The sequence below is a fragment of the Chinchilla lanigera genome, unplaced genomic scaffold (assembly GCF_000276665.1).
Source record: "Chinchilla lanigera isolate Chin_1 unplaced genomic scaffold, ChiLan1.0 scaffold00024, whole genome shotgun sequence".
Lineage (NCBI taxonomy): Eukaryota > Metazoa > Chordata > Mammalia > Rodentia > Chinchillidae > Chinchilla > Chinchilla lanigera.
In genome coordinates, this window is record NW_004955425.1 from 7,475,547 (window position 1) to 7,535,411 (window position 59,865).

At 36.1% G+C, this 59,865-nt stretch overlaps 1 pseudogene; it reads left to right on the forward strand.

Moving 5' to 3' along the window:
• The first annotated feature begins 32,274 nt into the window (after positions 1-32,274).
• Positions 32,275-58,310, forward strand: LOC102017894 (annotated as a pseudogene).
• Positions 58,311-59,865: the final 1,555 nt, after the last annotated feature.

Below are 59,865 nucleotides of genomic sequence, written 5' to 3' on the forward strand. Positions count from 1 at the left end.
AGAGTACTGTAGTTTTCGTTAAAGAGATCTTTGACTTCTTTTGTTAGAAAAGTCAACACCCAGAAATCGATAGCATTCCTATACACAAACAACAAACAGACTGAGAGAGAAATTAAGGAAACCATACCTTCCTAAGGGATATTTCTAACAGTGATGCTGAGTCCCAGCTAGAGATCCACCTCAGTGTAATGTAGTCTACAATCAAGAATGCTGAACAAACATGGCAGGAAAAAATCTGTGCCTGCCTTCCTGAAGTCTCGCATCTACTACTGTCCCTTGCCCTTGCTCACATTAGCCACCGCTTTGGCACAGTGGCTGAATAATTGTCTGGAAAGGGCCACGTAGTAAATATTTTTGTAAATATGATTTGTAAAGGGCCACGGGGTTTCAGCTGCAGTTACTCAACTCTGCTTTTGAAGCTTGTTCCCCATCAGTAACAATGTGTAACTGCATGGGTGTGGCAGGGTTCCAATACAATTTTATTCATAGAGATTGCAATTTAAATTTCTTATCATTTCCAGGTGCCACAAAATATTTTTTTGATTCTCTTCAACTCTATAAAAATTAAGAAAGCACTCTGAGTTTTCAGGGTGAATGAGCACAGCAGGAAAGCTGGGTTTGGTTTGCAGGCCATAGTTTGTAGAACCCTCCTCTTTAACACCAGCCATATACAAAGAATCATAGTCACTTTCTTGGCTCTGGAAGAAAACAACTGTTGAATAATTTAAAATTGACTACTCCCTCTGGCCACAGCCAAACATCGTGTCTGAGGAGGAGTTTTCATTCATCCTTCAAATGTTTCCATATCTTAAGCCAGCAGCTTCTCTGATGCAGCAGGGAAAGTTCTAAGCTCCTTGCAGGCTGAGCTTGTGTTCTTGGGTGTTCCATATACCAGCTCTGATGATTACCATGCGGCTATTCCTGCAGAACCATTTGCTTTGGCCACTTGAAAATAAAGCTGCCTGCATCTGTCTTTCTGGGTAAACTTGATAGTGAAACTAGGCAGCCTTTGCTCTCAGGAGACAAGCCCAGAGGGCAGTTTGAGCATTGGCCTTTGCGGAGAGTGCCAAACCGCAGCTATGATGGATGTGTGAAGGGAGAAGTCTGCAGCAGCCCAGGAAATAGCCCAGCTGGAGGGGATGTGAGGCAGTAAGACAGCTATGAACAGGCAAGGCCTCGGAAGAGTGTGAGCAGCTGGCACCAGTCTTTAACTTGCTAGCGTCCTGTGAGACTTCATGGCTCTGTGACTGTCACTACACGTCTTCCTCAGCCATCTGCTGAACTGTCTACTCTTCAAGGCAAAGTCCTTGAGGGAGATAATATTCTGATTCAGTTTAGAGCACTGCCTCTTCTAACTCGAGAATGAAGGGAGCCATTTTCCAGACTATACGGCCCCGCTTGCTCCAGGAGAACAAACGTTTATCTTCTGAAGACAGAGCCTCTTTCTGTGTATTTCATTCCACTCCTCATCCTCTGGACAAAATTTTATGCCAGAAGTTTTCCTTGATTGCTCACCTGCTCTTACGCTTGGCGCCTCCTCGCTGTGACCGCCAGAAGCTCCACGTGCCTGCTTGCATTTGGCTTTTGTATCACTTGGCTTTGCAATATAACCTTGGTTTTCACGTTTGTCTCTTCTAGATTTTTGAAGACCTTCAAAAAAGGGCCAAAAAGAGTATTAATAATCCTTTCATCACATGTTACCTCTTGCGTGTTATTCTGCAGCTATGGGATCTTCCATTAGAATATTTCATTGGTTCAGTGGGCAGGGGAACATTTCAGAAGATGCCGGGAAGGTTACCATGGCTGACTCACACATTCACCTTTCCTCCAGTAAACCCTTATGTTTGCTATTCTTTCATTTCATCCCCGCAGCTCCCCAGCCCCAGTGTACCCTGATTGCTCTCCTGATCTTTAGCATCAGTTGGATGGATCTAGATGCTAGGATTTGCCCCTTTTTGATTTTCTTTTCCTTTACTTATTGTCTCTACCAGCAAAGCTATTGTGCATTATATACACATATGTGCATGTACACATATACAGAGACCTATATACGCTATTGATATAAATCACCTGTTTCCATTTTAGGATCAGCCAAATTAAATTATTCACAATGACATCACAAGAAACTTATTACTGCTAACATTTTAGCACTGAGTTCTTTATATTTATGCAGGCTTCCATTAATTTTTTTTTGGAATTCTGGGATCAAACCTAGAGCCCATGCATGATGGCCAAGCACTTTAATGCCGAGCTACAGTCCCACCACCTACCCTTCATTCACTTCTCAAGAAATTACTGATGCATCATTTTTGAGGAGATGAATAAATTCACATTTATACTAAATAAGTTAGCTCAGAGTTTCTAGTGGTGTGTGGAAAAACCTTAGGTTTTCCGTGATTAACTTGTTTTCTTGAAACAGTATTTGCTTTATTTATAGCAAAGGATCCTTGTTTTTCCTTCTATATTTATGATTTAAACATTTCTTCCAAGATATTGTAAGTTAAAAAATGAACTGGCTTGTGTGGACATGACAAAAGTCACTGAGGGTGGTAATGTGAACAATTCAGGCTCAGCGCACACTGTCTGAGTTTACTACCAGTGATTATGCCACACAAAGCACATGCTCGGCCCTGGGGGTAAGATGTGGCCTCGCCTAGAAAATCGGTTATAAAATGTTGCTAGGATGCTGTAAAACAAATGCGCACCATCCCTCCTGTGGTAATATTTTCACTTCTGCCATGAAAGAGTAAAATGCAAGCTGTATGTTATGATAATAATCAATGCCTTTGTATTTGACTGTAAGTGACTTGAACCAGTCTCTAAAGCTAGTCTTGTTTCCTGATGACTACAGCTCAAGGATGAACTTTGGATGATTCTATCATGAAATTTTAAGATTGTGATTTAGACAGTGGTCCAAGTCCTATGATTCTGCAAGTTGTGCAGAATTTATAAGACTGTGACTTAAATATAGTAAAGGGAAATAGACTGTAGACTAGGTTTTTTTTTTTTTTTTTTTTTTTTTTTGTACTGAGGATCGAACTTAGGACCTTGCTCTTGCCAAGCAGGCGCTTATGTCACTGAGCTATATCCCTGCCCCTTACGTTGGGTTTAAGAGGCAGTATAGTTGACCATCTCATGTCTAAGCACTACCAGCACTTACTAGGCACTTTGTCTTTTTGAAGCAGTGGTGTAAAGGCAGAGAAATTGAACTCATTAATTGATTTTAACATGTATTTCTTATCAAAAGTTGCAGCTACCATAGAAGACAGTATGGTAGCTTGTAAAAAAGAAATTTACTGTATATGCCAGCAACTCTGCTTCAGCATATATACCCCTAAAAAGTAAAAGCAGGACAGACATTTATGTACTTGCACACATGTCACCGTTCTTCACAGCAGCCAGAATACAGAAGCAATTCAGGTATCCACTGACTAACAAGTGGAGCAAAAATTTAGTATGTGCACGTTGTGGAATATTATTCAACCTTACAAGGAAGGAACTTATTTTTTTAAATTTTATTTTAGAGAGAGTAGTAAATGAGAAACAAACAAACAAAAAAAGAAGAGTAGCAGCACACCAGTATCACAAACAAACAAGCCAAAGCAAGAACATTGAAAGTGATACAGGATTTCAAGACAAAATAATACGAATTAACAGTAAGGAAGGCATTTATGACATACGCTCACTATAGACTAATTTGAAGACATTATGCTGAGTGATATAAACCAGTCCCTGAAGGTAAACATTCATCATTTCACTTGTGTAAGCTAACCAGAGCAGTCAAATTCAGAGACAGAAAATAGAATGTTGAATGTCAGGAGTGGAGGGATGAGAACAGGGATGTGCTTTTTCAAAGCTCTTGTATTTCACTTTAGGATGGTGAAAAGTTCTGCTGATGGATTGTAGTGGTGGTCTCAGAACAACGTGGATGTAATTGTTGTTACTGAAACGTACACTTAAAGATACTTACAATGATAAATTTTGTAAGTATATCTCACTAGAGTTTTAAAAAGGAGAAATCTATTTTGTCTGCCTTCCTCTTGTTATTCTCAGAGTAGCTCTCTTCTGGTTTTCAGAGATTCTGTCAGTGGCCCACACTGCAGCAGCCCAGATGCAGTACATGTGTACAAGGGAAGGGTCATGTTCCAGATTGTGTTTGTTTTACTCTTTTATAGTAACCCCATAACAAGCCCTTTGCTTCCAGGCAGCCTTTCTCCCGCTGGAATCTACTCCCTGAAATGGAAAGTTTCACCACAGCACAAGTAGCACAGTTTGTATTTGCTCCTTGAAATGTTGTAAGCCACATTTTAACCAGCAAACAATAGTGAAAGCCAAGGAAATTATCCTTGGTCAAAGGGTCTGCTGAGTAGTTTGCTCTCACTTCTGCCGTCAGCATTTCCAATGGTTACAGTTCCCTCCTCCTCAAAAGAGGTCAAACACTGACTGAGCCACAATGTGAAACTGATTTGTCCAATTACAGTCTAATAATCCTTGGAAAAATTTGCTACTCCTTCCACTCTTTGTAGACTCTTTTCTACAGATAGGTTTGTGGATTACTTAGTGCTAATAAGAACAATCCTCTCCTATTGGCATAACTGATAGAGACACGTCAGCAGCACACTCAGTGCAGTGGTCAGACACATAGACTCTGAGCCAGTTTGCCTGTGTCCTATGATTCCCACTCATTTTATGGTCTTGGCCAAGTTATGCAATGCAGTCTTCTTAAATGAAAGTAATAATGATTTTTGCAACCATAAGGTTATCGTGCAGATAAACTGAGTTAGTATTTGCAAAGCACTTAAAGTAGAGCTCAGCGTTATTCTGGACTATATGATTATTCACTACCTTTATTAGCTTCCGAGTAAATGGACTGATTCTTCCAGGACTGCTTTAAGAGTATGATGGCATTCTCAATAGTGATCCAGGATGAGATAACACAAGTTCAAGTTCAGCTATGGATGCATGGTGTGACCTTGAACAAGCACCTTGAATATTTGAGCCCCATTTTATTATTATTAGAATTAGCAACATAAGAAACTACCTTTTTCAGCTTTATAACATGCAATTATATGAATTTAATTTGTGGAAGCTACAATGTTTCTGCTAGAATTATTGTGATGGATTCCATTTTTGCTTCTTTTATCTCCAAGTGAGGTGAAATGACATTTTTCTATTTCAAAAGATAGTAGTGATTTCAAATGTTACAAATGATATAAACTTAATGTAGAAAATACAGAAAATAAAAGTATAAAAACCCCATCATTACTCATTAATAAAAAAGCCACTATAAACATCATGTCCTTCTTAGTCACTTTCAAGTGTTTTAATGTGTAAGGTTTTTGAGGAGCTTTTGTTCCTCTTATCTGGAGCATGAGCTGAGTTGGGGAGGCCAGTATACATAAAAGGTAGTATTTCATCATTTATTGCTTACTTTTTTATATGAAAATTAAAGATTTTTTAAATTCTTAGACTTTATTGGTCTAGGACGAATATTATGTTATTTTGTCTATGTTTCCAGTGTCATTTAAAAACTTACATCACTTCCAAATATACCACAAACTAAAAATGGCTTTAACTTGAAGTGTTTTATTTCCCTGATGTTACGTAAAGAAAATAATGAACTATAAGACTCCTGTACTGTTTTATGTGAACCTTAAGAAGTGTGTACAATGTGGGAGATTTTTCAAAGTTAGACTGTTTCTCAGCTTGGAAGCTGTCAATTAAAGTCAACTTTTAGTCTTGGGGAAGTAATCAACTTATGTTAAGAATAAATTCACCATAGCCTGGTGGTGACGTTAGCGTGGCTGAATTTCACCATTGCTATTTAAAGTGAGACTAAGTAAGAAAGCCTCAGGAAAAGCAGGAAACCTTGAAAGATTCTAGGGGGTTTGTGCCTTTTCCCACTCACGTATTGCCTTTTCTTAGTAAAAGTGGCAACCTGTGCTCTTTGTTATTTGTTATCCCCTGGTCTCCAGCCATCTTTTTTTCCTTTCACTAGTCTGCGTTCCCTATTTTTTAAAAGTCATAAAGGTCTTATGCTAAGCACTGTGGTCCTCTACAATAAATAGAAATGTGCATTTTCACAAAAGGCACTAAATTTTGGTACTATTTCTAATCAAAAATTGAAAATATTCCTGGTAACTGAAAATTAACGTTTGATTTCTAATAAAAAGGAATTCAATCCTCCCTGCAAGAAGGCTTTGCTGGTTGTGGCAAACAGCAATCTTCCTGCTTCTTTACTATCTAGTAGTAGAATGGTGACATTTCTTCATGGTGCTGCAGCAGAAGAGAGGGTAGAGGCTGTCAGAGGAAGGGGAACTTACATAAAACTATAAAAGGAATTGAAAATAAATATTTTTACCTAACATCTACCTTTTGGACCAGCAACAGAGTGAAGGATGTGAAATGTAGTGTTATTCTAGCTTAAATATTAAAACTTTAATTGATGTAATGAATAGGTTGATGTATATCTTTGCAAATCTTTCCTACGAGAAGCAAATCTGCTTTGCTCATCCCAAGCCATCTCCTGGAAGCTCTGGCTCAGTCCAGTTGGAGCCCTTAGGTCAAACAAACACGAAATTAAGAAAACAACATTAAAAGAACTGGTGGGTGGCAGAGCAGTTGGAAGGATTGGAAAGGGCTCAGTATTTGCTTTATTTCCTCTGAGCTCATTACTTGCTCAGAGTAGGTTAGCCAGGAAGGGAAGATAAACACTATTTAGTTAATAAGTCCCATAAGAATCCAGCAGCATGTCTTTTCTGATTTACCATTGTATGATTGGAGAAAGCACAATATCCTCTTTGCTTTTACCTTTTTCTCAACCACCTTTGAAGTTGATGGATAATTTACTGTGAATGATAATTTATTGTGTGAGTGAATGCATGGTGTGAGCTTTCTTTTCAGGTCTTTCTCAGGTTAAAAATGAGAGTCATGTTATGTAAAAAAAGAAACATTATTTGAGCTTCATCTTTTAATGCAGTTTTAGGTGAAATGGAAATGTTTTCTGGCTCAGTATTTACAACCTGAGACTGATTTTTTCTTATTTCCAGTTTGGGGAGTTAAAAAGAAAGAAGGAACATGTCTTTAATTTTTGGTACTGTGCTTACAAAATTGAACCTCGTGATTGATTCACCAGCTTTGGTTTTTACCAAATAAAATCCCCCTTAAGAGCTGGTTAGCTACAGTACTTGGATAAACTAATTCTCCTCTCATGGTTGAGCAGCAGAGCATCCTTGGTTTATGTACCTTAGGACCAAGTGTAAATATTCCGATTAAATGAAGCTTATACATGGGAATGGGGCAAGACAGGAAGAACAAAGCAAAAAGAGACAGGAAAGAAATGGAGGTTTCTGGTGGTGTTTTCACTTAAATTGATAAAATAATTTTTAAAATATATATGTTATAAAAATGAACAGTAATGCACAAGTGGTATGCCTATAGTGGTGTTTTTCTTATTGTCAAGAAAAGAGTTACTCTACCTATTACAGTGAATCACTTTCTATATAAAACTGTCTTGTTCATAGTAAGTGTGCTTCTCTATGGATAAGTTGAAAATAAATAAAATTAGAATAATAATAATCTTACCCTAAGCATTCTCTGAATCACTGAAGGCCATTTGGTGATTTTAAGTAAATGTATAATTTATAAGTTGACCATACCCATAAGACAGAATCAGTACTAATTATAAATAACCCTAAGGAATCTGTTAGTTTTTGGTCTGTAAAAAATTTTGTATCTGTTTTTCTGAGAAGGCAATTGTATTAGAAGTCTGTATCTCTGAAAATATTGAAGTTTGAAATGCTAGCAAAAGTGTACCAAAATTGAAAAAAACATAAATATGATATTTTCAATTTCATTATTCTGTCAAATTGTTAAAAAATATAATGTAGTATTATGGCAGATACTCTACTGAAGCTGTAACGCTTTTGTAATGGGTAGAGATGAATGTGGAAAACAGTAAAACCCTTTTTAAAAAAATTACTAAATTATTTTATTTGATGATAAAATAAATATATATAAATTAAATAAAAATAAATTATTTTATTTTAATTGGGTTATTTGATGATATTAATAGGAAAAATAAGTGTACCCATGGTTTTGTCCAATAACAAACTCTCTTTTAAGTTAGGTCATAGTCAAACAGTAGCAAGGTAAGCAGAACTAATTTAACAATATATTAGACATCAAAGCTACAGGATCCAGCAAAGCAAATGAATGTGATTCTTGGAGCATCAAATAGTTAATGGGAGGCATTCCTTAGAAACTTTGTGGCCAAAGTTTTGGCCTTTACAAAGAACCTAGAGCTGTTGCGAATAGACTGTGAAAATGTGCAATGCAGTAAGGACTCTAATACAGTGAATGGTACAGCAGTGTAACCAGGGGGAGGGAAGAGTGGTACAGAATCCATAGAGGAGAAGCAAGACAGGAGCTCCAGGGAGGACAATGAAGAGGGAGGGGAAGCTGTTTCTGAGCAGACACCTTCCCTTTGATCACATTGAAGTAGTTTTTATAATTTTTTTAGAAAATTAGAATTAGAACTTTACATCAGAACCTAATATAGATTATACTTCACTGTACAGACAGATTAGATTAAGCAGTAGACCATTGATTCTCCTGTGCATCTATACCAAAACCTTCAAGAATACCCACATGTTTAAGTAGAAGGTATCTACATACACTTCTGACTTTTCCTTAATCCCTTTAGCTAAAGAGTCATACAGTTTTACCACATGAAAACTATATTTTAATCTTCATAGTGGTTTTTCTTTTACCTATGGAAATTTATGCCCTGGAGTTCTTCTGAACAGAAGGATGAGTAATGTATTGCAAAGCCATCCTGAGGAGCAGACGCAGAGCATGTGACTGAATCTTGTGTACCTGCTTTGCAAACTTCCTGGGTGAGAATCATCCCTCAGCAAATTCATGTGGTCATGACTCACAACTTTGAGTGCTTTTGGATAATGGAACATTTCAATGTTCAAAATGTCAAAAAGTAATGGTGTTCATATGACAGTGTGCTATAATGTTATGCTCAAAAAATGTGATGTTGTTTTTATAAGGTTATGATTTAAAGACCTTAGATTTTATTGCTTCCAGATAGCAATTTGAACCAATTCCTTTATAGACTTTTCTCAAGAAAATGTTCTAGGGGCTCTTCTCAGACAAAACACTGGTATTTTTATACCCTTGATCCTGTAGTAGGTAGAGTATTGCTGACTCCTGAAATGACTTCAAGGTTTCTTTCCTTTGTTCTTGTACAAAATACTTTTTTTCTTTTTAATGGCACTCATCTCTAGCAGTTGCACCTCATTTCTTCTAGGTCAAGTTTCTTCTAGGTCAAATTTTGTTTTTCAATTTGTTTCAAATATTTCTGTTCTGACTATTAATTAGTCAACCAGCCTTAATTTTAGCCTCTTGTGAAGTCTCAGGACATAGGCAAAATGCAGGCAAAATTACTGCCAAAGTGCAATACACATGGCTTCTAGTTCAAGTGCCAGTGGAACTTGTCTTCAGCTGAAACCTCCTGTGCCTGGTCTTTACTGCCCACACTCCTATCGGTATTTTGGTCTTCTGATCTCTGACCAAAATCACCCATCAAGCTCTGCTTACTGCATTTTCAGGCTTCTGTTCCTCCCATCTTCAAAACTTTCCAAGCTGTTTCATCAAATAAGCTCCAAAGACTTCTTCTAAACCTTATATATAGCAGGAATAGTCATAGCAAAAGCCCCACTTTTGTTACCAGTTTTCTGTATTAGTTAGTTTTCTCATTCTTGGACACAGTACCTGACATATACAACTTAAAGGAGAAGATATTTAATTTAGCTCACAGTTTTAGGGAATTCAGTCCATGGCCTGCTGGTTTCTGGCAGAAAGATCATGGTAGAAGGGTGTTAGAAGCAAAGCTGCTCAGTTCCTGTGGATCAGAAAGTTCAAAGTACAGGAAGAGAATTGCATGAATAGCAGCTGGTGGGAATGCATAAAGAACTAACATACACTCACACCTCCATGAATAATCTACTCAGATACACCACTAGGAGCATGCTTTGCTATTGTTCTAAGCATTTCTTAATCCAGTGAAGTTGGCATATTAAGATTAATGCTCACAAACACATACAAATCAGCAACTGACAGACCTCATTGGCAGAATACAGGAAAATATTTATTATTTAAAAGCATATTATTATCTCAATAGATGGAGAAAAGTATTTGAAAAAGCATCCTTTCATGACTCAAGAAATTAGGTATAGAAATAACATACCTCAACCAAAAGGAAGCCATATATGTCCAAGCCACAACTAGCATTACACTCCATAATGAAAAGCTCAATGGTTTTCTTTCTCCCCCTGCAAGATCAACAACAAGACAAGGATATCTCCTTTGGTTACTTCTTTACAACCAAGAACCTGAATAGACACTTTTCAAAAGAAGATATATAAATATGGAATAGGTATGTGAAAAGGAGCTCAATGTCACTAGTCATCAGAAAAATGTAAATGAAATCAGCTTAGATTTTACTTCATCAGAGTGGGCTAGAATATGATAGGACAGTTAATGACCTCAAAATTCTTAGTGGCTTTCAGACTAAAAAATTTATTTTAGATTTCTGTTACCAGCACTGATGGATGGCTTCATTTGTGTTCCAAGTTTTCTTCCCATTGGACATAGGTCAACAAATTTAGGGACATTGATAGGCATAGCAGAAGGAAGACACACAGAGTACCAAATGTCGGCACTTAAAGATCTCCTAGGAAACAAATTATGTTACTTTTCCCACATTGGACTGGTCAAAAAAATGTCATAGGAGAAAGCCTACTATTAATGTGACTGAATAATAAATCCCATCCCCCTGGAAGAATGTGAGACATTAGTGATCAACTTGCCACAGTCTCACTTATGTAATATTATTTTAATAATATATTTGTTTTTATTTGTCACCAGTATTCAAATATAGCCCCCTTGTCTCTGTGAAATATGACACCACAGTTTCGGTGCCTCATACAGCATTTGGCATGAGCAGGCATACCATATATGCACCTAATGGATTAAAAAAATGAACTGATCAATGACAGCCTGGGTTGGGCTTAGTAAAAAGCACAAACTCTGGCATCAGATAAACACTCAATGTCACAATAAACACTCAAGTGTTGATTCTGCTTTTACATGCTTGGGAATATAGCAAATTATCTTTAATAAACCTCTTTCTCATCTTTTAATATAGGGTCAATAACAATGCTTACCTGTTACAATCATTAAATGAGACAGTGTTTGACAGCAGTGACCATAGTAACTATTATTTATTTATTCTGTCACCCCCAAAATATAAGATGTGCCATTATGTTATAGACCACAATATAAGAAAGAACTGCAAATGGAACAATTATATAACACCTATATGATAGAGTCAACTTGAGAGATACCATCAGAAATGTTTGTTTTGGGGATTGCTGATATTTATGTTAGCAAAGCAGAAATGTAAACATATATTTATTATTTTTAGTGAAGTTGTAAATTAATGGCTACATCATACTAGAGGTAGTTTTACCTCTATCTATAGTATGGAAGGTACTATGAGTTGCTGATGTACTAGTCATTTCTCCCACCCTAATTCCACATTTTGGGAATAATTCTAATTATAGCCTGGCATGGTGGCACATGCCTGTAATCCTAGCACTCGGGAGGCTGAAGCAGGAGGATCATTGTGAGTTCAAGGCCAGCCTGGGCTAAAATGTGAGCTCAAGGCCAGCCTGAACTGCATAGTGAGAACTTGTCTCAAAAGGACCAAAAATAAAATTCTAATTATGGTTTGGTGTTTACACTGTACCAAGGGAAATGGATTAAACCTACTTTCTAGTAACAGGGAGGAAATAACACATTTAATTCAATCATGGTCTCAATTTATTTCGTAGTGATTCATTTAAAAATGGTTGTATGACCTGATTCTTGCAAGTGGAACATGAAGAAAAAAAATGTCCTTTTTACCCTCTGGGGAGCTTTCATTTCCTAATTAAAAGATTCTTGTATGTGGAAATACATCTGCTCTTTTCTGGGTAGAAATGTATGCACCGTGGTGCCTGAAACAAATCCATGTGAGTTGCAACACAGTGTGAAGAAGTGTTGGACTTAGAGGTGAAAGGTTCCAACTCAAAAAATGTGTAGTCATCTTTTTCAAACACGTGAAACATGACTTTATAGTCGCGAGGCTGGATCTCATTGGAAGAAACCAGTGTAATCCTTTGGATTTTCCCTCATTTTTCCTTTACCCTTTTTACTTCTTCATTTTAAAAGAGGATCAGGATAGATGGGAGAAATTTCTAGAGTGTCTGCTTCAGTGTCTGCTTGAGTTCCCATAACCCATGAGTCCATCGCTTACAAATTTGGCATTGATAAATGTTGGTGGGTGGTAAAATTTTCACACGGTTAGACATTTAATATTGCTTTTATGTACATATTTTGACCTAGTTAATGGAGATGCAAACAATTTTTTTTGTGGTATTGCCCAGTGGCAGTGAACATATGATATGTGTGCCACAAAGGGCTGTTTGTATCACTGAAAGGTCTAGAAGGTTTATCATCATTGAGATTGCCAGTAAAACAGCAACAACAAAAATAAATTTTAATGAGCTGTTTTTTGTATATTGTTCAGTTTTTCTGTCTTTGGGACAAAATGCCTGACATGTGTAACTTAAAGGAGGAGAAGCGTATTTGGCTTACAGATTCAGAGGGCTCTAGCCATGCTTGACTGGCTCCAGTGGCATGGCAGAAATGGTGGCAGAAGAAAATTACTCAGCCTATGGCAACAAGGAAGTACAGAGAACAGGAAGATGCAGAAAGAGAGTTGTATTTTCCAAAGGCACAGCCAGTGACCCATCTCCTCCAGCAGAGTCCTACCTCCCAACAGCACGTTCAACTATCAACTTAATCTGACGATGCATGATCAAAATATACAGTGAATGTATACAATTAAAAAACGTACTACAGTAAAAAGACATATCATCCTTTGTTCCCTTTTAAAAATTCCTCCTGACTTCAAAACACGTAACCCTTCAGCTTTGCCACTTCCTGAGGCAGCTTTGGAAGTCTTTCCTGAGTGTCTTCAGAGCATATGATCAAAAATAGAGTGAATTCTGCTGCTGTGTGCCCTCCAATAGCAAAGTCAGACTCATAAAAGCATTATAGTGTGCCATTATCCACTTTATTGACCAGAGCTGGTGCTGTGCAACTTTTGATGCTTCTTCAAAGTCAAAATGACTACAAAAGGTAAATATTTTGAACTGGCTCAGGACATCAAGGGAGGTTGGACAGGGCAACTGAAGACGTTCATGAAAGGGGACTTCCAGAACTAATGCACAAAGTGGCAAGACAGATGGGATAAGTGTTCAAAGAAAAGGTGAGTATTTTGAGAGGGATTAAAGGAAATATGTCTTTTACTACAATAAATGTTTTTAAAATCTTAAATATCCATTGTACGTTTTTATCACACTATGTAGTGTTCCATGATTCAATCATCTTTCGAAAACCCTGCCTCCAAACACATGACACTTCGGGGGTACAGTTTACATTCAAACCATAACACTATGTCAGCCATCTGACATAGTTTCTTTTTCTTAGATTTCTAAAATTAAGTATTTTAATTTGAATAGGTTTCAAATTTAGAAAACAGTTATAAGAAACGTACAAGAACTTCTCTCATGCCCTGCTTTGAGAGTCCCCAGTGAAATTTTGCCTGTTGTCCCGGTGATATCTTAGCAAAGAATTTAATCCAGTACAGGATTTGTACATGGTTCCACATTGTCTTGTTTTGCCAGCCTCTTTTGATCTAGAACAATTCCTAATTCTTTCCTTCACTCTGATGACCTAGATATTCTTGAAGATTCTAAATCATTTGTAGAGAATGATCTTCAGATTAGGTTTGTGTATTGTTTCCTTATGATCAGAGTCAATGCTAAGATATTCGCATTGCGTCATGTGCGTGGCACATCACCTTACTGGCGCTGTGAACTGTGATCACTTGATTATAATGGTGTCTGTAGAGTCTGTTCTTTTCCCTTTGTGAATAATAAGTAGTTTGAGGGCAGGTGCTTATACAGTATGTAAAATCCCATTCCTTATTCCATGTTCAACTATTATTATAACGTCATTGATTTTTTTCTGAATTATTAGTCTGATGGTTACAAAATGGTGTTCCTGTGGTATTATTTTTCTTGTATTATTAGTTAGCTTCCTATGATAAGGAAGAAATTCTCATACACTCATTTCTTTATACACTCATTTGTTTGCATCCATGCACACACTCATGAGTTCCTATTTTATTTTATTTATGTAGCATAATCTACTGTCATGATTTGTTTTGATTTTATAAAGAGCCCTTTCCAGCTAGCTTCTGTATTCTGTTTGGTAATTTTTCATCATTCTTTTAAGCATTTTTTTACTTTATTTTTTGGTAAGAAAAGGGATCCTGCTCTTTACAGGATCCTCCTTAAATGGCCAGTACTTGCGGGAACACTGATTTCCTTTTAGCGGAGATTAGTGTTTGCTAGTGAAGATGGGGCATGGAATGTGTCTGTTACTTTTATGATATCAGTGTGCACATGTCTTTCTGGGCACGGAGTTAGGAAATACATTTCTCTGTGTATAGACGTATACATTTATACCCACATTTGGACCTACATTTACTTTTATGTCTCACTGACAAAATACTGAGCCTCTGATGATCTCTTAAGTTCTAGTATAGCACCACAGGGTTTGTTTCGGCTTCCCTGTCCACATTCGTACCACTCTTTTCTGACAGAAAAGAACTTCACTCTCATTACCTCAAACCCTTAACTTTAGCCAGTTTCTTGATACCCAAGAGTTATTGTCCATTTCGTATCCTGGGCCCAACCATCCGTGAGGTCTGACCACCTTGAGCTACATAGTTCTTTATCCTTTCCTAATGTGTCTTTCAGAAAGTAAAAAGAGTGGCAATAATATTTATTTAAAGAAGTTAAAAAGCAAAAAGAAAAGAGAGGAAGAGAAAACCTCACATATTTTACCACATGCAAGCTTCGCTATAGCCTTCTGAGAGATACACACTTATTATCCCCATTTCACTGAGGTTAAGGACTCACTCACAGCTACAGAGCTTGTAATTAACTGAGTTGACCCCTGGCTCAGACATAATAGCCGGGCCCTTTTATCTGCCTGCCCTCATCACTATCTACACCATGCATTTAGCACATTCCTTCATTAGTCTATGTGCCGACCCAGTTGAAATTGTTTAGCACCTAACTCAAAGAGAGTTTACTCCAAGTGCTAGAACCAATGTAAACAGGGAATTACATTATTACAGCTACATGTGGTGCTATAATTACATCAGAATGCAGCCCAGTCACTGGTGCATCAGAGCGCCACACTGTCGCCATATTTGCAGATGTGCAGTCTTACTTTTATTAAGCATGACAATGCCCAGCAGGATCCATTTTGTCTGATTATCCTCAAATGGAGAAGAATATTAAAAGGCAGGATAATTAAAAATATATGGCCAAACAAAGGATGTGTCTACAATTCCTTTTCTAGTGCTTTGAAATAGTTCAAATTTCTCAGCTGGCTCTCGTGCACAGAGCACTAAAAGGATGTCTTAAATTTAGACATATGTCTTCATTCTGTTTAATGTGCCAGAACAAAAACATAGCTTGAGACCACCATGAATTGATGTGTAAGTGCTGGAACGCTAGAGAACACTCGTGTGTCCACAAGGTGAAACGTCATCAGAGACATTGTGAATGTACTTTCCCCTATGAGAACATCGCTTTCTAATTTTAAGATTTGCCTCTTACAGTTCCATGCTGATAGTCTTCCTGAGTCCATACAATAAGTTTTCTCTGATTTGATATAACTTCAGATGATTCCAATCAACTTCTAGCAGTGACGCTTTTATTAAAAGCAAGGGAAATAAATCCTATAATTTTCTAGCAAGGTGGCAGGTCTATAAGCATCTTTAAAAAGCAGGAAAATGTTAGGTAAATGAATTGGCTATTATCAGGTTTCAGTGTTTTTTAAATGCTCTTAAGGAAAATAAAGACTTAGGCATGTATCATTCTGAGATGAGGCAAAGCATGTATGCCTGCTTGCTATTTAGGGTTTTGATGAAAATAGCACGGTACAAGAAGTTTGGAAAGGAGATCTCAACCCTTGAGCTTATCATTGTTGTACAACCATGTAGTCTCTGAATGCTGGACCTTAAGATTCTCAAATCTAAGGAAGGATTTTTTTGAAGGGTAGAGTCAAACTGAGTTGTCTTCAGGAGATAAAAAGTTTAAAATTATGTGTTATGAGCAACTGTTGAAGCACATAAATGAGCACACCTATTGTGGAGCTGAAAAAGTCTGAATGGAAGCACTATACATGCTTTAATATTTTTCAGACAGTCATATGAAGGAAAAGTGTATTTTTCAGGTAGAACATAGATTTATCAGTGGAATTCTTGAAGACATAAAATTTATAAGCGAAGAAGGTCTTTCTTATTATGGAAACTGCCTACAGATAAAATGGTCTGATTTACAAGGTGGAGACTCTGCACACTAACATTACAGTAGATATCACTGCATCTCAATCAGGCTAAAACCCAGCAATTTTCAAAACTAAATGTGCATATACTATCACCTGAGGTTTATTAAAATGCAGATTTTGCAGACTAGAGGGGTCTTCTGCTTTTAGGTGAGACCACAGACCACTGTCTGAGATAATTAAAGGAGTAAATATCTTATTCCCTTGTGTAATGGTACAAGAAGTGATTTGACATGAATGGAGAGAAATTTAGAAAGTTGAAGGAAATCTAGAAATCATTTTACTGTAGCTGAAGTTGTAGAGAAAATTAGACAGCAATGTACAGAAGCACACCATGAAGATAAAAAAATCTGTTAGGGGAAAATGTCACATAAAGGAAATAATTTGGTGGAAACAAGAGAGAGTAAATGCACTGAAAGGTCACCTACTAATTTGCCATAAAGTCACCTAAGGTATTATACAGTCAAACAAGTGCTAAACAAGGGACCCAGTTTCAAAAACAATTTTTTTCCAAATAGCTTGGAAATAGAGTGTGAAGTTCTGAAAAATACCAGCAGGAGGATATAAGGACCCTGCCCACAAACAGAGTCCCATCATTCCTGGCTGAGTGACGGCATTTACTAGTGGGCTGAGGGCAACAGATAGCTAAGGTCCTCCATTGAAAGAATTCACCTGGACACTAAGTACAACTTTCTCAAACTAAGATTTTACTCTTGAAAAGAAATCTTTACCCCCGTAGCAGTGCTATGGGATGAAAAACACTTAGGGACACATATGTCTTTGATTAGAGGAGGAGGGTTCCACAGCTCTTTATTTACAAGTCTACTAAAAGTCCAACTGATCATTAAAATGCAGTGATAACTTCACAGGTTCTTTTCTAACATTAATGATCTTTTCAGAACTTAGCCCCTTTCTGAATTCAGCTCTTAGTCAAATAGGGGATGCATATATTCATACATGTGTTTTTCTATGTTTATTATTCTAATATAAAATTTTAATATTCATTTTCACAAAAACATGTGTTGACTTTGAGTGATGAGTAATTCCTTAGGTTAGGGGTTTCACAGTCCCCTGGTGTTGCTCTGAGGTTGAACTCAGCTGCTTGGTGTGTCCAGAGGAGATGGTGCTCCTGACCCCGCCATGAAGTTCCTGCATTTCTTTTAAAGCAGTATTTCTAACTTAGCTGTTCAAATAAACATCACTGAACTTTTTCATTAGAAGAATGATAAAATGTCAAGAAGAACTATGTAGATTACTTAAACCTTCATTTCTGCAGAAAAGCAACATATTGGTGAATTTGGTACAATCTTTCCTTTGATGGCTAGATTAAAATTGACAGCAACGTTGGCTATTTGACTTCTTTGATTTAAAACAGGGAAACTGTTACAGAGATGTCAACTAATACTGGATTATATTTCAAAATTATCTTCAGATGGTGTAGATAGATATGTTTTAAATATGTTCTAAATATGGAGAGAGTTCAGAGGAAAGTTAGTGAAGTTAATGTTGGAAATAAGCCTGAAGATTAAATAAAGAATTGAGAAAGAACTCAATTGGAGCAAGAAGAATAAGAACATAAATATATTAAGAAATACTTCCTATATCAATATATGATTGCTGTAGAAAGTTTGCAAGGTGCTCAAAATTATAAATGTAAAAAAGAAAATAAAAATCCCAAACAACAAAAAACATTTGACATCAAAATAGACGAAGTTTGTTTTGTTATTGTTGTTTTGTTTTGTTTTTCTTCTGGTACCAGGAATAGAACTCACTACCTTGTGCTTGCCAGGCAGGCGCTTTGCCACTGAGCTAAATTCCCAGCCCCTAGATGAAGTTTTTAAACAAGGTTCTCATGTATGTATTTATCATTTACTAAGACTGATGATGATCATTTATGAGAAACAAAGGTCCTCAGGATAAACATTATTTGCTTCTGTTTTTTGACACAGAAGAATAAACTGTATGACATTATATAATAAAAAGATAATAAAAATACAAATTTCACCATTCTGAAAATTATAGAGTGAAAAACTTGAAAAATTACATATTTTAGAATCCTCATGTTACCAATCTGATCTTATTGTGAGTAACTATATCTGTCTTTCTAAATCTATAGAAAAGCCCATATACTTGAGTTGTCTTATGTTCCTTTCACCTAATCTTGCTTTTCACTCCAGTTTGAGGGGGCATGTAAGCTTACAATTCTTTACCTTTGTTTTTTTTCTTTTGAGGTATGACTCAAAAGTTTCTTGGCTTAAGTGTCAGAAGTAGTTTCTGTAACCTTCAGTTACAGAGGTTTTCCCTCTTAACACTGTCCAACTGTTTTCACTTTAACATGTGACTCTATTAAATATAATAAAGTACTCTGGCCCTCAGCAGATCGGTTGACGCAGAGTAAAGAGGGTAAGAATGTGTTAATAATTAGTCTGGCAAACACATGCATTTTCTAGAAATCCCCTTTAGAAAAATATTCACTTTCAAATGTTAAACTTTATATCTAAGTTCAAAGGAGGCAATATGTAGCCCTTAAAATGCTTAATCCATTTTCCTATAAGACTGATTTTGTGAACTGTAATCATTACCAATGATTATAGAACGTATAGCAATTTTAGAACTTTTTATTATCTATGGTATTGGTTTAAAATGAAGGAGTGGTGAAGATCCATACATTAAAGCTAAATCTGGATACCATTTAGATAGTAATACATGCTGATGACTTTGTTCAGAAATGTTGGAGCCAACAAGTAGAAGGACAAATACAAAACGGTAGGTGGTCTGGTTAAAAGAGTGGGCCAATTATACAGCCCTAATTGGCTGCAAAATGTACATTTTTGTTTGCATAAAGGTAAAATATGGATGGGCCATCATGAAACAGCTTTCTTGGACAATACTGGTTTTCTTGACCAGTGAATATAGTTTAGAGCCCTATAAGAGATTTGAGGAATAAAGGTAGATTTCAGGTGGCCTGTAATCTAATCAGGAAAGCGAGTCAGAGCAAAGAAGATTTACAATACAAAGTGCTGGTTGGAAGTGCTAAAGGGAGATAGCGTCAATATGTCCTAAGAACTGAGTACTGGGGTGTAGTATATCATATTTTAAGAAGGCAATGACCAGAAAAAAAGATATATTATTTTGGTCATTGTAATTGAATACTAAAAGAAAAAATTTGAGAAAAAAATCCTGATTCTGTTCAACTCAAAATAAAAGAGGATGTAGAACACATGCAAGACACTTCCCAAGGACATGCTATTACTGAGGAAATAAAAGATTTTGCCACACATTCTTTTCCCTGAAGGATACTCAGAGTTGAATTAGTATGTTTCTGTCCAGTGATTCTCCTTAAGCTCCAGTTCATTGAGTAATGAATCTGAAGCTTCCATCCCTTCAGGTTTGGAGCAAAATATGTTCCTCACATTTAACCATCAGTAACTAATTTCTAATTACTAAGGTTATGTTTACTCTCCCATTTATGCCGAGTCGAGTTCACTAATGAGGAGATGTAGGAACTATCATATTTTGCCTTGAGTGAGTCCTGTACTCTTTAACAGCCCTTTATTTTGAATATTTCCTATTTTTTAATTATTATTAGTCCAGCCTGTGGGACAGGAATTCTAATGCGTAATGTAAATGTTTCCATTTTCATCATTTATTGTTTTCTAAATGAGTTATTTTTAAACTTTAGTACACATCAGAAAACCTGGAAGACTTCTTAAAACACTGAATAGTGGGCCCTATTTCAGAATTTCTGGCTCAGCACGTCTGAAGTGGAGTTAGAAAATTAGCATTTCCGATCAAAGTTGCTACTGATGATAATAGAAAACCACAATTTAAGAATCATTGTGATTTACTTAGATGAACTTTTTAAGTTCTCACAGAAGCCCTGTGAACTAGGGATATTTACTTTCTCCATTTTACAATTGGGGAAACAGATGCTCAGAATTTTAAGAAAATTTATTCCAAAATACACAGGTTGGAGGGGGAAAAGAGAAAGCCATTTGCCACGTATTCTGACTCTGGTTCCTAGCCCAGCATTGACTTCTCCTTGTAGCTGTGATTGTGTTTGTGGGTCCTGGAGGATGACATAGTGTCTGGACAGCCAGCACCCGTGCAGGGGGCCTCACTTTTACTAACTCTTTTTCAACTCTTCTCAAAAATCCTCTTAAATTCTTATATCTGAGTCACATTTCATTCTTCTGTAGCATCAGAACAGTTGCTTAAAATTTAGCCGCCATCCCCAAGGCTGCTTAGCGGCATGGATACTTCCCGTTTTCACTACACTTTTTTTGTGGCCCTGCAATTTCTCCTCACTGCTGTTCGCTGTTGAAGCCTCAAGCTATCCTATAGTGGGATGCGTAGGGCAAGATGATTCTGTGTGGCTCTTTGTGCTGAATTTTTTGTCCGTTGTCTTTTTTGGAAAACAAAATAAATTTTCATCCTGTTTAATCCATCGCAGGTTACCCTGATGCTCAAGAAGAAAAATAGAAGATGGAAGTTGAAAACTATTAGTGTTTCTTTCGCTTTATTCTGGAAAGAGGGGCGTGGCCAACATCGCTATTTTACCCTTTAGCCCATACAAAAACATCCCACTTTTTATGATTTTATTGATACTGATGATACTCTCCTTGTTACACTTACCCGAATTTATGACTCAAGTTCATTTGTCTATCTTCTAGCGTTTCAGTTGCTTCTAATTTGTATGTGAATGAATGAATGAATGAATGATCAAATATGTATCGATGTTGGAGAAAATTTAATTGTGTAATATAATTAGAGTATCCCACTTAGGAGTTTCTTTCCCCAAAATAAATTAATATATTGACCTTTTAGTTTATAAGTCAAAAAGATTTCATTGGCATAAATCAATTTTCTAGGTACTGATTTAAATTGTTCTTATACATCTACTGAGTTGAGAGCCAGACTCCATTTTCAGTGATAATTCTTTCCAATAATCTGCAACCTCATTTAAAAAAAGCCAGAAAACTCTCTTTAGGCCAGTTAGCCTCAATCTTACCTATAAATATGAAAAATCCAAAAAGTTTTTTAAAATACATGGAGGACTGGGCCTAATTTCAACAAATTCTGGCTCTGTTGGTCTAGAGCAGGGCTGGATACTGATAAAGCTGTAGAGGAGGTGATTCCAAAGGGTAATCAAAGTTCAGAAACACATACAGGTCATTTCGTGTTGAAAAATGGTAGCTATGCCTAGTGTTGATGCTAGTAGAATCTTGGTTAGAAAAGATAAAAGCAATTATCTTGTAATATGTTTTTTTTTTCCTGACTAAAGGGACTCATTGTTGCTTGTTTTTCATAAAGAAGAGATTCAGTTCTATAGGTACAGTGGGTTTTTTATTTTTGTTTGACTGTTTTTTGTTTTGTTTTTTAGTTCTAGCTAACCTAGCCTCTACCCAAAACTGACAAACTATGGTGACTATCTCCACCTGGTGGCAGAGAGTGCTATCATGTACAGAGAATACATCTCCATAATAGGAAGCAACAATTTTAATTCCAAAAAGCGAGCAGTGGTGTTATGGATCACAGAGATGCAAACTGGTTACTTGTGTCCTTTCTGATCCAGGTTAGCAAATTCGTACAAACGAAGTATGGTTACTAACGGTAAACTGACTAGCTCCTTTTCTTGCAACCTTTCAAAAATTAGTGCAAATTGATGATTAGTCCTGTTTCTGATGTTGTTCCAAGACTCCAGTTTTGCTTTAGGTATGACTTTAAAGTTATCTACGTGCAATGAGGAATGTTCTTTTGTATTTTAAGCACAATCTAAAACTCTTAAATTGAAACAACTTTTTGAGTCTGTATGTGCAACCTGCCCCTACAGCCACCTCATTACCTGCTGATAAATGGCTTTAAGCGCGGCGGAAGGATGAATTTGTAGCATTCTCAGTGAGATAGTTAGACCATGAGAAACCAACAACTGTGTCTTACTAATCTACTTCTTCTCCGGAGGCTGATGTTTAATCCACAACACCTAATTACCTAGAAAACTATGTAATTCTTGTTTAATAGTTAATACATAAATTTTATTAAGATCAACCTCAATACAATAGTTACTAATGATTGTTGATGTACTCATAGAATATTTCTTTGCCTTATGGAATTCATTTCAAATGTGACATTTACATTTGTGTATTTATTTAATTGAAGTAAAGTGTACTTGTAATTATCTGTATACTTATTCTCTAGGCAGAGATTGCATGTGAGATTGCTAGCACAGTGTTTTGTAATAGTCTTCATGTGTTTTAAAACACAGAAAAAAGTATAATCAGATAACAACTCACTGAGGAGGAAATCCTTTTGGTTAATGCTTGCCTTACCTTTGATCAAAATATCAATCCAAATTCCAAAATCAACTTTTGCTTTCCATTGAGAATTTTTATGAATCATCATAGCAGCTTGGCAAGCTCAGGACCTTGAGGGTTTGGTTGTCACTTCAAGAAGCTCATTTTTATTAATTGCTTTACATCTGGAATAATGACTATTTTTTTCTTACACAGTTAAAAGAAAACAATGTATAGCTATTTGTGAAGGAAAAAACTCCCTCTATTTTAGGAAACATGTCAGAAAGATATTAAAATTTTAAAAACTATGTACTACCTTGATGAGCTAAAACCTCTACATAATATTTTGACATAACTATACTACACGAATGAAGGATTGGGCATTGTATTTCTATGGCAGTACCTACCACTATTCTCAAAGTGCATTTTTACCTTTATAATTTTATCTTCAGGAACATATTCCTTAAAAAAGTAACTGTGTCCAAACTGTATACTTTCTCCCTATGAAGTTTTTCAAAAACAATATGACAATTAGAGTTGCATGGTAAGAAATAGCAATATAAGAATGTATTAGTTATAAACTCACTGTTAAAAATATTTTACAAGCTATAGATTTTGTGTTTATACATCTCCAGCAAAGTGACTCTGGGATAAATTACTTGCATCTTATGGTTTGACTAGTTGCAATGTTTTCTTACTTTATTATTACACCATTTATTTTATTCTTATTACCAAATATTCAGAATTAAATATAATTCATATAGTACCTATATTAGCTTAGATTTGCTTCTGGCTTGTTTAAGAGTGTTTTAAATTTTAATATTTATTTTTAAAGTCTTCATATATTTTTTAGCATTTTATTTTATTTATTTTTGTCTTTTTGAGACAGGGTCTCACTATGAAGTTCAGGCTGGCCTTGAGCTCACTTGGTAGCCCAGGCTGGTCTAAAACAATGATCTGACTGCCTCTGCCTTGTGAGTGCTGAGATTACAGGTGTGCACCGCCAATGCCTGACTTTATATCTTTTCAATCCCTTTGATTATAGCTGATTAGATCTGCTAAAAAAAATAGCAGTAGAAAAGAAGTCAATGATGAAAATATGCAATGACTGAAATAAAGCCATGGGACACTTAGAGTCAGTGATATGTTATAGGTGCTGAACACTTTACATCTGTTGTATGACCTTGTAGACCCATTGGCAGAACTTCAACCTTCACCACAAAAGTCTTCTAACTTCAGGGAAGAGTGAAAGTAACCCAATTTGGAGATCTTTCAAAGAGTTAGCTAAACATAGACCACTGGAAGCATAAATTTTGATGTCTAGAGCTTTTATCTTAAAAAATGACTTAATGTTACTTTATATAACATCATATTTCTATTCTTAAAGCATAGCAATCTTTAAAGTTCTTAAGTTTTCCTTTCAAACTTTTTGTCAAAACTCACACTCCAAGAAAGGGTTCTTTTGCAACAATTTTACTGAAGTATACTTGATAATCACATTACTATACAGAGAGGTATTTTATTTGTGTATAGCATATATAGCAAATTTTATTTGTGTATAGCATATAATTTGATGTATTTTGACATATATATGGAACTGTCACTATAATCACAGTAATGAACATATCTATCTTTCTCAAAGTTTTCTCTTAATCCCTTTGTAGCTCTTCCTTTGTACACTTCTCTGCTCCCCTCAACCAAGTCATCATTGATTTATTTTCTGTCACTATAGATTAATTTGTATTTCAAGAGTTTTATATAATTGGAATCAGAAAGAATGTGTTCTTTTCTTATTCCACTCACTCAGAACAATGATTTAAAGATTTATCTGTATTTCTGCAGGTACAGTTCATTCTTTTTATTGTTGAATATTATTCCATTATATGGATATACCACATTTTGGTATTCATTCAGCTGTTGACAGATTGCAATTTAGGTTAGATTGCAATTTAGTTAGGCTGCAGTTTTGGAACACTACAAATAAGGCTTCTATGAACATTCACAGAAAACTCTTTCTATGGACATATGTTTCATATTTACAGTGTCTTTGTAGCAATGGGAATACATATACCTTTAATTAGAAGTGTGACCTTAAGATACTGTTCAGAATATACTCTATGGAGTATAATGCTTTGAATTTGGCTTATGGTCAATCATTAACTTTGAATACATAAATGAATGAATGATGATTATGAAAAAATTTATAAATGTGCTTTACATAATGAAAAAGATCTACAACTGAGTTAGAATATCTCAACTCCAACTTCTCACTGTATACTATTAAGCAAATTAATTTCTTGTACATTAGTGCCTTTACTGGTTAAAAGGAAATACTATAGGCACATAATCCTTTCCCTACACTGGTATTTAAAAATCTCCATAAATCAAAAGGATTTTGATACTCATTCAATCGTACAACTGGACCAGAATTGTACTGACTTAATAGTAAATCTGACTTGAACACAGGAGCTATTTTTACTCATTAATTTTAACACAAACATTCTAATACGTTGCTCAAAAATACTAATGAATTTGATTATGAGTTTCAGCTTTGTATCTCACTGGTTTGCTGTATAATGTACATTTTATTCATTGTATTATCTGACTAAAAATTCCCAAATTTTTAATCCTCAAACATGTCTATCTCCTTGGTAGGATGTCTGAGCTCTCTCCTACATCTCTACTTAGTTATATTGGAATTAAATTTAGTTATGGAAAATAGAGGACACATACAAATGACTCAGATAAGAGGCTTACATGTTTGTCATATAAAATTCCAATGACATACAGTCCCTAGGTTTTATGATAGTTGCTTGATGTTAAGGCCCGGTCCTTCATCTATCACTTGTCTCTGTCTTGTGTCGTTTTTGATCCTAAGAGTAGGTCATAGGTATGATGGTTACTGGAACATCAGCCATTCCCTCAGCTTTGCACACAGCAGTAAAGTGAATGGGGAGAAAAAGAGCTAGATCACATATTTCAAGGACACTCCTCAAATATCATTCTAAATTAGGATTTTGTCCTGTGGACATACATGATGCAAAAGAGTAAATGTGATCTTTATTTTAGACTTCAGTAAATCCATCTAAAACATGGTAAGTCCTTTTACTCTAGGAGAAGAATACAGACATTAGACAAACTCTAGTCTGCCCCACTGTCATTCTATTATATTGGGAACTGTAGTTAAAAAGATCAGTGATAAGGGGCTGGGGATTTAGCTCAGAGCCAAAAGCGCCTGCCTGGCAAGCGCAAGGTCATGAGTTCGGTTCCCAGTACCAAAGAAAAACAAAAAACAAACAAACAAAAAAAAGATCAATGATAAACACAGGCAAAACTCAAAGAAGTCAAAATATCTACCTAACTATAGGTTGAATACTAGAAGGATCCTACACAGGCTATTTTTTTTTTTTTTAACAAACATTCTTCTAAGGTTTTGATGTACCACTTTGGCGGTTTCTCAACATATCATTGGGATTATGTTTTAAATGGTGGGTGAATGCCAATTTCTACAATTCCTCAAAACTTTCTTAATTATTTTTTGTCTACCAGGAAATCTGGTGGTTTTTTTATATGAGACTTGAACATTTGGCATGTTTCCAGAAAGCTATAACACAAAGTTGAAACAGCTTTAGCTTCAAACTTTGTTACGCTCACTTTTTCCCTGCACATTGTTCTGGATCTTTTCTTAGCACTGTGAACCTGGTAACAGCTCTGTGGCTAGTAAACCGTATTCTCATCTACTTCTGAAAATGCTAATAATACTTTCTAAATATTCTTTATGTTTTATAGGAGGCTTCTTTCACAGTTGCCATTTGCACTTAAAATAAGAGACACAAGAGAAGAATAATCTTGAGAATAAGGGCCAAAGATTAATATTGAATTTTATTTAGAGGGCTATATTTCTAAAAGGTGTGCATGTTTGTCATAAATAGGTAATAAGTAGTCACAGCTTACATCCACTCTTGTGCAGTGAAGGGCTGGAGTTTTGCATCTTTGTCTGTGACTGGATAAATTAGTTCAGTTTGGGAGATAAAGATAAAAACAAGTAAACTTAATGGGCTCAAGCGACATTTTTCCTGTTCAATCTTGTCTCCAATAAAGATAATATCATATTTCACTTCCCATTAACTATTGCATCTGTTTCTTTGTATCTCACTGGTTTGTTGTATAATGTACATTTTATTCATTGCATTATCTGACTAAAAATTCCCAAATATTTAATCCTCAAACATGTCTATCTCCTTGGTAGAACTTCTGAGCTCTCTCCTACATCTCTACTTACTTATATTAGAATTAAATTTAGTTATGGAAAATAGAAGACACATACAAATGACTCAGATAAGAGGCTTACACATCTGTCATATAAAATTAAGAATTTGAAGAGGGAAAGCAATCATATGGGCCCCCAAGTCCTCAGTAATACCCAAAGGACAATTGTGTGATAAATGCAAGTAGGGCTGGTAGATGGCTAAGCTTGCCAAAGTGCTTCTCAGTGATAAGTTCACTTTCTGTAGATGTGTTCTGAGTGTTTAAAATGTCCCAAAGTATCACTCTTATGTCAAGTAGAGGAAAAAAAAAAAAGAGGATTTCTGTTCCGGTGAGGAAATTTCAGGCTTTGAATATATGTTGGAAGACTAAATGCAGTATGTCTGTGAGTGCCTTTGGGAAGGGTGGGCTGATGGTTGGTACTTGAGGAAAACTCAATAATTCCATGAGAAAGGAAAATTCCCAGGATCTTGACATCTCTAGGCAGAGTCTTTCTCAAAGTTATCAGCCCTCTTGGCTCCACAGTAAATCTGAATCTTGTATCATAATAATGCTGGTAAATGTTTACTTTGGTTTGAAACACTTAAGAGATAAGTACAATCTGAGGTTGAGTCCAAACAATAAACATATCATTACTAGAGCCTACATCAAGATCAATTCTGGATTGGTACTTAGGAAGTGCAATAGGCCATGGGACTTTGTCCAAAGGCTATCAATGATTACACGTCTCTGCTTTCAGTCACTATTCCACTTGCTCCTCTGGCACTGAGAATAAAATGAACATTTTCCTGATGGATTTGTGGAATTCAGTCTTGGTGGCTCCACAATGTCCACACAGATGCTATACTTAAAAAAGAAGAAAGCCTTTGGGTTGGTGCCTTTATTTTACTCTATGTATTATTCGTTTCCATCCAATGAAAGGGAAATATAACATTTCATTTTTCCCTTTGGTTTTCATCACGAACAGACACATTCAGAACTTTTACCAAGGCCAATCCTTCAGAGCATTGTGCTACAGCTGGTTTTCATTCTTTCTCCTAGGTGGCCCTGCTGTAATACAGTTTTACTCTTTAGATGCACAGATATTTGCTTGGAAAGTGTAAGTAAGCTGAGGACCTTCGAGCATGCCTGAGTAAATTTGTATTAATTTAAAATGTTAGAAATTTACAACTGCATTAAACCAAGTGAAGAAAATAGGATCCTTGTATTTCAGAGGTATATTTTGTTTCTTTCGGGGACTTGAAAGAATCACTTTGAATGCTTTAATTTTATGGTCAAAGAAACTAGTATGCAGAAATTTTAAGCTGTATTCTTTTATTTTCTTTTTTTTTGGTTTTTCTCCGGTACCGGGAACCGAACTCACGACCTTGCGCTTGCTAGGCAGGCGCTTTGCTGCTGAGCTAAATCCCCAGCCCCGTAAGCTGTATTCTTAATATTATACTTTCAGTATCAATATAAGATTAGAATTCAGGTCTTGTAGAATCTGATCCAATCTTTTTCATGTCATGTGGTTCTTTTTTATGTTTTAATGTGAACTAAAGGACTTTTAAAAAACGTGATTGCTACATGGGTTGACACTTGTTGATGCAAATAAGAAAATCTATTATGGCAATGTCCACTCACTTGGTATTGCTGGAAATGAATGTGCGCTGTTCCCCTCTTGGAACTCTGTGCAGTCCAGAAAATTCTCTTTCACTCTCTCATAAGGAAAACCTTTCCTGTCCACTGGGCTCGAGCTTTTCCTCCAGTCAAGCCTCTGTTCTCCCTGGAAGAGATGATCATAAAGATGTTAGTAAAAATGAATGCAGTTAAACTTACTGAATGCTTGTGAATCTTAACTCTTATCAGCAACAAGGACAATAAAGTTTGCCTTGCAGTAAGGTCTCAAGGATCGAACTCATCTTCTCTGATCTCAGAACTGATACAAGCTCAAGTTGCTTGTGGAAACCTGTGTCCTTTCTTCCAAAGATAATAAGTAACAGACCCTCTAAGTGTCTGTTGAAAAGAAGAGAAAAGCAGCTGTCTGCCTTTGTATTCCCCGGGGAGGGAGAGCTATTGTGAGGAAGCAGACAGGCCTTGCGCTGCAGCCCAGCTCACAATGGCACATGCTAGTGACAAGAGACATAACATCGAGCTGTGGCTCCTGCATGGCTGCAACTATTGATACAAGTTGTGTTGACTTGTCCTCATTACGACTTCAATCGGGAAACTGCATTCCAAATAGTAATCAGTACCATACAAGCTTTTCCAATGTGCACTCCTCACCCTAATTAAACAAAATGTAAAGGCAATTAAAATACACATTTGAAAGCAAGTTGTTCTTCCTATGGAATAAATTATTTTCTTTTTTAGTTAGTTTAGTACTTGACTGGAGTCAGCGGAAGGAAAAGCAACGTCTACTTTATTACTGATGGGAGGCAAGAATTTTAATATCCACAGATAAATTTAATGGGGACTATCTTTCATGCCTTTAGAGAAGTATATTACACATATGCATTGACTTTCAATCTGGGCTTGTTTAAAGTGTGTGTGTGTGTGTGTGTGTGTGTGTGTGTGTGTGTGTGTGTGCATGTGTGTGTGTGTGGTTGCCCATAAACAAAAAAACCTACTAAACTAAATTTTAGAACGTGGAAGGGAAGCAAATGTATCTGACGCTTCCATTTTACAGTTTTAGAAACTGAGAACAATGAGTCACTCAAAATTTGTCATTCAGCTGTAGAATAATTTTAAAAATTGAAATTGTCTCCTCTTTTTCATTCTAGTGTGTTGGTCTTGATTTGAAATTAAGATAAAACCTATGAAACAGAAATTTAAATCTCAATGGCAGAAGAATTTCCTAGTACTAAGAAAAGACATTAGATTGTACTCTGAATTATCATTTACTAAATTAAAATACAATACAATCTGAAATATATGTTTTAATAAAAAGAAGGAATTTCATATCAGGCTCCAAATGCATTAGAAGTTTGTTGCTCAGTGGTTCACAGCTGCTGAGCAGAAGTAGATTTAATCCTTAGTTCTTAAATATGTGCCCATGTTAAAGTTTAAAGGCAGGTTTTTGGACACCACCTCAGAAATTCTCTGATTTAGATGATCTTGGGCCACACTTGAGAAACTGTTAGGTGTGGCACAAGGAATTTAGGTACTATAGCAGAAAACAAAATAAGCACTTAGTTCCTATTTACAATAGAAATAATCACAACAAAATAATCATAAGTTGCTTCCAATAAAAAATGCTCCCATGCCCAAATAATCCTGGAAGATCTGTATCCTATAATCAAGATTTACAAATATATGGCTCATGTTAATATATAAAAAGGTGTTGCAGTACAAAAGTCTCACTAGTTCTATTTAAGCCAGTTTTCTAAATTTACTCAATAACAGAATATGTTTCTATTAAGCACAATTCTTATTTATATCTCATTGAACTTCTTTCCAGAAAAACTACTGAGAGAAATGCTAGACTGGTAGAAAATGGAGTACTAAAATTTTTTAATCTTTCAGTTTTGACTTGCAAGTACTTCCACGATTAAATGCTTCAAATGCTTGACATTAAATCCCTTTGCTGTGAGGAAAAGTTCAATAATTCTGTGCTTTATGTAGCATTCTTTTATGCTAATTATTGTACACAATATTCCCCTTTATAATTAGAAATCCTTATTTATATTTACTTAATCTACAAAATTAGAAATCTTCTTCGCTATAACAGCTGTTGATGAGTTGCCCAAATTAAATATTTAATGCTAATTTATATATCAAGTTCCATCATTGAGTTTACATTTTTGGAAGTGATACAATGACAGCAGAGTTTTCTCTCCTCTGGTAGAAAACAATACCAAACTTCTTGGGCAACAGAGTTTTCTAGATGATTCTACAATAAATGTGAAATTTGTCTTTTTATTTTGCTAAGTGATCCAACTTCAGCCATTTTCTGTTTCCATATCTGTTTCCAAAGATCTAGATCTCCTGGAGAAAGTTATAGGAGTAAACATGATGGATTAATGATCACCTACTTCAAAGAAGCCTTTACCAGGACGAGTTGATTCTATTATCCATCTCTCACACATTCACAAATGGTAACTGCATTTTCTCCTTCTGTCTAATTTTTCTCTTTTTCCCTCATTTCCATCTGAACCTGGACCTTGCAGTCTAATTTAGAATAGAATAAAGCCATGAGTTGGAAAGTGTAGGAAGCCATAAACATCTACCTAAATCTGCACTATACTGCCATTTTCCCTTTTCATCATCATATAAGAGCTTTTTCTCATCTATAAACTGATCCTGCCATGGGCACTTGGATCCCTTCTTGTTATGGTTTTTGTCTAGATGTCCCCCCCCAAAGCCTCATGCAGTCATGGGTGTGGGCTTCTAGAGTTTGTGATTGATTCATGATCCAATGCTTGTATTAAGGGTATGAGTGCTATACCCGCCCTGGGATGGGTAATCTGCATACAATGTAAGAGAGGGAAAGAGATTTTCCCTCCCCTCCTTTGTTGTTGCTTTTGGTGTCTTCCACTATATTGAACTGTTGCCCCTCTGCCATGACACCCTGCCTTGGAGCCATCCAATTAAAGACTGAAACCGCTACAAACTGTGAGCTAAATAAACCTCTCCCCTCCTTTACTTTTGGTGCCAGGTATTTTGTCCCAGTAATGAGAAAAGTAACTAAGACAAAATTTGGTACCAGAGAAGTGGGGTCATTGCTGTGACTATACTTGATCATGTGGTTCAGGAGCCTTTGGGAATGGCTTGTGGGAAGAGTTTGCAAGGTTTAGAGATGCTGGCTGAAAAAGCAGAGCTGGAATGCCTTAGGCTGTTCTGTATGAGAGATTCTGGTCAAAGCTCAGAAGACCAGAAGGCTGATAGAAATCCTGCCAGTAAAGAGCAGCTTTAGGAAGTTTCTGCTGGGAAGTAGGACTGCGTTGGCTGTTGGACTCCAAATGACGGGTGTCATGGTTTGGCAGGAAGTTAGTCTGCATTTTGCTTGTGTTTAGAGATATTTCCTGGGTGGCAGGAAAATTTCAATCCAGTCTACTTTTGGGATGGTGACATGGTTACCATTGAAAGTTTTTGGCCAGAGCTATGCTAAAAATTAAGAGTGAAGAGCCAGCAGGGTGAGTTGAAACATTTGGCCAGAGGGAAGTCTCCAATGGAACTGTGGACTGAAAGGATGAAACAAGAGAACATTGTTGGTGAGAAGGAACAGGACAATGAAAAGATGACCTACGGCCTTTCACCAGAAGTGAACCATGTATTTGAAATGTAGGAGATGCCTATATCTTAGTGTGGCCCTTTCCCGTTGTTAAAAGTTAATGGGAAGAAAGGATTGTAATTGTAACAACTCTCTTAAATATGATTCTAATGTAGCTTTTAGCTAAGTGTTTGTAATCAGGTTAGTTAGTCAAAGTATTGAGGTTTTAACCTTGAATTTTGAGCATTCTTTCAATGTTCTGCTTTTGTTGACGAATTGAATGCAATAAGAATTGTATATATGTGATTGTTATATTAATGTAAATCTGAATAGACTAAGACATGTTAACTTTTACAAATCTGCCCCTGGAGACTATAGTCTAAGGAAATGTATCTGGTTATCAAGTTGAAAAGGAGTCGATTGTGCTAGATTAACTAACGATCAACTTGTAACACCCAGATGAACTGAGTCTGCATGGTTCTGGGGTAGAAGGCCCGTCTGAGGACTGTTGCCAACAAGATAAAAGGAGAACTGGAGGGGAAGATGCTAGTGCCGGAGAAGCTTGTCATGATGACTCTCCTGATATGTACTTGGCTATTCTCACTATCATTGAGGGTGGCTGTGTTTGTCTTTGGGGGAGCTCTGGTCCTTACTTTGAGTGTCACTTCCTGGCTCAGTGCAGATTATCTAGCTTGCTGGCACAGATCCTTTATTCTGCTGATGCAGACTTTCTAGTTTCCACCAATGTCCTTCAACCTTTCCCAGTGCAGATCCCTGATACAGACTTGAATGAGACATTCTCATGGGCTCCAGGTCTCCAATTAGAATCATGAAGGACATTTCCATGGGATTCTGCCCTCATTTGGATTCTTTGGGTCTTTTGTGTGTGGACAGATATTCTACACTCATTTGCATTTGATTCTTTAGGTGAATATTATAAAATAATCCTATAAATTATGTGTCACCTGTTAAATCTTTTCCCTTGTAAACCCTGACTATAACACTTCTCATCACAGCTTCTAAGAAAGGAATCTTGGGGATTTGTACTTTTCTCTTAGCATTTATTATCTGCTATGATTCAGGCCATGTTGGGGTCCTAGATATATATCTGTATACATGAAAAATCCTTGCCATTTAAAATGTTACACTCCACTAAAACATTATTCTTTTTTATATTATTGGTATCCTTTTCATTTTTGCATGTAATCTCTTTTCTCATCTAGATCCTTCCTATTGTTTTTTTTTTTTCCATTCAAAAAGGCAAAGCCAAGCAAAATAAAAATCTCCTTCCAGCTAAGTGTCTGTCTCATTCTTTCATGTCAAAGGCATACTTCTTAGAAGAATTTACTTCTTTTAAGAATCGCTTAGGGCTGGGTGTGGTGGCACACACCTGTAATCCCGGCAGTCGGGAGGCTGAGGGAGGATGATCATTGCAAGTTCGAGACCAGACTGGGCTACAAAGTGAGCTCAAGGCCAGCCTGAGCTGCATATCGAGACTCTGCCTCAAAAAGACAAAAAAAAAAAAAAAAAAAAAAAAAAAAAAATGCCTGTACTGTACTTGGTAGTTCATCCACTCATCCATTCAATCATTATTAACACACTCACTTCTGTCCACATATTTTCATGCAAATAGCTCTTATTTAGAACACTACTAAGCATATTTCTTAGTTACCTTTGGTCATGTCAACCACCAGCCAGAACATGCATTTCCTATTGGTCTAAATGAAACCATTCTTTCTTGATTTTCTCTTTCTTTTCAAGGTACTTTATCTTTTTCAGACTTACTTCCACTCAGTCATTATAATGGAGTTCTTCACGCTTTGGTTTAGGCTCACTCTCCTTTCACTTTGGTTTAGGCTCACGCATGTCTTTTTATTTAGCTCATGGTTTTAAAATATTACTTATATGCTAAATCTTCACAAGTTACATTTCTCATTTTCTCTGAAGTTGGTAGATATCTATTACATTTCTTATCTTTTTTTGTGGGGGGAGGGGATTTCCGGTACCGATAATCAAAGTCACGACCTTGCGCTTGCCAGGTAGGTGCTGTGCCACTGAGCTAAACCTCCAGCCCCCTACATTTCTTATCTTGAATACCTCAAAAAAGGCTCAATCTGAGCATATTTAAATGTAAATGTATGACTCTTAAAACTTACTGAATCTTGTTTTTCCTTCAATATTCTCTATCTTCTGAATGTCAGAATCCTAGCTGTCCATTTCCCTTCCCCACAGGTAATGTATCAATGTGTCAAGTGCTCTCTCAAGTACTCTTATAGTTCATTTGTTTTTCGTCATTGCCATACCGCCCTGGTGAAAGCGCTTATCGCACTTCGTATGATATGTCCCCCCCCTCCCCCCCGATTACAAATAATAACCTCTAAACAGGCTATGATGGCCTCTATTCAACCGGCTTTTATAAAAAAGGAGGGGGAATCTGTGGGAAAGAGGGGTCTGTCTGGTTGACAGTTGTGGTGGAGGAACGAGTCTAAGCTGACTTAGACTTGTTATGTCCTTGGCAGGCCAAGTGAGTCTCCCTGCCTAGACTGTCCCGCTTTGCCCCTCCCTCGGTACCTCCCCTCGGTACCTCCCCTCGGTAATCACGCCCCTTTTGCCACGCCCCTAGCCTGTTCTGTAAAACGCCTGGTACTTCCGCAATAAAACAGTTCTGCGCCATCATCCTGGTCTCCGGTGTCTTCTTTTCACCGTGCCGCTGCTTGCCACGGGCCCAGGTCCCTTGGCCCAAGGAGGGTCGACCTCATATGACCTATGTATGTTTATACATTTATAATTATATCATAAATTCGTATATGGAGATGCTATATGTAAGTATGTATTCATAATACAAACATCACATAGTAACACTCTGTATAATATTATAAAATATAAGTATATTCATATGTTTATGTTATATATCAGGATATAATACATGCAGTCGTTCCTTGGAACCCACAGTGATTGGTTACAGGACCATTGTAGATACCAAAATTTGCAGATGTTCAAATCTCATATAAAATGGCATGGCATTTGCGTGTAACCTACATACATTCTTCAATATATTTTAAATTATATCTAGGTTATTTCTAATACCTAATACAAAGCTATGTAAATTGTTATACTTTATTATTAGAACTCAATGACAAAATGTTGTACATGTTCATCCCTAAAACAACTTATATACTTCCTGTCCACTGCTTTTTGTATCTGTGGTCATAGAGCTCACAGATATGAAGGACTGTTTCCATAAATGTATGAGTATTTATATATTTAATGATTATGCAGATGAATTATTGAAAAACAAGTGTTGGCAAATGTTTAAGGTTAGCCAGGAACCAAGAAATCTCAAACTGTAATTGCTAGCTGACATTGTAATACTGTGTTTGCACATAGGACAGGAGAATCATGTACAAAGCATTTTTAGTACTACTATTTGATGGAGTTAAACATATATATATATATACACACAATTAATCATAAAGCAATTCTAATTACATATCATATTCATGGCAGCAGAAACATGTATTATACAAAGGGATAACAGCTACTTTCCAGAGAGTTAGTAAAAGCAGTGGAATAAATTTTAATTGTGAAGATTTTCTATTTTTAAAAATATAACAATTTCTTGCCCTAGAATCAAGAGACTCTGCAGAAAATTAGAAAATTTCAGGCAAAAAACAACCATACATGTATAATTCTACTAGATTAAAATAATCGATATTAACATTTAAATTTTTTAACCAAAAGGAGTAATATAAAATACATTATTTATGCACTGAAAGTGTAGTGTGAAGTTGTTCTAGCCACAAAACATGTTCTATGACATTCTTTAGTGGTGATACACCTGTCTCTTTTGTGGATCAACCATGATTTATTTATATAATCATATGATGATGGGTACTACTGTATTAAAACAATTACTACAATGAAATAGATGATTGATTATCTAGGGAGAAATTTCAGAGAATGAGGGCAGGGATATGCAAAGTGTTATGTAGGTTAAATGTGAGACATAGATAACTGTATCTTGGAAAACTTTGCAAAGTTCAGTGAATTTCCCTGTGTCAGAGCAAAAGCTACACAATTATCCCTCAGATCGTTACCTGAGGGTAAACCTAGAGGGTAAACAGTTTTTGTTAACAGAAGTCTAAAGTTAAGGAAGGCAGCTCAGGAATACAGTGACTAAGAATAGCAGCTACAGATTTACATACTATGGGTGAAATTCCACCTTGGTTGCCTACAGTCTGGTGATCTGGGAAAAGTAATTTTATTTGTCTGAGCCTCAATGTCCTCAGATAAAAAGTGGGGAGAGTGTGCCTTGCTAATAAAGATTGTATAGACTGAGGCAATGCCTATGAAATGCCAATCAGAGTGGTTAGGGCGTAGCACATGTCTCACAATTATTAGGCATTATTTATTATTAGTTTAAGACACTGGAAGCATAACACAAACATTCTGAAATGCAAATCTAACATAGTTCTATTGGATACATACACACTTCCAAAAAGAGGGTGACGTTTTTATATTTGGACACAAGATGATTTATGTGTTTTTCACATTAATGGTGGTTTCTTTCCTTGAAAGACTGTTATAATCAACTTTGGCTTTGTTGCTTTTCTTTAACTCAGAAACAGAATTTTTAGATAGTGTCCACTCCATGCTCCACAAATATTTAAAGAAAAAAAAATACATAACAGTGGGCCAGAGATCCTCTAGAGCTCTCAAGGACAAACATATTCAGAGTGATTTGGTCAGTAGCAATGCTCTTAATGAGAAATTGCCTTTAGAAATATTTGTACTTCAATAAGGACACACTTCTAGCTTTCTAAGATTAATACCATAAAGGATAAATGTATATAAAGAGCAGAAACAAGATTCAACATCCATACATGTTAAAGAACCTAGTGAAGGGCTGGGGATTTAGCTCAGTGGCACAGCGCCTGCCTGGCAAGCATGAGGTCATGAGTTCAATTCTCAGTATTGGAAAAAAAAAAAAAAAAGAACCTAGTGAAAAATCTAGTGAAAGTGGCATATACACACCCACACACAAACACACACACACACACAGGTCTAATTCTGTATAAAGAGTTTCTTTATGGACTTGGAGTTCAGGACAGACCCAAATTATAAGTCATGTTATGTATCAGATCACCGTCACGTATTGCTTAAAATAACATCGTTCTAAAGAATATTGACAGTGAAACTAGAAGTAAAAGCAGAATATTTTAATACAAAAGCATGTACTAATACTACTGTATTGTATTGTATATTCCTTAGCTTTTCTGAACTCCAGTTTTCACATCCATGGAAAGGAAATAATATAAGAGAATTTTGAGAATTCTTTTGAGGGTGAAATCATTAATGTGTATGGAAATTTTAGAATAATTCTTCAATATATTTTCAACTATTTGTGCCTAATCACATTATCAAAGCTAATCTTGAAACAAAGTGGTATCGATTTGTATTTGTGAGGCACTCACTTGGCTGAAGTGAAACCAATAAAGTGAATGTGTAACTGTAGCAAAGACACAAAATAAATGTTTCTGCTAGAACCCTTGAACTGGGAGATCAGAAATCAGGAAGAGTGGGGTTTGACTGTAGTCAAGCAAAGGAAATTGACCTGTGAATGCAAAAGATGGAAGCAGTTACAAAGAGAGAAGCTGAGATGAAAAAAATCACAAGGTGTTTGACAGGCTGGAAGAGTGAGGGTCTTCTTCAACCTGCAGTTCACATTCTAGCTGCTAGTAAATTTCTTGGTCTTGCAAAGAGTAGTCAGGTGTTGGTCCCTTTACTACTGCATCACAAACAAGCAGCAAAGAGTAGTAAATAAGACAGATATGATTTCTATACAACTTGTAGAAATACCTGTTTTACTTCAGTGTCATCTCCTTTCTACTGATGATGGCGTGTGTGTGTTTGGCATCCTGCAAGCAAACTAATTAAAACCCTGGGCAAAGTTATACAGCAAGTGATATTTGTTTTCTTTTCCTAGGGATCACACTGAATGACGGCCCCTTATGTGATACCCAAAGGTGGGCTGCCTTAAATAACACAATTCTTTCTTTCTTTCTTTCTTTCTTTCTTTCTTTCTTTCTTTCTTTCTTTCTTTCTTTCTTTCTTTCTTTCTCTTTCTCTTTCTTTCTCTCTCTTTCGCTTCCTCTTCCTCCCTCCCTTCCTTCTTTCTTTTCTTCCTTCCTTCCTTCTTGAGGTGATTACATATATTTCTTGTAGTGATTACATATATGTAGTGATTACATATATTTCACTGAATTCCTCCCCTTCCTGATATCACTTCATGATACCTTTACTGTGTTGGCCTGATTCTTTTCTAGGCTTCAATTATGTTCTTTTGGAATGGAAATGTATCTCGTGCCATTGTAAGTTGGATAACATAACTTGCTTTTTTATTGTTATGGGGGTTCAGAGCTAAGAATTTGCCTTAAAGAGACTTGAACTTTTACCAATGCTGGAAATGTTGAGACTTTGGGGAAAGGATTATTGCGTTTTCTTTTTTTGTTTGTTTGTTTTTGTTTTTTGTTTTTTGTTTTGGTTTTTCTCTGGTACTGGGAACCGAACTCATGACCTTGCGCTTGCCAGGCAGGCGCTTTTGCTGCTGAGCTAAATCCCCAGCCCTGATTATTGCATTTTTAGTTTTACATAGCATAGCTTCATCATGTTAGGAAGAATTAATAAACTTGTCGTTATATTTACTTGGAGGTTAAGTATACTCATGAAATGTGTTTGGGTGTTTGAGGAGGGGTGGATAGGTTCAACTGCCACTCTGATTGACTTGGTAGTCACCTAGGGGACTAGTAAAGCACCCTTCTAGATGGGGCATGGAGCTATGGCTTTGAGTACTGTGTATGGGGCCTCGTCCCTTTCTTTTTGGTGTGGTTCCCCTGCTGTGTCTCCTGAATGCCATGAACTAAGCTGCTACGCTTCTTCATGCCTTTCCCCTCATGATGTTTCTGCCTCGAAACCAGCCATTTATAGATTCAATCCTCTGAAAGCAGGAACCAGATAAAACCTCTCTGCCTTTAAATTGTGGCTGTGCAGTACTTTGTCCAACAATTGGAAAGCTGAGCAATACTAACTAAACGAAGTTGTTTTCCTTGTCTATTAGATGAATGACTCTGAACCGATCACCCAAGCTCTCATTTTCCTTATAATAAATTAGACATAAACATGCTTCTTTACTTGATAAAATTGTTAAGTTGAATTGGGCCTTTCACAGGGAATATGGTGAACATACTACATGGAACATGGCACAACACAAGTGCTAAAAAGTGACCAACACTTTATCACTTGGAACAACATAAATGTTTCTTTAAGTCATTTTTAAATTATTATATTACTTCTAGTTTCTCACATATGAATTATTTTTGCTGAATCTGTAGATTATGTTTATCAGCAATACAATTGTTGTGTTTTATAAATTTTACCTTTAGTTCATCTTTTATGAAACTTAATTTTCTTGGCATCTAACCACAACTTGAGTTCTATTCTTTCTAGTAGGTAAGTAGATATATCTGTTTTCAACTGGGCTCTGTTTGAGTATTCCCATTCAGGGTTTTCTGGAATTTCACTGTTCAGCAGAGTAGAATGGGGTAAGTATATATGCATGTATTTATTGACTTGAGGGTGAAGGTAAATCTGATTCCGATCACAGTCATGTGCAGTGCAATTGCCTTTTATTTCTCTTGAAGATTGGTAGAACAGAGAACAGCTAAGTTTTATTTATTGATAGGGGAGATTTTCTTTTTTCCTTTTATGTAACTTATAATTATATAAGCATGGAAAAGTTAATTTATATTTATTTTACTCCTCTTTATTCACTTCTTCAAAATGAGTAAGAATAATAGTATATGCCTCATAGATTTGTGTGAGGATGAAATAATTTGATTTATTTAATGGTTATCAAATAGTGTTTGTAATAATTGTTATGCAATTATTATTTAATTTTTTTCTATGGACACTAAACTTCAGCCTCAACCATATCATAAGCATTTGTGTTTATGAACCTCTTCTATTTATCATTCTGGTTATATTTCTTATTCATTTTTTCATAAACTGTAATTTCAGTTTTTATTTTTTGTTCTTGAATTTATATATGTCTTAAATTTTAAAGGAAATGTAGCAAGTATTCATATTTGAGGATTGTGAGTGCATATAGGTAAAAAGCCAGGTAACTGAGAATTCCCATGTCATCTTAGTCTACCATGTTGGAGAAAAGTCATAGCTTTTGACAATTCTTATTGCAGATATTGTCTTTTATTAATGTCTTAATTAATTTTCTCATCACTGAGACAAAATACCCAACAGTCAAAATCAGAAGAGGATAGGTTTATTATAGCTGGCAGTTTGTAGAGATTTCAGTTCATAACTGACTGGCTGGCTCCAAGGCAGGGTGGCACGGCACAGGGGCATTACAGAGGAGAAATAATTCATGTCAAGCAGAAGCCAGCAAAACAATGAGGTATAAGTAGCAATCAGCCAGCAGCAAGCAGTGACAAGAGCAGACCTATTTCTGTCCCTTATATTCCATCCAGGCTACACACCTTTAGGGCAAATAGCTCTCGCACACTCTCACTTAATTCTAGCATTGCACCTTGAATCAATCCCAGTATCACATCTTTAAATCCAGCATCACACACTGTAGCTCCAGCCACTTATGACCACATGAGCCTATCATGGTATCCAGATACTAGCTATAACAGCTACTATTCTTGAACTTGTTCCATCTATAAAGCAGAGTATGTTGCATGAGCTAAGACTTTTAGCCCCCAAAAAGCCTTCATCAATGAGAACATTTGTAAGTTACGAATTCCAAACAAACTCCAAAGGAAGACTTTCACCTCAGCTTGATTTCAAAATATATAGCAAGGTCCAGATTTTCTTAAAGTCTAAGGTATGCATGCTTCTGTCCATTACTTACTTTGCCAACACATATTTTTTACATATGGTGAAAAGATGGTGATTGTAGCCTTAGCTTATGTAAAGGCCTGTTGAGTTCAGTAGCATTTCAACAAAATTTTTTACCATATTTTAGGCGCTTGATAGGTTGTGGTACCTATCACTGAGAAGGTACCACAATGTGCAGTAAGTGAAAGTAATTTGTACAGTGATAGGGAAAAATCAATGAATCTGTAATATAAAAAAGTTCAATACAGATTGTAAATCTCCAGCCAAATGACTAAGACAAAAAGAGAAGGTTCAAGTAATCAACATCAGAAATGAAAGAGGAACCATCTCTCCAGATCTTACAAACATTAAAAGGATAGAAAGGAAGTATTATAAACAAATATATGCCTACAAGTTTGATAAATTTGATGGAATGACATTAGAGTTCATGATGCACCAGTAAGTAGTTTCTGGAACGAATGATGCATTAATTTGAGAATGTAAAACAAAGATTTTCCACTATACTCATAGGATAATTTGTATGTCCAGTATTGACCATTTGACAAGTGCACGATTCCTTTCCCATTGCTAGCATTTTCACTCATTAATGGTTGTGTGTGTGTTAAGTAGCAATACTTGTAAGTATGTGTATGCATAGAGATGTTTTTGTGAAAAATTTCCTCATGTTCTGTAATGTCTTACGTTAGTACTTTTATCTCAGAGACTAATGATAATCTATATGTTGGTGTTCCTCAGTGAAAGTTTGTGGTAGTTAAGGAGGGAGTCCACGTCGATATCGTTGATTATATACTAAGCATAGTGGTTATAGAGGTTTTTTTTGTCTTTTTTTTTTTTGTCATTACTGTGAATTGAACCCAGGGCCTCCATGCTGAGGTAATTCCCAGATTTCTTATTTTATTATTTTGTTATTTATTTTTAAGTCCAGTAAATTGCCCAGACTAGGCTTGAACTTGCAATCCTTTGCCTTAGCCTCTCAAGTAATTTTTAATGTTTTGAAATATTTATTTTCTACTATATAATGGGAAATGGAAATAAGCTAAACTTGTTTTTTCTGTACTTGGCTACTAACTATTTTTAATCCCTTTTTTCTTTTGGTGTCTCAGAAATCCTCTCTACCAGTGACCAAAGTGTCATGGCATACAATTATTGCTTACTCTTGCATAATAAGCTAACTATCATTAGTACATATGGCTTCTGTATAGGTTTTTACATCATAAGAAGAGCAAAATATATATTACTTATTAATGCTATACAGGCTATCAAAAAAAAGACATTCTGCCTGTGTCAGCTATAGGTTCAAACTATAGCCTTCTTTCAGGAAGAACAAAAATCCCTGACTTTGTACATTATTATTCTCATTACTTAGAATTAACTGAAGATTATTAATATACTAAATATCTAATTAATCTATAAACATTTTTGTTATTGGGGCTGGGGATTTAGCTCAGCGGCACAGCGCCTGTCTGGCAAGCGCGAGGTCGTGAGTTTGATTCCTAGTACCGGGAAAAAACAAAACAAAACAAAACAACACAAAAAACACAAAAACAAATAAAGAAACTTTCTTTTATTATCCCCATCTTACCATGAGAAAGCCAAACAATTGATGTTTGAGTAATTTCCCCATAAGCTAGTAAGGGGTAATGGTTAGTGAGAACAGAATGATTAGTGAGAATGTTTTTCATTACTCATTTTTAGGTTCTACCATGAGAATATGGGCAGAATAAACAAATTGTACCTTCTGTATTTATATGTTCCTTATCTTATTTTAAATTTAGTTTTTCTATAAATGTTTGTTATTCAATTATGAGAATATATTTGTTATTCCAAAACATTGAGAATATATATGAGAATATATTTGTTATTCCAATGACATGTTATTTATATTTGTTCCAATAAAATGTTATTCATATTTGTTATTCATATATGCTATGAATATGTTATTCATATCCATAAATATTTGTTATTCATTTATGAGAATATATTTGTTATTCATATTCCAGACAGAGGACATATTTATTATTTATATCTTCCTTATCTTATTTTAAATTTAGTTTTTCTATAAATATTTGTTATTCAATTATGAGAATATATTTGTTATTCAATAGCTGGAGACATTTGTGATTGAAAACAAATGATAAAAAGAAGAAATATTTTTACTAATAAATAGGATATTATGCTTTAGACATATAATCAAAAGTTAAACACATACAGACATGTGACATCTATTTACAGTTCTTTATTTTCCAGATAATTTTGCTATATAACTAGGGGAAAAGAACATTCAAATTGAAATGGTCCATGTAAGCTTACATTAAGGAAAAATAATTAGAAAAAATTAACAGTTAAGAGATTAGAAAGACTGGTTTTAGTTGGAAAAAATAAGACGCTATAAATAATTTATCTTTAATCAGAAACTCTGTTCATTGGTAATTTAGTATGTTTTGTACTCCTTTTCATGACATGAAATGGCATAGCACTACCTCCTTAAAGTCATTATGTCAAGACATCTTCTGACAAAGATGACAACTCCTCCTATTACACTATACCTAGTATATTTGCTTCATTTGTTTGAAATTATAGGACTTATTTTTCTAGGAAAAAATAATTATTAGATTATAATCCTTACATGTTTACATTTAAAGGTAGTAACCACGTTTAACCTAACTTATAAATTAAAAATATTTTCCCAAGATGGCTCCTGAAATGGAAAGTGTAAATAAGGACCAAAATGTACAGTAGATATTGTGAAATAGGAAATCAACCAATATTTAGTGTTTTCTGTGTATGTTACATGAACTTTGTGAAATAACAGGAATGCAATGTAAATTTGTTCCCAGGAAAGCTCACATACAATGAGATTAAGCAAATAATAATAAGAAGAAACATACATATACATATATATGTAAAAAGAGTCAAGAAAAAACCAAGGGGTTGATTAGTTATTCACAGCCTATCATAATAGAATGGTCTAAAAAAGTTTCTCTTGCAAAACAAAACTGGAGGTGAGATCTGAAATATAAGGAACTAGCCTTCAAAAGAAGTTGAACATTCCAGGCAGAGGACATAGTATACACAGAGGACATAGTACAATACGTTGGAGAAATGGTTGAGATCGCAGTTTGGGTAAGAAGTAATAAAGGCAGAGAAAAGGGGCTGGGGATTTAGCTCAGAAGGCAAAGCGCCTGCCTGGCAAGCGCAAGGTCGTGAGTTCGGTTCCCGGTACCGGAGAAAAACAAAAAAAACAAAAACAAAAAAAAAATAAATAAAGGCAGAGAAAAGTCAGACTTCATTGTGAAGAACTAGCCAGGAACGAGACCATTCACACCCTGTAGGCCATTATAAATTATTTTGACATGTTTTAATAAGCCACTGGGAGTCTTGAGTAGAAGATAAATATGCTGCACGTTCCTTAAGGCAATCATTCAATTAATAATAGTAGAATTCATTTATTGGAAATATATCAAATAGATGTTTTGGAGGCAAGAGCAGTGATGGGGAAATGGGTTAAGTGGTGGTAGCACTGTGCAGCCTGCACACGGCAGTGGAGTAGTGGGGTAGATTCCGGAAAGCTTTTGCAAGAATCGACAGATTTGTCTTAATTATTTTCTTAAAATATTTTAAAAGTAAAAATCTTACAGACAATAACCCCATTGTTTCTCATCCCGTAGTCTAAGCATTTGTTTTAAGTGTATTTGAAGTGTTTATTTTTCTAAGTATATATGTTAAATAGGTTTATCCATTTTTCCTTAATGTTGTGCCTTTTCCACCTTATTTCTTTCTTATCTGAGGGTCATGAAGTTGTATTTTATAACTGACTTCCTGCAGTTGTGCTCTGTTCACTGAAGTGTTACACATGTGTAGAATTATTTTAATTTTTTTTCTCTAGCAGATCTTACTCCTTTTTCTTACTTTCTCTTAAAACTTTGTTTACATCCTAAGTCTAGGAAGACATCTAGCTTTTTTTAAAATAAAAATGAATACTTTCCCTCCACTCTTTTGACCTTTCAGAACAACTCTAAGCTCCATTTTTCCTTATCCATTTTGTTATTCCTTCAAAAAACCTGGGAATTTTGTCTTTAAAAATTTATGCATTTATTTACCTTTTTTAACGTGACATGGATGCCTTACCGCACTCCTCACAGATGCTCCATATGGAGCGCCCATTGACTGGCCACATGTTTTCCTAGCTACTGTAATGGACTGAATAGTTGTTTGATAGAGTCATATTTCAAATGCCCAGTGTTTCTTTAGAATGTAAACCAGGGTTTACATTAGTTTGTAACCACTGAGAGGCAAAGGACATTAAGGGCATCCCCTTATTTTGCTGAGGGACCCCACAGACTTCAGGAATCACACATTTCTCTCTGCTGACCTTGTCACTATTACACCCCAAAACAATTACTATTCTTGCAGTTGTTATTATTTCTCTAATACTGTATCCCCCCCATTTTGTCTATATTTTATTTGCAAAAGTATTTGAAATATTTTTATAGCACTTTTCCAAAGGAATCCTCAAATGTAAGTGTAAAAGCAGTTTATTTTTCTATATTACAACCTAATTTTTTAACTTCAAAACCTTCCTATGCATGGTATTGGGGTTTATTTCAAATTCCATGGCCTATTGCTGTACTAACATGTTGTGGTCCATCGCATCTGTCAGTCACCTAACCAAGAGCATCCTCAGAGACAGAGACCTAATTTTTATCTAGTCCAGGTCAGTTAACATACAGATCCACCTTAAAATAACTCAAATTTCTGTCCTCAGGGGTCTGTGAACTTATGAACATATACAGTGTATGCCATAGCTATGCTTAAGACATGAACATTTTTCTGCATGTTTTATTCGACAGGAGGACAATGGAAATTGTCTATGTCTGTCTAGTTATTCTTACCTTCACTCATGGTTTGTTAGTTTCTTCATGGCATGCTCTGAGCATCCTTTTCCAGAACCATAATACTGGCACTCTCTCTCAAAGATCTTACAGTTGGCCGCTCTCTCTGTCTCTGTCTGTCTGTCTCTGTGTCACTCTTTCGCTCCTGCTCTCCCTCCTTTCCTTCATCCCTTCCTCTCTAGTCTCTTCTCTCCTACTCCCAAGAGTTGCTTTCGCTCCTGCTCTCCCTCCTTTCCTTCATCCCTTCCTCTCTAGTCTCTTCTCTCCTACTCCCAAGAGTTGCTGTTTCTAACCTGATTAAGATTGCATATGAAATACTACTCTTTAAAAACTTTGCCTTTTCTACATATATTGTTTTCATACAGTTTCTGAGATGAATTGTTACTTTCTAGAGACCCCTTCAGCTTGTATTCTATCATATATCCTTTCACTGAAATGATAAATACGCAGCCAAATATTTGCCTTTGGGAGGCATTGTCAATGGAAAAATACCTTGAAAACTTATGTGTAAAGAAGAAAAACATCCGTTAACCTTATTAAAATATTATCTTGCCATGCTTGCACATTGTAATTGTAGCCTTAATAGCTTTGATTTCTGTATGTTTAAATCACTGTTATTATTTGGTACATTTATGATTGCCTCTGATGATTCCTTAGTGGGAGCAATAGTCTTCTATTAAATAAGTTCTCATTTATTTTTGATCAGCCAGGTTCTTGTCTGCTTGCTGCCAGACCTGTACCTATTAAAATACGCATTTATTAATGCTTATGGCTCATGCTATGCTTTCAGCCTTCCTAATTACACTGTCCTTCCTGTCTTAGTTTTCTTTTAAATCAGACTTTAAAACAAGTCTCCATTTCCTACCATCAATCATTAGTTAAGCCTTGATTTAGTACAACTTCTGTCTAAAGCATTGTTCAGTAAAATGATTAGATCTCAGGTTCCATGTCTCTTATCATTAACCAGAGCTTTTGCATCTGACCCCCACCACCATTCGAGTGAAGAATTGTTTTCTATGAGCTGCTGTGGAGAAAGAGGTCACTATGACAAGGGGCTTCTGCCTAATTTATATAGTGAAGCATGTTCACTAATTCTGGCGTCAGGGCTCTGACCAGGTACCAATTGATTCCTATCAGTGTTGTGTCAGATGATAAATTTTAATCAGAAATTTTTGGTCTCTAAAAGTCTGGCTTTCTTTTTACAATGGATTTCTCTCATTCATGCTTTCCCTAGTCTGCGTTTTTATGACTGGATGTGCTTTGATTTACTTCATTCAAAGTATGATGCTCTGGCTTCAATTATTCCATTTAACTTTAAATAGACATAGCTGCAAGTCTCGCTGATACAAAGGACATCTGGTGTCAATAAATTGCAGCAGGAGGTGCCATGCGGGAAGGAACCAAAGAACTAAACACATCTCTGGGCTCATCCATCAGGATGCGAGCATACACATCACAGCATTCTGGCACTTATCTTCTTAAATGATACCAGAGTGGAGTGCCAGATACCCGGGTCAGTACAGCATCATTTTGCTTTTCATTGCAGTAAAGTTTCACTCACTGACCTAAAGTCCCACATGCAAAACATTCGGTTCTGTTGATAACATCTTTGAGGATGGCTTTTGCTGAACAGGAAAGGCACAAAGAGCAAGTAGACACTTTGTTTTGCTATGCCACATATTTAACGAAGGATGTAGTAAAGAAGTCAGCTTAAAGGATTATATTCCTAACACTCCTCATCTTGCCAACACACAGAGTTTATAGTGCTAAAGCTTCTACAGGGAAATACATTTATTTTCTGTTGCTTTTGGGTCAGTTCTCATCACAAGCTTGAACAATTAGCTGAGACTGCCAAATCCAAGTTCTAGAAAGCACAATGATTTAAATGAAGAGAAAATCTAACCTGTTTTTAAGTCTAAAAAATAAATTATTTTTAATTACAGAAGTATGCTAAATATAGAAAGAAGTTACCAAAGATATAATTGACATTTAAATTTGATTGTTTATAAAATCTCTGAAATTGTGCATTGATATTTCGTTCCTGGTGAAGAAGAGGGTTTCTAATTGTAAATTGAATTTAGGTGATCTGAATCAAATTTATTTATGGATCAGAGAGCTGCGGAGCAGACTTCTGTTTTTCAGAGTACCCAAGCATCTCCAGACTCACATGTCTCAAGAATGGTATCCACGAGCTGACATTACTTGGCTCGTTGCCTCCCCTATCTGCTTTATGTGGCTTCCCAGCATTTCCTGTGCCAGTGAAGCAGCCGACCAGGAGCTTTAGATAAGAGTTGCCTTTTCTCAGGGTCCCTGTGTTAATCTTCAGGAAGACCCTGACTGGCTCTCTTTTGTGGTGTGCTCTTCTGTGGGTCAATACCACCTCCCAGAGAAAAAGGCACATGATGGACCAAGAACCGACTCTGCAGTGAGGAGAGCAGGTACTGTTCCCAGGAGAAGGGTGATGAAAAAGCTTACTAGGCAGAGTGGAGGGTGACAAAAACAAAACAAAGAAAGACAATGAATCCCACCGTCCATTACACTTTGCAGACCCCTCTGGATAACTATCTGGAGTGTGGATCTGAGAAAACTATAGATTTCAGACACTTTCTTTGTTTTAAACTCAAAGCTGAAATGCCTTGATATGACAAACTGTCATTGTCCCTCTACAGAACAGAAGGAAATGATATCCCTCGTGCATTTGGGGGGAGAATGTGATAGCAGTGAGAAAGAACGTTCTCTGGGATGCAAATGTGAGAAGAGGATTAGACAAAGTCTGCATTCCTCCAAGCACACCAGCACCGCATGCCAAGAGGCATCATTAGGTGACTAAGGAGAGAGGTCAGTTACACGAATATAGAAAGCTTTTCTTAATGAAACTTTTTATGGCCCTTCGCATATACTGGAATACTTTTGAGAATTTTGGAGGATGATATGGCATGAAGAATTTCTAAAACATATTTACCATGTAGGTAGATACTTTTATTCACTATAGAAGATGAAAGTTCATAAGATTTTTAATATATTGGTTATTCTGTCATTCTCCCAACTTTATGAACTAAAATTAGCAGTATAAAACTAGGATTCAAGCCCAGAGCTTGTTTCTGTTAATTCCTTGTGTATCTATATGGTCAGAAACCTTGGTCTCAAATTCAGGTTTACTTTACCTGCTGATCTTCCTTTCTGACAATCTCTACCAGATCCACTATTGAGGGTAACTGGAATAACACCAGCTATGTCACCTCTGTATTTAACCAATGTGATACAAAGAAAGCAACATCCTAAAAGCATAGTAACAACAGTTATATACACAACAAAATCTTCACTTAACCTGTCATTAATTTTAGGATTAAATTTCCAGTGTATATAATACCTATAGGCTTTTCGGGAGTAAGCTTCTAAGTTATTCATAAAGTATATCATTTCACATGGATGCCAGAGGAAATGGGAAACAACCATGTCCACCTTTTTGTGCAACCCAAATTGTCCATGAGTGTCATCCCATGCCAAATCCTCCTGCATCTCCTACACTGATTTAGAAACTTTCATACCCATTGTTAAAGCTCTGTAGACTGGAGAATAGCATAACGAAAAAAGCTAAATGTTTAACTTTCTACACCAACTGCTCTATACAATCCAACAATTTCACATTGGCTAATTAACATTCCTTATTTTAAATCATGGCATAATATGTTCAAAGAGATTTTTGTTAGCTATTTTCGATGTGGTCATTTACCTAGTTCTATGAGCTTTGAAGCCATTATGTTTGCAACAATTTTGTTGGCTTACCAATTATTTCACTTTGTCCTGTCTTCCTAGACTAAGGTGAGTTGATGAAATGGGAGAATTAGATAGAAGGCATAATTGGTGGAAAGGGTGAGAGAATATACTTTTTCTTCAAAAGTTGAAATCAAGTACAATGGAGATTGTATTAATCTAAGAAAGGCATAGTCTCCATCTTAAAATTTCCTTTTCTTTATAGACTAGCTTCATAAATGCAATACTAGTACATATTAAGCTATTCATGGAAATTGAATTATTTTTTCTAGAAGGAATTTTTAAGTTTGCCTCAATCTTAATAAAGTACCTTTGTTAACAAATATGTGTTACTGAATATTAGTTAATTTCTGAACATAATAAGTTTTAAGGAATTAATGCATGCTTTCACATCTACCATGGATGTTTTAAGAGGTCATGCTTGGACAGTAGCATTAAAGTTGAAATTTCTACTCCACCTATAAGAAAATAATATGTAGCTTAGCATATGAAGATACAGAATCAGACATTTGGTGACATTTTTCTATCTCTTTCTGAAATAGTTATTTCATCTCCTGACTCTTGTTCCTCATTTGTAAACTGAGATAATAATAGCATTTATTTCACTTATTCACAAAAATATTGTCATAATCAAATGAAATAACATTTGTGATAGTTTGTATATTTTGACACATCACAGAATTTACTGTTAGGTACTAGGTTTACCATAGTGAATGAGAGACCACAGAGGGCTTGGAGATAACAATTATTGTGTATTAAGATGGAAGTGAGAGAGATATCTGACTATGAGGACATGGTAAGATAAGCGTAGGAAGGACCTGATATATTTTTTAAAGCAGAGAAAATATCTAAGAAGTAGGGACCCTTCCCATGTGACTTGAAAGAAAACTGGGTAAAATAAATTGGCAAAATTTTTTTAAAACAAAGAGAATCTACACATCAAAAAAAAGGAGAGAGAACACAGCATTAAGGCATAAGAAAGAGTTCACTGTACTGGAGTATTAATTTGGGGAATTGGGACTAAGAGTGGCATGATATGAAAGATGAGAATAAATGAAACTCACTTGATTTTGAACCATGTGTAGGATTTTGGAGTTCAACCTGATGATTATAGGAACTCAGAATAAAATTTATTTAAAAGTTTTAAATACGTAATGACATAAGCTATTTTATGAATGTAGAGTTTTATTTTTGGTTAATTATTTCAATAATAGTATTTAGATAGTAACTTTATCTAGTTTAATCTGCAGGCATTTAAGACAGTTTTGAGCGACTATCTTATCATTGCTAAAGGTCCACAGAGAGTCTGCTCCTTTATATTGGTCTATCCTTTTTAATTCTAGTATTGAATAGGTATTTCTACTAAATGTAACCTGTCATGAAGGAAGCATAGGAAAAAATAACACAGCAAACAGTAGTTTGGAGATAGAAATGGAGCAATTATTTTTAGAGTTTCAGTTGAGCCGAATCTGGTGTTCCCTTAACATTTCTTATAAAAGGTTAATTCTGTAAGCATTGATGAGTTCATAAAAGCATCATAACTAGTGTAAATTGCAAAGCAACCCTATGCTCAGCAAAATACAGAAAATTTTCAAGAAATAATCTATTTCATTCAATGCCTTGACTATCAGCTAAACTGAAAAAGCCAAGAGGACAAGCAAATCCTCTGTCGTATTTTGTTTAATTGGGGCACTTCACCTGTGCGCACTTGTAATGTCATTGACAGGCACTTACTTGCCTGGCTCCTGGGATCATCATCATCCACTGATGCCTTTCTTTATATAAAAGGAGCTGACCTATTAACTCAAAGAAAACAATTGTCTCTGCTAACATCGCTCTTGGGACACGTATGGAAACACTTTGGCAGATTACCCAATTGTTTCCTGTTTTTTGCTTCTGTGATAGCCATGTATTTACATTATATGATATTCCTGTCACAATATAGTGATACAAAAGTAGGATCAGGAAATAATTTTATCAAATACAGCCTGTCACCTACACTCCATTCAGTACAGACATTTTCCTAGTATTCATATTCCATTAGTAGCTTCAACAATTTATGTAAACCTGAACAACAGTAAGATGGAGGTACCTTCTTCCAAGATGTGTGGCTATTTAGATACCAAGCTATGAAAAATATGTTAATGAGATGTATAACCAAGAACCCCATTAAAATGGAAAGTATAGGGGATATAGACAATGTTTGTGGTTTATGAAGTGGTCCAGGAAACAGAGAAAGAAAATGGTGATAAGAAATTGATAATCCAGGAGAAATGTGAAAAGGAATGAAGGGATGCCTCTGATGAAGAGCATAGGGTCTCATACGAATAGGGGACTGTCTTTAGAGAACAGAAGGGATGGTTATTCCATACAGAAGTAACAGAAGTGAAAAGAGAACACGTAGGTACTGATGCTGGAAAATGTGTGGCTGTAGAGGTAGAATTTGAGAAAGCTGTCATTCTGAATGATTCTGCTTTATCTGGCAAAAGAAGAGTTGAAGGTGGGAGAGAAAGTGTTACTCATTTGAAGGGTCTTAAAATAGTTTTCTAGCAACCTGGGAGTAGAATAGAGCAGGAGATCAAGGTAAGGTTTAACAGGGATCATTAAAAGTCAGCTTGGGATTTATAAGGCTCTGAAGTTTATGTGTTCATTAAATTTAGTTTTTCTCCAGCCATCACCTGTTGTATAATCTGGGGAGAATAGTATGGTAATTGAATTTAACCACAAATGGGAATTTGTCAAATGAATGCAAATCTTTAAAAGCTGATGGAGTGAACTGAGATGAATTTGAAGAACAGGAGATAATGATTAACCATGATGTTTAATTGACAGGTGGAGTAGCCATAGATTGTAGGTACAGTGAGGTAGAAGGATTGATAAAGGTAGAATACTACAGAGAGTAACGAGCTAGATGTGCAGAAAGTCATATCCAGAGAATAATATGCTTGAAAATGCAATTCTAGAGAACTTTGATTGATTCATCAAGACAAGAGCAGACATATGACTGACAGGGGTCACTGAGACAGAGGAGCAGTGAAGGAACTGAGTAGCCAGGTTCTCCACTGAATTATTGAAATATATACATATGATCAAAACAAACTAAATGGAAGTAATGTCTGGGATATCACTGAGTGATGAGGAGTGTGTCCCAGAAATCAGTAAAAGCATTTCAGGTAAAAAAGGAGCTCCATTTGCCACTTTCATAGACTGAAACTTTTATCTATCTATCTATCTATCTATCTATCTATCTATCTATCACCTGTATAAATTGGATTTAAAAAATAAATAATTCTAAAATGTGATTAACAAAATTAAAAAGATACATACATTCATACCAAAATAACAAAATTTTCAATAATTAGGTGATACATATCTTTTAAAATAGATACAAAATGTGAAAAGTTAAAATGAAACTTTTGCATAAAAACAGACAAAACAAATTACAGAATGTGAGAAAAATATTTTCTCTTCATGTAAGCTACAAAGGAATACTAAGAGTTTTTAAATATTTGATGAAAATGATAACCCAAAAAAAGAGAGAAAGATTATGAATATATGCCAATGATGAGATGAAGACCAATGTCCAGTCAGTACACCCACTTTGAAGAACAATTTGACAATAACAGATGAAATTTAAGATACACATATTCTCAGAGTCAGGAGTTCTCTTTCCAAAAAGATACTCTGGGAAAATCCTTACACATGGAAACATGTAAAAAGATAGTTGCAAGAATGTTTGTCATAGGAAGAAAAGGGAAAAAAAATATTAGGGCAATGAATAAATCATGGTTTACTTATGTAATAAAACATTGTCAGTTAAATGAATGAAAAATTAATGTGTAAACATGGGTAATCTTTAAAAAAGATAATATTAGTAAAAATAACGTTCAAAAGGAGATTTTGAAGGCAATAAAATTCTGCAAATATTGAGACAGTAGTAGTATGTTTATGAATAGTCATTTCTAGTGGAAGTAGAAATATGAATGGGAGTTATATGAACTGTTCTCTGGGAAGGGAGTTAGGGTGAGAGTGTCCTAATGAGGCTTTAGTGGTATATAGAACATTTTTTTTCTTTCTCTTATTCTATTAGAAAGATAAGATCTGGAGTAAATCCAGCAAAAAAGTGAACATCTGTTTTAGTGTGGAGTATATAAAATAAATGTTGCATTATTTTCTCTCTTTGTTAAATACGTTGCATAGTTTAAAATCTTAAAAATGAAAGGAGATCAAGAAAAAGTTTCTAACAACCTTTTCAGTTGCCATCTCCTGGAGATAAAATGAGGGGACAGGAACTTATTTTTACAATGAGAGTCACGAAAAAAATTGATTTGGCAGCAACTTGTAAGAGAGAAGCTTCGTTAAATTGTTTTTTTTTTTTTTTGGTTTTTCTCCGGTACCAGGAACCAAACTCACGACCTTCCGCTTGCCAGGCAGGCGCTTTTGCCGCTGAGCTAAATCCCCAGCCCTTTCGTTAAATTGTTGAGTGAGAAGCAAAGCAGGAAAAAGCGTGCTGGCAAATTGGAAAATGGCAAAAATCAATGGTACAGAAAAACACAGCGATACTGATAAAAGAAGTTTAAAATACAACAGAATATTTACCCAAACGATATTAAACGGTAGAGAGAGTAAACTAACATCTAGATTACATACAGCAAGCTGTATACTCATTTTAAAATCAATTCAGAAAGCACACCATTTGTAAGAAAATACCAGTTATCACTGAGAATTCTTCAACACCACGTGATAGAACTATATGCACACAGAGTAAACAACTAATAGAGTTTTTGAATGTTGATGAAACAGTTTTAAAGGACATTTAGTTTCAATTTCTTACATTATGAATGGCATCTAAAATATTCAGCTAATCACGTACAAATGCATTGAATTATTAATTGAAAATACATTTCCTCTTTAGCCTGAAGAAAGGAATTAAATTCATGTCATATGTGAAAGACGGTGGGCATCCTATTGTTAAATCCAATGCTTGGTTCTAGGGAGCACTAAAAACCTTTCTCTGACTATTTATATAAATATACACATATATGTATAATGTGTTTGTGAAATAGTAACTGTGTTATATTTAAACTTATGCGTGTCATTTACAATAGTGAATAGGGGTTGGGAGACACTCAGTGGCACAGCACATACTTAACATGCACCAGGCCCTACGTTCATTCCTCAGCACCAAAATTTAAAAAGAAAGAAAACAGAATGAAAGAAAAAGTGCCATAAAAAGGATAAGCTTGAAGACATAGTTAATTGATTATTTTACAATAATCTATGATAATAGAAAGATAAACACTAAAATTATTTACTTGCTGGTCACATACACGTGCCCTGTAGTTATGACTGTGGGATGCACACTTTTGACACTATTTGAACATATACTTGTGCATATATATATATACACACATATGAATGTGTGGGTGTTGCTTAGTGGAGGCTATGATACCTGCAATTGCCATTGCAAGCATAGAATTAGGCACTGCACTGTAATCACCACTCACAGGAAGCAGAAGTTTTGAGGGAAAGTCAAACTTTGCATTGCACAGGATGCTTAAATGCATGCCACGACAACTCCCCTTCAAACATCTTCGTATCCTATAATTTCTTCAAATTAATCCCAGACATATAAAAACCTTCTAACAGATAGTGCAAGTAATGAAAGTTTAGTTTTGAGCAGTATTAAGATACTGCAATAAGGTTACTCTAATAGTGAACAACCTAAACCTTTCCCTGGAAAGATTATGATTTCTCTGAAAATTTCTGTTGATTTACCAATTTTAACCCCTCATAATTTTCAACTCTCAGTTCCATTCTGATTTCACTTGCTTTTCCTTTGCCGATCTCTATGTCCACCAATTCAAACGCATAGAAGTATGTTTTTCTCAGGACTTCTCAAACACTGATAAGCATATGATCAGTAGGGAATTTGTCATATTCCAAAGCCACACAGACCTAAGTGTAGAATAGCCATATGTGTAGTAGGAAATTGATCCACAAGCTGCATTTGAACGTTTTTCATTCATATACGTATATCAGTTCCCAGAACTGGTGTTTTCCATTAACTGCCTTTTCATCTTCCTGAACTAAGCATTGCTGTAAAAAGATCAAGATTTTACTAAACACTGCCACCATATATTCTTATGGTGAAATGTATGTATGTTATATTCAGACATATGACCAAGTCATAGTTTGTTACACGCTAACCAAATACCAGGGCAATTATCAAATCACTTTTCAACAGTAATTTTCTTACTTTTGACATGAAAATTTATCCATCATCCATTCATCCACTAAATGAATATTTATTGAATTTATACTGTTTTAACTACTCTGAATGGACGTATAAACAAGTCATGAAGCCTTTATGGACATTATAATTTCATTAAATATTAGCTTCTAATGCCTACAATTATTGGAAAGAAAAATGAAAGCATGTAGTTAATTTACATATTATTATTTACATGCTAGATAGGATTTTATGTGCTCTGTATACTTAATTCATGTATTCTTCATAATAATACTATGAAATGGGTACTATTAGTATTTCCATTTTATATGTATAGGAAGTTGAGCCATTTAAAATGTATTTTCTTTTTTTTTTTTTTTGGTTTTTTTCTCCGGTACCAGGAATTGAACTCACAACCTTGCGCTTGCCAGGCAGGCACTTTGCCACTGAGCTAAATCCCCAGCCCCTTAAAATGTATTTTCTTCGAGGTCCTTCAGTAGTAAGTTGTTTAGTTGAGATTTTTCAATCAGGCAGCCAACGTCTCAGCATTAATAGGCTTTAGTGCAATAAGTTCTTCCTACAAGGAAATTAGATTAGGCCAATCTTAATGTGCTTGTCGGGTTTCTGAGGAAATTGATCTAAACTACAGAATACCTTCACCTGAAGTCCGTATTTTGATATGATATTAAAATACTTAAGGAAAAACTATGTTAACAAACAAGAATGAATATCCCTTAAAAGGGCGCCTCCCTGAGAACAAAAATTGGTAAATCTGACTCACTGCTTCCAGAGGACAAACATAATGTCTACCATCAAAACAGCAACAGTAATTAGTATTGAATATGTACCATTTAGACAGGCATTATTTTACTTCTCTCTGATTGACACAAATAATATTGGGAGTAGCTTGAAAAGTACGGTATAAAAAATGTCCATTCCACAAGGGATCTGTAAAAAGTGAACCAGTAGCACTGAGCAGTTATCTCCAAGCAGGTATTTGGACTGAACAGCACCCTTTCTTCATGATTATAGAGCAAAATTTCATCCCAGCAGACACTCCACCTTCAAGACACAAAAGGTCGGCCAGGTCCTGCTCATGGACAACTTCAGCAAGGACAGCCGAGTGTTCCTGGTGGAGGCAAAGTCCGTGTAGGCCCTGCTGCAGCGAAACGAGTTCCTGCTGCTGCTATTCCTGCAGGAGAAGGAGCACGCCTTGGGACTGCTGGGCTGCTGCGGGGACCTCTACCTCTCCGAGGGCGCTCCCCACGGCTCCTGGCTCTGGGCCACACTGCTCCCTCTGCTGCCACCCACACTGCACAGGGCTCTGCTGCAGTGGTTCGGGCCTGCATGACTCTGGAGTGCCAAGATCGCCATCGGCTTTCTGGAGTTCTTGGAAGAGCTCTTACACGGCTCCTACGAGACCTACTACGTGTGTGAGACCACGCTAACCAACGTGGGCTACACGGCCACCTATGACTTCATGATGGCCGAGCTGCAGCAGGTGGCACCTGAGGCCACCGAGCGCCACTTCCTGCAGGGCCGCCCTTGCCAGCGCAGTGTCCACTGCACCTGTGGGTGAGACTGCAGGGCCCCCTGTGACCTGCTCATGCGTCAGTGCAAGGGCAACCTCATCCAGCCTGTCTTGGTTACTTTTCTCTGGTTGCTGGGACAAAATACCTGATGCCCAAAATTAAGGAAGGAAAGGTTTATTTTGCTTACAGTTTGTGGAGGTTTCAGTCCATACTTGGCAGATTACAAGGCAGAGTGGCACATGGCAGAGGGCTGCAGCTCAGGGCGGCAGAACATAGCAAAGCAACAAGCACACACACAAGGGAGAAAATGGCCAGAAGCACCCTCTTTCTCTCCCTTACATATGCAAGCTATCCACACCAGGGCGGGTGTAGCTCTCACACCCACAATCGATCAAACTCTAAAAGCCCGCCCCATGACCGCATGAGGCTTTGGGGGGACACCCAGACACAAACCATAACACAGCCCAACCTGGCCAAGGTGTGCGATCTGCTGAGGGACTACCTGCTACCTGGAGTGCCTGCCAACCTGTGCGAGGAGCTGGGCAAACAGCTGCGCACCTGCACCATTGGGAGGGGGCTGGCCAGCAAGGTGCAAGCCTACCACTCTCTGGTGCTCAGCACCTCAAGATGCTGCTCTGGAAGGAGATCTTCAACACCAAGTACTCCTAAGGTGGGTGGCACCTGTGCCAGGGCCCCCACTGAAAGACCAGTTCCTAGGGGCACGGACTGTCCACTTTGGCCCCACCTCCACAGCAAAGGCTGGGGTCAGAGAGGGCAGGAGGGTGGTGCTGCCACCTGGCCTAGTGGGCCGGTCCTCTGTAGAACAGATGTAAATAAATGGCTTTTGTGTGGAAAAACAGCAGCAACAACAGCAAAAACATCATTAGGCACATATTTTTCTTTTAAGTAGCATAAGTCCTGGGTAGAATATGTATCAAGCCTGTATAGCAAAATGTTAGTTAAAATGTGCTTTTCTAAAAGAGGCCACCACTGATCACATCAACTCACTAGTCTTTCACAGATTGTTTTTATTTTCATGTTTTCTTTCTCTTCTAAATGCTAAGACCCAAAGGTTGGTAATCTGCGTTCTTCATTTTTCCTTATAGCAGGGCTAGTGCCTGGTACAGTTCCCAGGACATGACTGGTGAAGAAATGACTGCTCTGATTCTGTGTTCACGGGGCACATTTGCAATAATTTACTTGTTTTATCAGAGTCTCTGATACTGAAAAAAGCTGCAGATATAAATATATTAAACATTGGAAAAAGAGACACCTGTTGTGAATTTAATAGTGCAAAGATAAGTTACATTTCAAATGAGAATATCTAAGGTGCTTGTAACATTTACTGCTTCATTTAATGTACTTGATTTTGCATTTATATTTCAGAATACTGTGAGTTTGTTTAGTTGGGTATAATTCTTAATGAGTAATCAATAACTGGATAAAAATTAAATATAGATTTATCACTTTATCTACTTATTAATTCACTGAGGTGATAGGATATCCAGTCAGCAATCCCTTTGCTGGAAACCCAACATTCAAATATGAATTTTGGACATCAGTAAATCTGAGGTGCAAAGTGTCACTGATTTAAAGTAATTTGATGTTATTTCAAAATAAGGTATCAAAACTATTTATAAGAGAAATATCAGAACTTTTTTGAACTTCACTATAAGTAATTTAATTTTTAAAGTTCTATTTTTATCTGGATTTATATGTATAGATTAGACACTACAATTAATTTCACATTTGGTGCCTCTAAAGTTATCATTCCAGGCCCTAATTTACCGGCAACTGACTTCCTCTTACCTCAGATACCAACACCCACCTCTTCTCATGTTATTTTGATCCTCTTTCTAAATTTTTTTGTTTTGTCTCTGAATCACTCAGCTCCTTCATGTGGCAAGGCAAATGTCTCCACTAGAATATTGTTTTCAATTCTTCCAGTTTCTGTCTTCAGAAACTTGAATTTTTGGTAGTGCATCTTCATTAGCTCACATTTTAAACAGAAATACTCTTAACTTTGCTTCTTATTCAATGTCCTTTTCTTTACCATCAGCCTAAAGTGATACCTAGTTCTTCTGCCTTAGTCATGCTTATCTCTTTGTATGTTTTGCTATTTTAATGATGGATGTATGGGTGTCAGAGATGTCAGATGATATTTTTAGACAATAGAATTCTTTGCAAGCTCCAGTGAGGCGAAGGCTGGGGAAGTCTGTGACTG